At 50.2% G+C, this 60,948-nt stretch overlaps 1 protein-coding gene across 1 annotated transcript; it reads right to left on the bottom strand.

Moving 5' to 3' along the window:
• Positions 1-335: 335 nt before the first annotated feature.
• Positions 336-53,373, bottom strand: APCDD1L (APC down-regulated 1 like; the record flags this gene model as incomplete). The annotated part of the gene is made up of 4 exons (XM_081096643.1): positions 336-2,348; positions 6,169-6,721; positions 9,699-9,837; positions 53,325-53,373. 4 exons carry the CDS (start codon positions 53,371-53,373, stop codon positions 1,578-1,580), a joined length of 1,512 nt encoding a protein of 503 aa, XP_080952769.1. The 3' UTR covers positions 336-1,577.
• Positions 53,374-60,948: the final 7,575 nt, after the last annotated feature.

Below are 60,948 nucleotides of genomic sequence, written 5' to 3'. Positions count from 1 at the left end.
CTCTTTCTGGAAGACACTGCATTTCTCTAGGCTCATAGCCCCCTTGGTTGACTTTAATAACTGGTGAGAGCATTTTTCAGACTTTAATTTTATTAAAAGATTCAAATTTGATGATAAATGATGGCATGGCTGCCTCAAGCCTTAGCCACAGACTCACTCAGCTGTGGACACATTATCGCCACCCACCCTCCTCCCACTAGGGACCCCCTCCACCCGATGCAGTCTGAGACCACAATAATTCTTTCTTGTGCTTTAGTAAATATGCCAGGAACACTCGTCACTCTCTGAGACCCACAGACAATATGAACTTGGTGGTGTGTGGGTTTTTTTTTTTTAAAGAAGAATGGGTAGATAAGTTAGAGCAATTTCAGCGGGCTGATTGAACCCCACACAATCTAACGGAAGGACAAGGGCTTCCTTCTGAAAGCATCATTAGCCTCACAGACAATTGTTGTTCGAGATCCGTGACAAGAGCCAGAGATAGGAATCGGGCGGAGGAAGGAGGGGGTGCTTCGTCGGCACCGAGTCCCGGAAACCCTTGCGCCCACCAGGATGCCAGTTAATTTCACAATGTACAGACGTGGCCCTGGGCACACAGGCAGGCCTGGAGAGGCACAGCCTGTCCCCACCGTGGCCACAGCCTCCCGAGCAGGGGAGGACGCGGGCGCAGGAGCATCTGTCTCCTCCGTGTCTCCTCCGTGTCTCCTCGCAGCCGCTTCCTGCCCGCTCCCTGGGGTGGTCCCAGAGACACATTCGGGATTGTTTTCTCCCTCCTTGTCCTCGAGGCACAGGGAATCTTGGAAACAGAGAACACCTGTGCAGGGCTAATTACAGAGCGCGTGGTAATGCCGATATCATTAGTATTAATTACTTTCCCAAGGCTGGGAACACCGCTTTCCTCCCAGGCCCTGTTCCCGGCGCCAGCCCAGCATGGTGGGGGCAAGGGCCGCCGCATTCCGGGGCTCAGCTGGAACATGCGCGTGCGCCGGAGGTGGCATTTACCCCCACGCGTGGACCGCTGGCGGCCTGCCTGGCGGAGCACGGGCAGGTGCACACAGACGCCCCCAGTCGGGATTCGGGGAAGCTGAGTTTCCCCCAAGAGACAAGCCTTCTGCCGGAGAGCTGAGAACCGAGAGCCTGGGCGGCATCTGTAATCATGTCTGAGTGTGTATTGCTTAATTCGAATTAGTGATCTTTAAGGAACCTCCCTCGCATGGGCAGACCCTCACCCCCATTGCACAGAATCCCAAGGGTACAGGAAATAAGGGGGCCTCTGAGGTCCTGTCCCTGGTGCAGGTCCCCGAACTACCCACAGAAGGTGGGAGCCAGTGTTCAAAACTCAAAGCAATGGACATGGCCGCAAGGCCCAGGCTCGTGGTCACAGTTGCTAACCGACCGCAGTATGCACTCCGCAGGGGCTGCCGCATGCAGGGGCTGAGCCACCAAGACACAGGCTGAGCTGACAGTGGCAGGGCACCACCTGTCAGTGACGGAGAACAGGGAAGGAGTGGCCTTCCTCACAGACAGGTGTGGGGTCTGCGCCAGGCTGGAGTCCCCGGGGTCAGCCGGTCCCAATCTCATAGCCGCTGGAGGAAGGCCAGCCCAGGAATTAGGAGCAGAAAGGGGAGAGGGGCCACTGGAGGACAGCGCCTCCCACTGTTGAGGGGCTTCTGCAGCAGAGGCCCGTGCTGGGGGGGCTGGTAGAAGTCCCGGGCCGCCCCGTTACAGAGCACCAGGGGCGCTTGGTAAGACGTGGGGCGCTTCTCGGGGGTGTCCGGACTCGAGCCATCAGTGGGCCTTTGTCCGATGAAGAGCAGGCTTTGCCCGAGGGGGTCTTGCTCCACCTTGAAAAGCTCATATTCCACGTGGGGGAGCCTGATGCCCAGGGGCAGGCACCCATTGGTGGCTGTGACATCCCGTTCCGCTCCCAGGGACCAGGCCCCGGGGCCCCCGCAGCTGCTCGGCTCTGAGACGTTGAGCGCGGCCGTGGTGACCTGGTCCATGGGGGTCACACGAGCCTCTGTGACCTGGAACACCAGCTCGGTGCCACCGAGGACCTTGGCGGATGGCGTGCCCCTGGTGTAGCGGCCGGCTGCGTAGACAGTGAAGGTGGGCTGCTGGCAGGCGGGGTCCGAGAAGTGATGGTAGTACCCTTCCCAGGAGCGGTTGTGCCCATGGAAGGTGAAGAGCCTGGTGAGGAAGAGCACGGCGGGGCGCACCTCGCACCCGAGGCTGACCCACTGGCCGCCCAGGTGCAGGGGCAGGGCCACTGGGGCAGGCAGCACAGGAGGATGGTGCTCGTCGGAGCGGGCGATGAGGCTGCAGGCTGGGCAGGGGTGAGCGTGGTGCTGAAAGAGACACACAAAGGTCAGTGACTGTCTCAGCTGGAGAAGTCGGGGTGCACTCTGGGATGGGGTGCCATGGGGCCTACCCAGTGGTCACCCATCACTCTCCACTCCCAGCCTCCAGCTCAACGGATTCTTAGCTCTTCTTAGACCCTCTGGGCCTTTGCCCCTGCTGTTCCTCTACCTGGGATCCCCCAGAGCATAGTTTGATCGGCTCCTCGTCCTCTAGGACTCAGATCAAAGAGCAGCCTTAGGGAGACCTTTCCTGAACACCGTGCCGGGGCATCCTCGGGGCCTTTCTAGTGCTCAGAGACCTGTCATTCCCCGCCTCCCCTTCTTTCCACCCTCCCCTTCATTAGATCGTAAGCTCTAGAAAGCCGGGACTGTCTCTGTGGCTGCTGTGTCCCCAGGGCCTGGCACAGTGCCTGGTCACAGCAGGAACAAAGTTGCTGAGTGATGAGGGAATGGATGGATGAATGAGTGGATGAGAAATGGAATGGAGGTGCCCTCTGTCCTGGGATTTGACAGAAGTTGTTCTTTCCCACCCCCGGCCTGCTTGGTCCTAAAATTTGGCCGTTAAGGTTTATTGTGGTTTCCTTGCCAAGGAGACTCTCTCTACCCTTTCCTGCTTCTGGGTGCCCCTGAGGGCCAGGAACTGTGCTAAGCATGTCTCATGCAACAGTTACATGTTAGAGTAGCAGAAGCTGAAACCCAGTGGACCAGGCGGCCAGCCAAGGGTGTGGCAGAGATGCGTTGAACCCTGTCTGTCGGACCCCATCCCCTTTCTATGCAGAAAGCCTCATGCCCCTCCCAGGAGCCTGGGTCCCCATTACCGGGTGCAGAAGAGAGACTCTATCTCCAGAAATTTCACCTTGGAAGGTGAGCAGCCTTCCTTCCACATCCCTGGAAAGTGGACATGGCACCAAGGATGGGAATACTCCCCCTGCCGCAGAGCCCATCGCCTGGAGCCCGTGCGGAGGAGATGGCTGGGACATTGCAAAGACGCAGAACACCGAGGGGGCCATCGGGGTGTCATTTACAGTAGGGACAACCGGCCACCCCCGAGGCGTCAGGTTCTCTGTGGCCTGGGCTATGAGTTTCCTCTCTCGGCGGCCTTATTTACAGTTTCCCTGCCTTACGGAGCCTCGGGAGCTGGGTTTACAGGGAACACGCCAACAATAGCCAGATGCTGAACCGAATTGCGAGGGAGTAGTCAGTCGCTGCTGCCCAGAGCCTAGTCCCGAGCAGCGTTCTGAAAGGTGAGCTCCTTGGCACAGCCGCGTGTCGGCAGGGCTGGCGTGGGACGAGCACACCTGCGTTTGCAAAGTGGGCGAGGGAGCAGCGCTTCCTGGGGACCCAGCTGGGAAATCAGCTTCTTTTTTTCTTCTTCTTCTTGGAAAAACAAGAGATTTTCACAGATTGCTCCTGGGTGACTTTCGTGCCAAACAAGTGGTGTCTGGGAGGGCTGGTTTAGAAAGAAAATATTGGATGATGGGAAGTATTTTTCTTCTTTTTGGATGACCACATTGAAAGCTTATTATTTACTTCTACGGTGAATCTAAACTTGCCTTGATTTCCATAATGTAGAGAAGTAATTGGTTTTGATTTGGGGGGTTTTGACCCAGAGTACTTGAAGGTGCTTTGAAATACCAGCAAATGATGGCAAAAATGTCTGTGACGGGCCGTTAGTGGAGGGAGGGCATTGTGTGCGGCGGGTGAGAGCCTGCTCCAGCGTTGGCCTTTCCCCCGCACCCCGGCTGTTGTCATGCTGGTATGTGTCCCCACAGCATAAGGCATCACAGCAACATAATCCCAGGGCCACCCTCTTTCCAGAACGGAGTTGCCTTTTGCAGACAGGACATTGGGGGTGCTGGCTGCTAATTGGGGGCAAGCGTTTTTCTGCGGAGCAGGAACCGGTGGAGAACCTGGTGCACTTCTCAGAGAAGGGGGAGAAAAGGCACGCCCTTCTCTGATGCTCAGGAAGGGGGTGAAGGAAGGGGCCGCCTGTCAGTCTCCCGGGCGTCATTTGGCTGAGGCCTGGTTGCCTGTGTTCACAAACAAGCCTCCAGCCAGCAGAACGCGTGGACACAGGAGCCAGGCTTCTCCTGGTTCAAGCCTGTTACATAAAGTTATTTCTCCAACAGCACATACCGCTTCTAATTAACCCCCAGAGGGGACACCAGGCTTGGATGCTTTTGGTTGAGTGCTGGCTGATTGATTAGGATTCTATATCCAGGCAATGAATTTGGGGATCAAATTGGTTTGAAATTAACTTCTAAAAATGTTCATGCTTACCATCTGGTTGGGTCGTGGGCAAGGCTTGGGCCCCAGAGAGCACAAGGTCACGACTGATTCGTTACTTAGGGATATATATGCAGCATCTCCTTCTTTGAAATTATCTTCCTTTTTTCCGGAGAGGGGCCATTTAATTTAATGTCCGTGCATCTGGCACCACTCATCCCTGCAAACGTCCTGGTGCTCTGCCTCTCAGTCACATTGCAGGTGGCACCGGCCTCACGGACTGGTCAGGCGGCAGAGGGCCAGAGGCTGTCCAGAGCCCGGCCTGGGAAGGCACGGAAGTGTCATTCTTGCACCAGGGGTCCGTCCTCTGCATGCAGGGTTCCCCTAATGAGGTGGTGGGCTCCAGTCATGACCCTGCCAGCACCTTCTCCTAGGTAGGAGTAATGCCAGCCCGTCCTACAGTGGCTCTCAACCTTCCTAATGCCGCGACCCTTTAATACAGTTCCTCATGTTGTGGTGACCCCCAACCATAAAATTATTTTTGTTGCTACTTCATAATTGTAATTTTGCTACTGTTATGAATCGTAATGTAAATATCTGATATGCAGGATGTATTTTCAGGGGTCACGACCCCCAGGTTGAGAACCGCTGGAATATCGGCTGCCAAAAAGGGAATACTTTTGAGGTTATGAAAAAACTGGGGCTGATTGTCTGATTATGAGAATGTCTGGGGCTTTTTTCTCTGCTCCCCCAATCCTGCCTTGGGAGAAGAGGGGTGGGCTCATTCCCAGGCCCTCACCTTGGGGTGCTCCCAGGGGTGAGAAGTTGCCCCACCTGTTTTCAGTGTATAGTACACAGTGGGCACTTAATACTTGCTGAATGATGAATGAATACTTGCTCAAAGAGCACTTGACAGGGACAGCTGACCTCATCCGTCCCTCCCTCCCTCCATCTCCTTTTGAAGGACGTTCCTTGGGTGCCAAGTTCAGACATTCTCAACCTGGAACCCTAACCTTGACTTCCTTTTGACTAACCTCTAACTCAGTGGTTTTCAGCCAGTGTGCCGCGGCACCCTGGTGTGTCGACAGAATTTTTAAAACATGCAATACCTGACTATTTAGTCGGGGGTACTGACCTCTTTTCCCTTAGATTGTCAACAGCCCACACAACAATAGCTGTTAGGTGTGAATAAATAAAAATTATACCTATTTTTTTTCTCAGATCAGTGAAAAATATCTTTTTTGGCGTGCTGCTGAATTTTAGCAATTAGTTTATGTGCTATGAGATGAGAAGATTGAAAATCACTGCTTTAATTGATAAAAGTTAACATTTCTTCTCACTGTGAATGTAGACAACAAACTCCTACAGCTTCCAGAACCCCTGACGCTGTTGCCTGTCTCATTTTAACATTAGGAAGGATCCTGGAAACTACGCTCATCACTACTTTGAAATTAAGGGAGAGTAAAGACTTCATGTGGCCACAGACCAGGGTGGGGAAGCATGAAGGCCCTGGGCAGGGGCCGATGAGGCAGGGCTTGCTCGGCCACGGCTCTGAGCTTGCCCTCCCAGGGCCGACACTCACCAGGGCGCTCTGCAGCGGGCGCTGGTAGCCGGTGGGCCGGTAGTGCCACCTCTCTGCCCAGTTGGTGTGGATGTCCCCCAGGTACAGCTCCTCCACCAGCTGGGGCCCAGCCCGGGGCTGCGGCTGCAGGCGGCGCTGCACTCGGACCAGGCTGAGCTCGTGCATGGTGAAGCCCAGGGCGGCCATGCAGTCCCGCTCAGCCCGGGCACTCAGCAGCTCATACAGCGCCCCGGACACCCAGGCCTGGGCAGGGGGCAGCTGCTGGGCACAGTCACGGCTGGCCTGGGTCCGGTTGAGGCGCCTGGTGATGTCCAGCAGCGCATGGCGGCTGTGGAAGACGATTCCCACCTTGTGCAAGTGGTAGTCGGCCTCAGTGGCACCACGGGTGACCCAGGAGGCCCGGCGTAGGCGGACCTTGCCCTTGATGACCAGGGAGTGGGCAGGCTCCTGGCAGAGGGGGTCCTTGTAGTAGAACTGGTGGGCTCGGAAGAGGCGGCTGGGGAAGAAGGTGTAGGAACGGGTGAGGAACTCGGGCCCAGGTCGCACCTCGCAGCTGTCGGGTGGGAGAGACGGGGTGGGCAGAGCAGTGAGAACCTGCATGTGAGCCCCTTTCTGGGTGGGTCCCACCCCCCACCCCCCACCCCCCACCCTAAAGCCCCATTGCAGACCTCAGCTGAGGGCTGTTGGGCCTCTACAGAAGTGATGGTGAACCTATGACACGCGTGTCAGTGGTGACACGTGAACTCATTTTTTTGGTTGATTTTTCTTTGTTAAATGGCATTTAAATATATAAAATAACTATCAAACATATGTCTTTGTTTTGCAAATATCAAAAAATTTCTATATGTGACACGGCACCAGAGTTAAGTTAGGGATTTTCAAAATGCTGACACACCGAGCTCAAAAGGTTCGCCGTCACTGCTCTACAGCCTGAGTTTCTCTGAGTGATCTTAGTGAGTCCCACTAGGGGAGCTGGGGCCCTCCACTCAATGCCTGTGGCTTTGGCAGAAGCCCGCTCCTCCCCTTCCATTCAATCCTATCACCTTCTTCAGGTGACACCCTCCCTCGGGGCCCCCGTGGGTCCCGGGGCCCCAGGGAAGTGCACAGGCCTTGCCGCTGGGAGACCTGGTTTCACCCACTCTTTGCCTCACCGGGAATGTGAGCCAGGATGACGGCCCAGCTCCTGTGTCTGTGCTGGGGAGGTCTCCATCACAGCCATGGACATGTCCGCACAGCGGTCACACCTGAGAGGTACTCCCCCTCAGGACCTCTGTGCTGGAGCTCTGGAGGCAGTGCCCTGCCTGTTCTCTCTGTGTTGGATTCCTGGCACCTGGCCCAGAGCCCGGGACCCAGGCTCCTCCTTGGGTCCTGGCTGCTGGACCATGATGAGCATGGATGTAGGCGCTCAGATCCTGTCTCCCCTTGGCGAGACTGGCCTCCCCACCAAGTTTTACCCACGCCTGTGCCAGGCTGTGGGCCTAGCCGCGGTCAGCAGACATTCAAGGTTCAGATCATGCATATCATTGCTTTTCTGGGTGGTCTCTGTGGCAACTATTCAAGGTTATGGTTGTAGAGCTAAAGCGGCCAGAAGCCTATGCAAGTGGGGACATGGCTGTGTGCCAATAAAACTTTATTTACAAAAACTTTATTTACAAACACTGGCCCTAGCCCCCAGGCCCTCAGGCCCTATTCTGCGGGTGGTAAGGATGAGCACAGGGTGGGCTTGGGCGCCAAGAAACGCTAAATGGCTCCGGGACTCATGTCACAACTGGGCTGGGACTCTCCCACCGGGGGCTCGGGGGGGTGCGTGGTGGGTGAGTCCAGGAGAAGAGCAGGCAGGTGCCCCCTCCCGGTGTCCTCCGCCCAGGGGCCGCCGCCCAGGGCCTTCTTGCTCAGCCTGCCCGACAGCGCTAAGCAGAGGTGCTGCTGGAGCCAGTGTGTCTTTAACGCGGCCTCCCTTCCTCCCAGAGACAGCAGGCCGGAGGCTCCGTGGGCAGCGGACCTGGTGAGAATTTAATTACGCCGTTTGATTTTCATTGACTTTCTTTTCACAGTTCCCTCCAACTTATGGCAAGTGGCCCTGCTCTCCACGTCCAGGGCAATACTGCGCTTCCTTTAAAAATAATCGAGGACACTGAGTGTGCTGCTCACTGCGTACTGTTGTCCTCAGTGCAGCTGCCAGGGTAAAGGAGTCTGTGCAAGTGACCGAAGGCAAGTTGGTGCCAAGGGAAAGCATAAGGAAAGCGCCGGGATAGCTAAACACGAAGAAGGACGCTCACACGCCGAGGTCGCCTCAGCCCGCTCTTCGCCCGTGCCTCAGACAAGCCCGGGAGGGGACGGTTTGCCTAAGGGGTTGCAGCAGGTCCCACTGGACATCTCGGTCTCTGCACTAAGGCTGTCTGGGAAGTACAGAGGGGAGCTTTCTAGGAAGAAGGTTCTAGAAGTTTCTAGAAGCACTGTTCCAGAATGCAGTTGCCCCCGGGGCAGGAGCAGCCCGCAGGCAGTCCCTACCCTTCCTGAGCCCCAGTTCTGTCTCAGAGTGACCCCGGCCAGTGGTGCCTGGGTCGCCCTGGACTGTGGAGTTGGGTGAGAGCCTGGGAATGCATCCACAGGGGCTTTGCTGAGCTCCAGGCCCTCCCTCCACCCAGAGCGATAGCAGATGTTTGGCATCTCGCTTCTCTCTGACCTCAGAAGGTGCGTGGAGGACACGGAGAGTCCATCCAGTCCCTGATCCTAGAATGGGGCTGGCTGGAGAGAGAGTGATGTGCTAGGTGTGCAGGAGGCCACTGCCTCCCTTCTCTCCATCCCCACATTAAGAGGGAGGACCCCACAAATGAGGGCAGAGCACGAAGCCCATTGCCCCAGAGAGCAACAGTGCCTGAACTGGCAGGCCAGCCTGCAAGGTTAGGGAGAGAATGAGACAGGCAAGCAAGACACCTGAGCCCTCTCTAACCCACCACTTCCTGCCTCAGGACCTTTGCACCAGCTGTTCCCTCTGTCTGCCTCTTCCCCTGGCTCTCTGGGTGGCTGACTCCTCTTCTTTCAGCCTTCAATGGAACGTCACCACCTCCGAGAAGCCTTCCCTGACCACGCTCACAAAAACCCTCCCAGGTCACTCACTATTACATCCTTGTTTTATGTCCTTCGTTGCAGAGCTTAGCACCACCTCGAGATTGTGTTACTTATTTCTGTATTCACATGCTTAGAGTGTGTCCCCCTCTGTACTAGTTCATACTAGGCACTCAATAAGTATTTGTGTAGTTGGTGTTTGATGCGTTGAATAGGTGGATTTTGTCCAGTTGCTGCTTGTGGCTGGGGCATGATGCCCAACATGGTGCTTGCCTTCCAGGCTCACTCTGTGGTGTTGGTGGTGGTGGTGGTGGTGGTGGAGGGTAAAGCTTTATACCACAGGTAGAAGGCCTCTTAGACAATAGGACAGTTGTGCCTATTTTACAGATGTGGACACTGAGGCACGGAGAGGAGAGTCTCCCAGCGCAGGGGCCTGAGGTCAAGGTGACCTTTGGTCTTACCCAGTGGAGATCCAGGGTCCCTCGAGGCGTGGAGGCAGCAGTGCAGTGACGGGCGCTCTGCTGGTCAGGGGCTGCTGGCAGCGAGGTTCCCAGCGCAGGTGGCCACCCCCTGCTTTCCCAGCCGCCTCTGCAATATGGGCTGCAAAGCAGACAGACCCAGGGTTAGGGTTCCAGCTCTTCCCAGGTGCCCCACCTGCCCCAGCTGCCCTCCCACCCCAACCTCCACCTCTGCCCCTCCTGGGGCATCCAGCTCCCCCATAGGCCACCCCAGCCCCTGAGACAATGATGAGGTGCCTAGAATCAGCCTCCGGACTCATCTCCTGGTTGTGACCACCATGGAATCCAAGCCTCCTGCAGGGAGACTGTCCAGATTCCCAAAGTCACTGTGCTGAGCCCGACTTCCGCAGCCCAGACCCTGCTCAGACTCGCCTGCCGTGGCTGGGCACGGCCGGGGACACGAGGGCCCTCACTCCCAGACGATGGCACTGTCCACCGTGGCATGGGACTGCCACCCCTTCACCAAGGAGCCCAGGTTCCGCTTGACCTCTGCCATGTGGAGCAGAACTGTGCTGCCCCTCGAGGCCCCTCACGCATGGACCTGCCTCGACCAGGCCTTTGCTGCCTGTCTCCATCTCTGTGGGCCCCCGGCCAGCATCCAGCACGTGGGGCTGGGGTGGAACCTGAGGCCTCTGGGGGGAGGATGGGTGTGAACAGCGGGGTGGGGGCCCCAGGCCCTCCTGAGTGACCCCCAAATGTGCTCATCCTGTGGAGACCAGCCAGGTCCGGCCGTGGGACTGCTCCTTCTCTTCCAGGAGCTGCTTGGAGGCGAGAGCTCGGGGCCTTCAGCTGCTGAAGAGCAGCGATCCCGCCAGAAACCATCATCTCTCCTCCGAGGCCTGGCCTTGACACAGCCCAGATGGCGGGATGCTGTGGGAAGCCTGGCAGCGAGCAGTGTCCAAATATGACAGCAGCGGCGATGCTCCGGGTGGCTGCCCTTGACCGCTGGCCCTGCTCCTGCAAGGGGCTTTCCAAGGTCCTCTTCCCGCCGAGCCTGTGGCCGAAGTGGGTCAGGGGCTCCGGGGCCTGGCGGAGATGTCGGCCAGCCGGGGAGGCAGGCCCTGGCGGGAGGCTGGGGCCGAGTGAAGCAACAAATGAAGGAGGTATTCTGTCCCCTTCCCCATCTCACGTTCACAGCTTCTCAGTCAGGGTCAGGAAAGGCAGCAGGGCCAGGGGTGGGGGCTGTGGAAACCTGGGGACCACACTACCCCTTCACAGGGCACCTGGTGTCCCCACATGGACTTGGGGGCCCGTGGTTGCCAGTGGCCTCTCAGGAAAATGAGGCAGAGTGGAACCCTCACCTCCCTGGAGGTTGGGAGTCTCATCCAGAGACGCTCAGGGTCCCCAGTGGTCAGCTGAGAAAGCTGGAGCAGCGAGAATGGTGGTGACAATGACAATAACCTGAGTATTAACTGAGTATCGACTCCATCCGATTTCATACGTCATCTGCCCTTTGCAACAACGGAGGACACGGGCGTCAGCCTTAGCTTCCTTCTCAGCAACATGGCTTAGCTTGCATGGGGGGCATGGGCTGCCCAGCTGTGGCAGAGCCAGGGTTCCAGCCAGGTGGTCAGACTCCGGCCTGACATCTTAACTGTTGCTCGTCTTGCATGGCAGGCAAGGGGGAGTGGCTGTTTTCAAGACTTGGTGGGATGCAGGGTGCTCCACAGGCAGTTGCTGAATGAATGAATGAGTGAAGGAAGGAAGGAAGGAAGGAAGGAAGGAAGGAAGGAAGGAGCAAATGACGAGTGGAGGAAGGAATGAGAATGCCGGTGCAGCCCTGGGCCCCTGCTACCTTCCTGGTTTATCCTACAGCTGCTTTGTTGGTTTTAATCGGCCGAGTGGAAGTGAAAGCCAACAGCCAGCTCTCAGGGCCCGTGTGCTGAGCGACTACATACCAAGGGGCGTCTTGCATGAGAGGAGCCTGTGGTGGTTCCGCATTAACTCGGGCAGAGAGATTTGCGGGGATGGAGCCCGGACATTGTGGTGGGTGGGCATCACGGACGGGCCAGACTCCGGCATACCGTGTGGGGAGTCTGAGCCGGACGCACGCGCCTTGGCGCCAGCAGCTCGCACCCTCCACCTGGGGGCCTGGGCCCCGTGTTCAGTCCTGCAGGTGGTGTGCGCACGCCACTGTGCCAGAGGCCTCCCCGGGTTGACCTGGGGATGGATGTGAGCACTGGGCAGCACAGGGCCCGGAGGGTCCCAGCGTTTGCCGCGGGAAACTCGAGCTCGCGTCTCAGCAGAATGGCCAGTGGCTCTGAGGATGGCACTGGCATTGTCCCCACGGCTCCGCTTCTCGAGGAAACGTTTTCTGCTCCGGAGGAAGCGCTGTCCCCCCAGCACCTCTCTGAAGGCACGGCCCTGACTCCTCAGGGAGCCTGCTGCCGAAGTGGTTTACTTCGTCTTGTTTTTCTGTGAGAAATTAGGATTCAATTACGTCGGGAGATGATGTGATACGACGAAATCTCCCTGCATTCAGAACATGCACACACAAAATAGAAAACACAGCCAGCGGGGGAGGGGGCGGGAGGCAGGAGAGGCACGGGGATCCACGCTGATGGAAGGAGACTTGACTTGGGTGGTGAACACACCGTCGTGTGCAGAGGGTTATCCTAGAACTGTACCCCTGAAACCTGTCCAGTTTTATTAACCAGTGTCACCCCGATAAATTCAATCACACACACACACACACGGAGAGCGCTGTGGAAACACCCGAGCGAACATGACATCTTCCCTCAACCGTGAGCTGTCCACGTCAAGGTTGCCAACATTAAATTAGCTGACTCGAAAGGAATACATGAAATTTTCTCAGCTGCAGCTTTTGAGGGAGTCTTTTGATTTCCTTGTCTTCGCTCTCTCTTCTTCTTTCCTCTCCTCTCGGAAAGTCTTAACTAAAGCAGCGACAGCTGCAAGCAGATGGTGCTGGGCGCAGGCTGCACAACTTTTCGCAGGGACCTGATAGACTGAATTAAACGCATGGGCCAAATTGATTTTTATCAACCATGGATTTTTAATTAACAGCGGTGTCCACTTACTGCCATCCATTATTTACTGTTTACCCACTAATTAAAAATTACGCTGCTTTTGCACTCATAGGAGCAGGGACATTGGAAATTAGATAGCATCGTTCAAATCACCTGCAGAATTAAATCCAGAGCGCCCCAGTGCCCAGACCAGGCTGCTGGGGTTTAAATGCCATCCACTCTAGCATGGTGCATTATTATGAGTCAGGAGCCAGGAACAGGCTTCCCCACATGGAACCTGCCTGGGGCTGTGAAGGGGATGGACGTGCTAAACCTCTGCTGAGGCCCTTGGCCTAGATTGTCTCAGATCAGCTGCCATGTCTGCATCATGGTGGGGAGTCTCCCAGCTTCCAGGGCAGGGGGCCTGTCAATGCAGGGATGCCTGTTGCCAGGTGCCTGACGTTGCTAGGGACCAACAGCTGTAATTTGCACAACCACCACTGATGGAGATTCTGTCAGTGCCCCCATTTTGCAGAGGAGGAGGCTGAGGCTCAGTGGGTTGGAGGGCCTTGGCTGGTGTCCCTCTATCCCAATTCAAAACTAGATCTTGGCCTGGCCGGTGTTGCTCAGTGGTTGAGCATCGACTAATGCACCAAAAGGTCCCCAGTTCAATTCCTGGTCAGGGCACATGCCCAGTATGTGGCCCAATCCCCGGTGAGGGCCATGCATGAGGCAGCTGATTGTTTCTATCTCTCTCTCCCTCCCCTTTCCTCTCCTCTAAAATCAATAAAAGATAAAACATATTTAAAAATAACTCTTGGTAAAATATGCCTAACATAAAATTTACCCTTTTAACCATTTTATTTTATTTTATTTTTTTAAAATATATTTTATTGATTTTTTACAGAGAGGAAGGGAGAGAGATAGAGAGCCAGAAACATCGATGGGAGAGAAACATCGATCAGCCGCCTCCTGCACATCTCCCACCGGGGATGTGCCTGCAACCCAGGCACATGCCCTTGACCAGAATCGAACCCGGGACCCTTCAGTCCGCAGGCCAACGCTCTATCCACTGAGCCAAACCGGTTTCGGCCCTTTTAACCATTTTAGCATGTACAAGGAAAACCCAGTGACATTTAGGACGTTCACCATCACCCCTGTCTCATCCCATCTCAGAACCATCTCCCTAGAAAGAAACCCCAAACTCACTAGGAGTCACTCTGTGTCCCTCTCCTCTCAAACCCTGGCAGCCACAGATCTGCTTCTCTGGGGACTCGCCCTTTCTGCACTTCTCTAGAAGTGGGAGAGAAAACGCGCCCTTTTCTTATCTGATGGTCAGTAACACCCCTGCCAGGTGGGTGTGGTCCTTCTCATTTCACAGAGGAAAGTGGAGGCCTGGAGAGGTTTCTCAAGCTCACAATCCGTGTGGTTTTTTTCCCAAAGTAAATGAAAAGTGTAGGTCTGACTTCACCGGAGGAGGGTGGGGCGGTGGCCAGCGGTGTGAAGCCTAGCAGACGGAGAAATAGCAGATCTTCACACACTTTTTTTTTGGGGGGGGGGGCGGGGGGGGGACGGGGCAAAAAGCAAAAGCAGAGCACTCTTTTTCTCCCTTAATTGGCGAGTCTGAGGTTCCGGGAGGTGTGCCAGGTGATTTAGGTGCGGGAGAGCGCCTTTATTCCCGGTGCCGCATTGATTTTAGACGGTGTGAAAAGGCAGCCAGAGCCCGTGGCCAGCTGTGCTCTCACCACGCTCAGAGGACCAGCTGAGCTTTGGAAGGGGGTTGGTCTGAACTTGATTTTGAAATGTTAAGTCACACTTGCAGTGAATATTATTTACTAAGTAAAGGTGAGTGCTGAAGGCCTGAGGGGGCCTAGAATGCAGAGGGGCAGGCGGGAGGTACCGGCACCAAGTCACGGCACCTCGTGGCTGCCCGGCCTGGGCTCGCAGTAACAGAGCCCCCAAACTGGGTGACTGAGCACAAAGGTCCGAGGTGTGGCCGGCCAGGCTCCCTCCCCAGGCTGTCTGGGAGGCTCCTTGCTGCCTCTATGGCTTCTGGTGGCCCCAGGTGTCCCTTGGCTGGTGGCCACTCCAGTCTCTGCCCCCCTGGTCACATGGCTGTCTTTCCTCTCTGTCTCCACATCGCCTTCTCCTTTCCCTTATGAAGACCCCAGTCTCCACGTCGGCATGACTTCATCTGAGTGCGATGACACCGGCAAAACCCCATTTCCCAGCCAGGCCACACTCAGAGGTGCCAGGTGTAGGATTTGAACATGTCTTTTGGGGACACACTTCAGTGCAGGGCCATCCAAAGCCCAGGTCCCCCGGCCACCCCTGTGCATTCGTCCCCTCACCCACACGGTGGTCTGTAAGGCGTCATCTCCGGGGCACGCGGTGGTAGCTTGTCCCGAGGCGGGAGATGTTCATTCTGATCACTTGCTCGAGGAGATGTCTGTTAGTTCTCTCCACTGTTCAATCCCCACTTTCTCTTTATAAGGAAGAACTATCTTATGGGGATATATTTAGAAGTAATGTAGGTATCTTTTTTATTTTTATTTTACTCCCCACCCCTAATTTTATTTATTTATTTTTTAAAAATATATTCTATTGATTTTTTACAGAGAGGAAGGGAGAGAGATAGAGAGTCAGAAACATCAATGAGAGAGAAACATCGATCAGCTGCCTCCTGCACATCTCCCACTGGGGATGTGCCCGCAACCCAGGTACATGCCCTTGACCAGAATCGAACCTGGGACCCTTCAGTCCGCAGGCCGACGCTCTATCCACTGAGCCAAACCGGTTTCGGCCCCACCCCAGATTTTAGTATCTATTGATGTCCATTGGTGATTCCAAAAATTATTGTGATGGTGTTTTCCAAATGTCCATTCTCCAGTCCTGTCATTCTTCCTGAATTTATTAGTTGAAACTATGCCATAAGGAAGCACTGTCCCATGTCCCCATTCATCTCTTTAGTCAATTATTTGTACTAGTCTGAACTCACAGATTATTACTTCACTGTACAGGTTACAATCTGTTGCCATCATTATTATTTTTGTGGCTCAAATTGTCCCCAATGTGGACATTGGGAGTTTCTTCAACTCAGCTCCCGTTCCTTGCACATGCGCTTATCATTTTCGTTAGCACTTCCTCAATTTCTGGTGCCAGAGGGTCTTCCAGGCTCATTCTGTACTTTCATGGCCCCAGCCCTGGAACCAGCCATATCTTCAAGAGTCCTGGTTCCTTTTATTGGAGAATGGTGTTTAGAAACCAAGATCTGGGTGCTAGGTGTGCTCACTGCTATTGAGGCGTCACTCTGGGCTCTTCAGCTTTCTCCTTCCCACCCTCCCTTGCTTCATTCCTCCCTTCCTTCTTCTCTCCTTCCTTTCTCTCACTGGTTTGCTGACTCCATGAGAACAGGTCCCATCTCTCTTGCTCACTGCTTATTCCCAGCACCTGGCACACCCCTGATGATGCTCAGTAAATATTTGTTGTGTTAAAATGTGGATGACACTTAGAACAGTACTTTCACATAGTGCAATATGCTAGCTATAATTCTAGTTATAATTCCTACTTGTAGTTGAATGAGTGAATGGGTGACTTGTGCTTTACCAGGCCAATGCACATGACTCCATGTTGACAGTCCCGCACTCCCTGGGAGTTCCCCTCCTAAGCATCGGCTGGCGATGTCCATTGTGAGTGTGGCTTGAAATGGAAGCGGAGAGAGAAGGCTCGCAGCTGTTGGGGTCACTAAGAATCTGGCTGAGGTGGAAGGTGGTCTGTAAGGCAGCTCCTAGCGGGCTGGGGCTCAGGCGGACCCAAGCAGGTTGAGAGGAAGGAGAAGTTGATGGAGGGAGATGAAGGTGTGAGCCTCAGATCCTGCTGAGAGCTTCGAGTATGAGGTGGATCCAGAACTGGTGCTTTGCTTTAAGGCCTCTGTTGACCCTGGTAACCTGCTCCAGCCAAACCGAGACCCTGGTGTGGTTTTACACCCGCAGGGAAGGCTCCTACGTCCACAGCACACAGCTCAGGAGAAACCAGCTCTGTGAGGCACAAATGTAAGCCTCCTGCGTGACGTTACATTTCCTAGTAGCCACATTTTTTTTTTAAAAAGCTAAAACTTAGTGGGCGAAATTAATTTTAATGATATTGTTTCCAGCCCCAAATATTATAGTTCAACATGTATAAATATGAAAACTATTAATGAAATACTTTATATGTCTTTTTCATACAAGTCTTTGAAATGTATTTCCACGCACAGCCCAACTCAATGCAGACCGGCCGCATCTCAGGGCCTGGGGGGGCCGCGTGTGGCTGGGGGCCGCTGCGGGAGGTGCCTGCGTCGCGGGGTGCTGTCGGGAGGTCTCCACCCCGGCTTCTGAAGGCCACGGGCAGTGCTTTCAGGAGAGAAGGTGGGATGTAGTGAGTGAGGCTCTGGTCTCTCACCCCCAGTGTTAGCCCAAGCAGCCCCTACCCTTTGCCCTGGTTTATATATCAGGATCCTAATTAAGATCTACTTTGAAAAAAAAGGAAGTGTTGTATTGGTTAAAAAACAACAACATCTGAAACCCTCTGGCTTTTATTTCAAAATCCTCAGCTTGAGGTAATTCCCCTAGAATGTCTGGACGTGGGACCTTGTGCACATTTGAAGTAAAAATCCCCCCTGAAAGTGTAGCCCGTGGTGACAGGAAGCGGCTGTGCTCACACAGGCGACGGCACGGTGGCCCGCGGCGGAGGTGGCAGCTGTCACCATGCTGCTCCAGCGGAAGATGAGCTTTCTGGGGAAGTCGCTGCACCAGAGGCACGCAGACTGTCCATTCCAGCTCCCCCGAGAGGGCCACAGATGGGCACGCGTGACAGTGCCAGCAAATCACAGGCCCACCAAGACCAGCTCTGAATTCTAAGGAGCCTGAGCTTCCCCTCCGGTGTGACCGCGGCTCTGCACACGGCCCACGCGGCCCTCCAGCCACACCGGCATCTCCTCGGCCATGTCATCGGAGGGTCTTTGTGTTCAAGGCCAAGGGTGGGGAATGGGCTTTGCATCGTGCGCCCTAGAGAAGCTACATCCACGGCAGCGAGCCGGGACCCTCCAACGTGCTCTCTTTCTCGTGAGCTCGGGAGTCGAAAGTTGCCCCGAGGAATCCGGGGGCCTGGCTGCCTGGAAAAGCAGGGTGCGAGGCAGGGGCGGCAGACAGCGGGTTGGAAGGCTAGCGAGGAGACGTGGTTTCTTTGTCACTGCTGCTCCCTTGCTCCATGACCTGTCCCAGGCCGGGCCGGACCCAGGGGTCACTGGCAAAGGTGGGCCCTGCTTCGTGCCACCTGGAGAAGGCGATCCTTTTATGCTTGCATTTCCCAAATTGAAAACCTTTCTTTTCTCAAGGGGAGCAGCTGGCCACGTAGACATCTCCCCACAGCCCGTGCCGAGCATTTCCTGTCGAGGGAGGAGGAGGCGTTCGGCTCATGGAATGGGGAAGGAATGGGGGCTTGGGGAGCGGGTCTGGCCCACCAGGCCTGGCTCAGCAGCCAAGGTTTTTTTGTTTGTTAGTTTAGGAATGTTCCAGCACAAATCTGTTCACTCAAAACTCTCCCCGGGCCCCACGATAGTGCTAATTACGCCTCATTCTGGCTGGGCCTTCCACCCAGATGAAAACTGGAAAATCCAGCCAAAGACCAGCTGTTTTCGAACAGCCGGGGCACCAGGGTGATTGATGGGAGCTTTTCCCTTTCACCCAGATGTTCTGGTGTCTTGGAGACAAGGCCTTGTTAGCTCCGCTTCAGCGCCTGTGTTCCCACATCTGCACGTTGGCCCTTATATTTTCATATTTTTTACCAAATTTGGTCAATGCTCTCCCTGATACGTTCCGTCCGTGCTCTGAGGAGTGGAGCGAGGGGGAGTCGGGCCTGGACGGATGGAGCGTGAGCTTTCCAGTGATTTTGGACATGCCTGGGTCTCTCTAGAGGAGCAGTTACCAGTCAGTATTTGCTAAACAGAACATGTGTCTAGAATTCTCCCATTGGATTGAATCCTAATCACTCTCTTGGCAGAAGACTGAAGCTTTCATTGTTATATAGAACAGGAATTTGGCAAGATAATCGCAAGTTTTGACACATTCAGTAAGAAAGAAGACGGCGTGTGACTGGTGATGGCTCCTGGAAGAGGGATCTCGGAGGCACATGGAGGAGCTTAACTCTCTGTGGGGCCGTGGGAGCTGGTTCTCCAGATCTTCCTCAGAAGGGCCAAGAACCTTCCTGTCTCAAGGAGCTGTTTAGGTTTCGAGGAGAGAAGGATGGAGACTGGTGGTTGCCCTTGAGTGCCTTTGGGTCTGAGAAGTGCCCAGAGGTGTCGGGGCTCACGCGAACAGCGCTGGGGCAGGACACCACTTATGGGGCTGTTCTTGGGAGGCTCCACAAGGGGGACCTCTTGAGCTTTGGTTGGGGTGGTTGGGCACTGGGGCGAAACCCAGCACCACCTCCTCCTGCCTCAGCCTACATACAGCCCAGGGCCACCAGCTCTCTCCATCCATCCTGACTTTGGCCAATTGGGAACCCATGGAAGGAGGGCCTGGGGCCCATGCTCTCCTCCACGTGGGATGGCTCCGTTTCCACCCCCACAGAGAATGTCTTTGGAGACTCAAGGGCGAGGGTAATGAGGTCGCCCAGCCATGCCTCCTTTCAAGGAAGTTTGCAACACAGAACAAAAACTGCAATTGGAACCACAAGAAAGGGCATCTGGGAGCTTCATAAACAGAAACAAACGCCTTGGCTCCCCAGGCCTTTCCCCAAAGACGCATCGGGGGCCTTGGGGCAGCCTCCACAGGAAACACGGAGATTTTAAATGCAAGGAAATTATTGTAATTTAACAAATCAATTTTTCCTACACTGTGTTGAGATTAAGTTTGTGGTCTCTCTCATACATTCAAAATAAGGAATTTCCCCGGAGTGCAATTTTGTGGGAAAACCGACATCATGTTTCGAAAAAAACCATTTTGTTAGGAGTCACCAGATTTTATTTTAAGAGAAATGGTAATATTTAATTATGGCATTATTTTACAGTCTAGAAAATTAATGTGCTTTCAGAGTTTCCGGAGAAAGGCTGGCCGTGGGTCCGGAACCCTGTTTTTAAATTACCATACAAATAGAATCCCGAAGACGCAAATATTGGCTTAAGTGTTGCAGACAAGGTGCAGGAAAACGCGCCGGCTTCCTAAATGTTAAATAAACAGGCTTGTAATTCTTGCCTCTCCGGCGACCCTGGACCCGCGCTCCGGTCCAGGGAGAGCGCACACAGCGCAGTGCAGGCTGGGTGACCCCTGAGGATTAGCACCGGTCTCCTCTCACCATCCCAATAATAGGCCAGGAGCTCTGTGAGGCTCCGGGGTCTGCCAGCCCATGCTGACTTCCAACAAGCCTCGGGGTAGGTGTTGGGATTGCCCCCATCCCACAGACCAGGAAGCAGGGTCTGAGCATGCCCAGGTCTGTCCCTCGAGTGGGCAGGTGGAGAGGCCCAAACTCCAGGGCAGGTCTGTGACCTGGAGACTCCAGGCTGCTGCACACATAGCCTGGCCTGTGCCGGGACGTGGGCTGAGCACCTACTGTGCCGGCCCATGGGGTGGCAGAGATGCTGCCACGAGGGCTCCTGTCTGAATCTGAGCTGGCACAGCGGAGCCCGGGGTGCACTGCCGCTGCTGGTCCATTTGCTGGAGGGACAGGCAAGGAGGGGCCTCGCTGCCTCTTGAGTCTCACAGGCGATGAGCTGCTTGACAGGTGGAAGAGAGCCGAGATGGGTCCTCGCTGAGGAGGCTGGGAAGCTGGCAGGGAGGTGTGAAGAGCAGCCAGCCGGGAGGCATAATGAGTCCTGTGCTGGGGGCACGGAGGGTTGTCATGGGGAGGGTTGGAGAGGCAGGGAGCCGCAGGAGGCCTGCGAGCCACTTTGGGGTCTGGAGTGTTCTCCAAACAGAGGAAGCCATGTGGGTGGGGTGGGGGTGACAGCCAGTGGCACTCTGAAAGGCAATGCTTTCCAAAGGGCACCGTGCCTACCTGGTGGTGCTGCCATGGCCCCAGGGACACACGCTGGCAGCTCATGGTAGGTTGGGTACACGTCTGTTCTGACTCAGTTCGATAACGGACACAGTAAGCCTGGATCTTGTTAGCACGAGGCTGATGCATACAGGGACAAGTTATTTTTAAAATAAGTGAAAATGAGTTCGTTGGTTTGGAGAGAAACAGCGACCCAAGGACAGTGGCGATCAGATGTGACAGGTGGTTGGGGAGCAGAGCTCTAAGGTCCTGCTGGCTTGTGTTCAGGATGATCCAGTGAAGGGGGGAGCTCAAGGCCACCTATGGGAGATGACCTCCGACCTCCACCCACAGGCGAGGCTGGGGCAGGAGATGTGGAGTGAAGGCAGGGAGGAGAGGGTGAAGGCAGACGGGCGCTGGGGGCATGGCAGTGCCCCTCCAGAGATGGAGAACTGAGAGTTCATTGTTGGGGGCAAGCTATTGGAGGACCTAACAGGAGGAGCCAGTGGGGGGACTGGCCTGGAGCCACACATCTGTCCACAGGCATACCCGAGGCGAGGACAGAGGGTGGAAGTCAGCCAGAGACAGGATCCCAAGGAAAACGCCTCCAGGGAAAGGCAGGCCGAGGCTGGGAGGCCCCTCAGAGGGGAGCCGGGTGCTGGGAGCAGGGCTGCAGATAAGACTCAGGGTGCCATTTACATTTGATTTCCAGATACACAACAATTTTTTAGTGTCAGTGTGTGCAGATATTGTGTGGATAAGTGTAGGTGTTTGGAGAAGGGAGACAAAGCCAGAGGGATAGAGAGATTGTGCTTTATGGCTTAATTATTATTTTTATGTAAGCTCTTTCATGCTATATACAAGGCAGGAAAAAAAAAAGAATCTGAAAATACAGAAAAGGATGAAGGTGACATAAAAGCTCGCCCACGGTTGCCTCCCCCAAGTGAATTGCCATTAACCTGCTGGTACATGTGACCCTTCAGATTCTGGAGTCTGGGATGCCCCAAGGGACTCCGGTCCCCTTTGAACATCCATCGACAACACCACCTGACCCATGGCAGACACAGGTTACATTTTTGTTGAATGAATGAATAAATCATCTGGCCTTTTTTCCTTTTGGCACACACATACATGTATGTATCCAGTTATTTTTTTACACATATGGGATCATCCTCTGCATGCCATTTGAAGCCTGTGTTTTGAACTTAATCATAGGTGTTGGAAATCTTTGAGGAAGGTTGGCTTTTGGGGACCACAGGAACTAACGTGTATTCACAGCCTTTGAGGGAGGGGCCAGAGGACACCAGGCAGTGGCTTGAGCAAGGGATGAAATAGCCAGGGAGGCAGATGCCTCGTCAAGAAAAGTCCAATGAAAACAGGCTGAACCTTTCACACAAAAGCAATCCATGTCTTGCAGTGGAATTCTCCAAATGTATTAAAAAGGTGTAAAATGAAAAGTGCAAGTAGCTTTCTACCCCAGAGCCCTGGTTGCTCCCTCGAAAGTGAATTATTTTAACAGTTTCTTGTGCATCCTCCCAGAAAATAGTTTCATGCCGAACTCTGCATATAAATGTATATGTTTTTTATTTGGCTATTAAAATTTTTTATGAATGCAATCTTTTTATACACATCGTCCTGCATTTTGCTTTTTATGCTTAAATTATCGGAGCGATCTCTGCATCTTAGATTTAGCTCTTCGTAGAAAAGACAAAATAGTATTCCATGATCTAGGTGAATCTTAATTAGTTAGCCACTCCTCTGTAGATGGTCCTTTAGATTGTGATCAACTAAAACCATTTTTTTTTTGTTATTACATGCATCAATATGTTGGGCTTCCTTTAAATGTATCTTGGTGTAAATTTTGTGTGTCCTTTGGAGATATTCCTAAGAAAGAAATTGTGTTTGCATTTAATAGATTGACAAACTGAAGCAAACTGCCTTCCAAAAATGCTGCTTCAGGGGACTGGCCACCGGCAGCATACGGAGCATCAGCGTCCTCCCATCTTTGGCCACACTGGCCTTTATCAAGCTTTTCATCTTTTGCCAATCTGACATGAACAGTGGAAGAGAAATGACAAATTAATGAAAATTTGAAGCTAATCACACATTTTTGTGCCTATAAATAAGTAACTGAATGAGCTGATTCTCTACTAACTTGGATTCGTACTCTCCTGTGTAGTGTCACTGCCACCACTCTGGGTGAAACCGCCATCATTGCTCACTTGCAAGGCTGACAGTGGCCCCTCGCTCTTTCCTCAGCACCCACTCTGCCCCCGTAATCCATTCTCCACAGAGTAGCTACTATGGTCTTTGAAAAATGTAAGTCAGCATCCTGCTTCTGCAAAGTGTCTCCTGAATATTTTGAGGGACACCCTCCCTGCACACCAATAGATTTGATGTAAAATATAATTTTTCAGAAAGTAGAGAAGCCTCTGAGTTCCCTGGCCCCAAAGTGAGCTGAAGTAAGTACCTGCGGAGACCCTCCTGGGGGCAAATGCCAGCGTCAGTATTGCGTGTGATAGGAGGCTGGTGGGGAGCCAGGGGTGAGGGTGGTCCCAGGATGCTGGTGCCCCTTGACTCCTGGGAGAAACAGATATGAATGCTTTCTTGAGAAAAAGCATAATAATTTTAGGCTCCAAGATTTTCCAGGGATTAAGAACAATCTGCATGAGTTCTCAAAGATCACCAAATACACAAGTAACCAACCCACTGTGGAGTGAGAGTTAGTAGAAAAAAAAATTATATCCCAAGAGCATCTGCTATTGGAATTATTTTAAAGAAAAGTGTGTATGAAATGGTTAATGAAATAAAATATGGGATTTAAAAAATATGAACAACAACCATAAGCCTATAAAAATGACCAAAAAGATTTGAAGAAGAAGCAAATAGAACTTTAAGAAATAAAAATATTATATATTTTTATTTGGCCATATATATATATATATGGCCATATATATATGGCTAAATGACCAACCATCCATCCATCTGACCATCTGACCAACCAACCAGCTGGTACATATGTCACGCACTGGCAGTTTAAAAATAGACGTTGACTCGTGCATGCGCAATACATATAAAGCTCTTGTGCCAATTGCACATGTGTTTTGATCTGTCATTGTCTATCGTAAACTTGGTTGTTTTCATTGACATTCTGAAGTTGAAAGCAAGCGGTGGTGACAGAATATGTCTGGAGACCAACTATTGGCACAACATACCATTTGAGTGATGATTCCATCAATTCCATGGCTGATGCTAAAAAGGAAAATTTTCCCATCAAATTTCTTAATAGTATTACTCCTTCGGGAATGCCCTGTCATAAATTAAAATTGAAAGTAGGTGTAATCATCATGCTACTGTGAAATCTTAATAGTAAATGGAGTCTTTGTAACGGTACTAGATTTATTATCAAAAGATTGTGAATTGAAGCTGAAGTATTAACAGGATCTGCAGAAGGAGAGGTTGTTCTGATTCCAAGAATTGATTTGTCCCCATCTGACACTGGCTTCCCATTTAAATTAATTCAAAGACAGTTTCCCGTGATGCCAGCATTTGCGATGAATATTAATAAATCACAAGTACAAACTCTAGACAGAATAGGAATATTCCTACCTGAACCTGTTATCAAACATGGTCAGTTATATGTTGCTTTCTCTCGAGCTCGAAAAGTGTGTGACGTTAAAGTCATAAAAACTTCATCACAAGGGAAATTAGTCAAGCACTCTGAAAGTGTTTTTACTCTTATTGTGGTATACAGGGAGATATTAGAATAAGTTTATCAATTTATCAGTCATTGTTTTTTATCAATGTTGTTCTTATATCATGTTTTTGTTGTTTTTATATCATGTTTTATATCATGATGATATGATCATCATGTTTTTGTTGTTATATCATGTCTTTGTTGTTGTTATATCATGTTGTTATTGTTTATTTATTAATTAATTTATATATTATTTTCATATGCATTTTACTAATTTTCTTTCATCTCTGACACTTCTATTATAGAGAAAGAGCGAATAGTGATATTAAAATATTTCTTCTAATTAATTTGCTTTCATTGTGCACAAACCTGTGCACCAGGCCACTAGTTGTTGATATAAAAACTTAGTGGTTGGATCATAGGACACATTAGATACAGTTGTAAAGGGAATTATTGAACTGGAAAATAAATGTAAAGAAATCACCCAGAATTCAGGAAAGAGAGGAGGTCAGAAACTAAGGAAAAGGGGTTGAAGACACAGGAGCTGTAATGAGAAAGCCTAACTATTGTCTCTCAGAAGGCAAGAAAAGACAAGGTAGAGGATAAGCAATAGGTGAAGGAAAAAGGTCTGATAATTTTCCAGAAGCAGTAAAATACTCCACACAACTGGTAGCGGGAAGGACAGTGAGTACCTAGCAGGGTTAATAAAAATAAATTGACACTGAAACCTGAAGAGCACCAAAGGTAAAAAGAAGAGAAAGCGCCATCAACCTAGATTTGTGTATGCAGCCAAATAACCCTTCAAGCGCAAGGGTGAAGCAAAGACCATTTCAGATGAACCACGCTGAGTGTGCTTGCCATGACCCTGAATGGCCTTTACACGCAGGACTTCATAGAGGAGGGAGTTCTGATTTAAAGAAGCCATAATGAGGGAAGAATTTGAAATATTGTACATCTAAAAAAATAGGATAAATGGATAATCTCTAATTTTGTGGGGGTTCAAAAAAGGACATAACTAAAATCCTGGAAGCATGTAATTTGGGAAAGGAATGATCAATGTGAATTAGTGTGGCTTAGTGTAAATTCCTTCCATTATCAGGAAAAGAGTTATGATATTAAGATGTTATCATTTAAGGGGTAAACACTAAACTAATAGAAGTATTATATAACTTTTAAACTAGAAAAAAAGTAATAAGAATAAACATAACCCAGTTAATCCCATAAATATTTAAAAAATCAAGAAAGGATGAGACAGCATTAACAGCACAATTTGTAGAAAACTAAAAAGATAATTTTAAAAATCTGGTTTACTAGCCATTAATGAACATTATCAAATTGGATTTTTTAAACTTCTGATATATGTTGTTTACATACTTAAAGCATAAGGACACAGAAAGGTTGAAAGTAAAGGGATTGAAAAGCGTGTACTTGCCAAATACTAAATAAAAGGAAGCTGATATTAGATAAAATAGGATCTACTATTGGAACCATTAGTAGGATAGAGATCACTCCATAAAAGGTCCAGGCTGCTGGGATGATATGATCATCAAATAGCATCAAAATATGCAAAGCAAAAATATCTATAGATATAAGGAGGTATTGGCATATTCATCATCATTAAGAGAGATTTTAGCACAACTCTTTCAATTATTTACAGGTCAAGCAGACAAAAGGTCAGTAATATTCAGAAGACTTAAAAACACAAAAAGCAAATAGAATTCACTTTATATCTGGGGTTATATACACAGGTGCATATGTATGTGTGTTGTGTGACTGTATCTACACAGATATATGTAAAATACTGTACCCAACAATTAGAGATGCACATGCAACATTTACAAAAAATGAGTGTACAGTAGGCCATAGAATAAATAAAAAAATTCAGGCCTGGACCAGTGGGTTAGAGCTTCATCCTATACTCCAAGATTGTGGGTTCGAACTCTGGTCAGGGCACATACAAGAATCAAACAATGAATGTGTAAATAAGTGGAAGAACAATCGATGTGTATGTGTGTGTCTCTTTTTCTCTCTCCCTTCCTCTCTCTCTAAAATCAATAAACAAAACATGTTCAAAGAATTGGTATTAAACATTTCTGACCATAATGCAACTAAATTAAAAGTCAGAAATAAAAACATTTTTAAAATTTGATGTGTTTGGGAATTTAAAAATCTTCTAAAAACACTCAGGCATCAATGAAGAAATCAAAATAATAGTTAAAAATACAAAGAGCTTAGAGCTAAGCAAAAAGTGAAGTGATAACAGTATATAACCAAAACCCATGGGGTGTGGAAAAGGCAGGACTTTGACAGAAGTTCATAGGTTTATAAGTTTATATTTAAAAGAAGAAAGTCTGAAAATTAAAGATACTTATTCCAACTTAAAAAGTTAGAACAAGAAAAACAGAGTAAGCTCAAATAAAGCAAATAGGAAGAGATAATAAGTGGGGAAAAGCAGACACTAATAAAATGGAAAACAAAGCTATGAAAGAATCAACCAGGCCCAGGTGGGTCTCTAAAATCCTTAACAAATCACATAAACCCTTGGTACAGTGGTTCTCAACCTTGGCTGCACATTAGAATCACCTGGGAATCTTTTTTTAAAATCCTGATTTCTGGGCCTCATCCTCCGGAAATTCTGTTTCTTTGTTATGGGGTGGGGCCACAACATTAGTAACAAAGAAACAGAATTTCCGGAGGATGAGGCCCAGAAATCAGGATTTTAAAAAGATTCCCAGGTGATTCTAATGTGCAGCCAAGGTTAACACCTTTCGTACCGCATAGAAATCTCTAAGACATATGCCAGGGACCGCACGTTTTTGGGCAAACTGCATGTTATTTAAATCATCATAACTACAGATCATAATGCACTTTAGGTGTTGTTTTTCAATAATTATAACATTTTTATTTACAAAAACAATTAAACAAAGTTCCTAGTACTTTTTTAACGTATGGTACTGCGTAAAACATTTTCTAAAAGCGCCAGGAACTTGAAGACGAAGGCTATTCGAATGACCAAAATACAATGTAACTGCAATGCTTTATGGGTTCGTGCAATTATATAGTTTTTCATAGATTGACCTGCACGGTTTCCACCAATGAGATCACTTCATTTGATGTGGACAAGACAGTGTGTTGACATCTAAGGTCCATAACAGATGGTGCGTGAAACACGAGAAAGCTCGTGAGCGGTAGGAAAGATGTTTAAGAACCACTGCTCTGGTAAAACTGGTCATCGAAAGGAAGGAAGGAAGGGAGGGAGGGAGGGAGGGAGGGAGGGAGGGAGGGAGGGAGGGAGGAAGGGACAGTGTGTAGAAGAAAAGAGAGAAAATAATGTTGGGAATGAAAGGGGACATAACTACAGATTTAAAAAGATTATGGTGCACACACACATACATATATTGAAATATATATATATGATTTTTTAAAAAAATATTTTAAATCTCACCCCCTTAATAAACAAAAAAACAAAACAAATAAAAATCCCAGGCCAGGTGATTATACAGGTGAGTTCTACTAAATTCTAAAGAAACAGGTCATTCCAATTTTATACAAACTTCTAAGCAGCAGAATGGAAAGAACCCCCCCAAATCCTCTGTGAGTCTCTCACCAAGGCCAGACCCAGGTTTTGTGGAGCCTGAAGTTTATTCCATTTGCAAGACCCTCTTAAGAAAAAGAATGAAAATCCATACAAAAGCTCAAAATCAGCATAAAACAAGGATCACAAACATAACCAAACCCAGAAAAGCAGCATATCTTCTCAGGCAACTGCTTGAACCCTTCCGGTTGCACAGTGCCTGCTGCCTTCCTGGGACACAGGCTCTGTGGTTTCATTTTCTTCGGCAAGAGTAGAAAGTCCATGTCTTTCTTTTGCCTTTGTTGACTGAAAATATGTTTGGTTACTGACAATGAGATAAGTTTCTTCAGCTGCCAACTTATTGTTACGTTGTCATACATTTCAGTGATACCTGTCTTTCTCTGACTGACTTATTTCACTTAGCATGGTACTGTCCAGGTCCCTACATGCTGTCTCAAAGGGTAAGAGATCCTTCTTTTTTACTGCTGCATAGTATTCCATGGTGTAAATGTCCCACAGCTTTTTTACCCACTCATCTACTGATGGGCACTTGCACTGTTTCCAGATCTTAGCTGTTGTAAATTGTGCTGCTATGAACATAGGGGTGCATACATCCTTTCTGATAGGTGCTCTGGGTTTCTTAGGATATATTCCTAGAAGTGGGATCACTGGGTCAAATGGCAGATCCGTATTTAATTTTTTGAGAAAACTCCATACTGTTTTCCATAATGGCTGCACCAGTCTGCATTCCCACCAGCAGTGTACTAGGGTTCCCTTTTCACCACATCCTCACTAGCATTTGTTGATTTGTTGATGGTAGCCATTCTGACAGGTGTGAGGTGATGATAACTCATTGTCCTTTTAATTTGCATCTCTGAGATGAATAGTGACTTTGAGCATTTTTCTTATGTCTCTTGGCCATCTGTATGTCCTCTTTGGAGAAATATCTATTTAGATCCTTTGCCCATTTTTTAAAAAATATATACTTTATTGATTTTTTTTTTTTTACAGAGAGGAAGGGAGAGGGATAGAGAGTTAGAAACATCGATGAGAGAGAAACATCGATCAGCTGCCTCCTGCACACTCCTCACTGGGGATGTGCCCGCAACCCAGGTACATGCCCTTGACCAGAATCGAACCTGGGACCCTTGAGTCCGCAGGCCGACGCTCTATCCACTGAGCCAAACAGGTTCGGAGTATTTTAAATATTTTAAAATATATTTTTATTGATTTCAGAGAGGAAGGGAGAGAGGAGGAAAGAGAGATAGAAACACCAATTATGAGAGAGAATCATTGATTGGCTGCCTCCTGCATGCCCCCTACAGGGATCAAGCCCAGAGCCTGAGCATGAACCCTTGACCAGAATTAAACCTGGGACACTTCAGTCTGTACCCTGACTCTCTATCCACTGAGCCAAAACGGCTATGCTGCATTTATTGATTTGTGAATATTGTACCAGCCTTGCATCCCTGGAATAAATCCCACTTGATCATGATGTATGATCTCTTTAAAATATTGCTGGAACTGATTTGCTAATATTTTGTTGAAGATTTTAGCAACTATGTCCATCAGGGATATTGGCCTGTAATTCTCTTTCCTTGTAGTGTCTTTACCTGGTTTTTGGAATTAGGGTAATGCTGGCCTCATAAAAAGAGCTTTGAAGTGTTCCTTCCTCTTGGATATTTTGGAATAGTTTGAGGAGTATAGGTGTTAGTTCTTTGAATGTTTAATAAAACTCCCCTGTGCAGCTGTCCCAACCCAGGCTTTTGTTTGCTGGGAGTGTTTGATTACTGCTTCTATTTCATCAGTTGTTATTGGCCTGCTCAGGTTTTCTGATTCTTCCTGATTCAGTTTTGGAAGATTGTATTTTTGTGTGAATTTGTCCATTTCATCCACATTGTCCAGCTTGTTGGCATGTAGTCATTCATAGTATTTTCTTATAATCCTTTGTATTTCTGTGGTGTCATTGGCTACTTCTCTGCTTTCATTTCTGATTTTATTTATTTGCATCCTCTCTCTTTGTATCTTAATGAGTCTGGATAACAGTTCATCAATTTTATTTATCCTTTCAAAGACCAGCTCTTGGTTTCATTGATTTTTTTGTATTTTGTTTGTCTCTGTATTATTTATTTCTACTCTAAACTATTATTTCCTTCCTTCTGCTTACTTTGGGCTTTTGAAAAATTAAATCTTTATTGTTCAGATTATTACAGTTGTTCCTCTTTTTTCCCCCCATAGCTCCCCTCCACCCGATTTCCACCCCACCCTCTGCCCTTACCCCTCCCCCCCCCCCGCCACTGTCCTCATCCATAGGTGCACGATTTTTGTCCAGTCTCTTCCCGCACCACCCACACTCCTTTCCCCCCGAGAATAGTCAGTCCACTCCCTTTCTATGCCCCTGATTCTATTATATTCACCAGTTTATTCTGTTCATCAGATTATTTATTCACTTGATTTTTAGATTCACTTGTTGATAGATGTGTATTTGTTGTTCATAATTTCTATCTTTACCTTTTTCTTCTTCTTCCTCTTCTTAAAGGATACCTTTCAGCATTTCATATAATCCTGGTTTGGTAGTGATGAACTCCTTTAGCTTTTTCTTATCTGTGAAGCTCTTTATCTGACCTTCAATTCTGAATGATAGCTTTGCTGGGTAAAGTAATCTTGGTTGTAGGTTATTGCTATTCATCACTTTGAATATTTCTTGCCACTCCCTTCTGGCCTGCATAGTTTCTGTTGAGAAATCCGCTGAAAGTCGTATGGGTACTCCCTTGTAGGTAACTGACTTTCTTTCTCCTGCTGCTTTTAAGATTCTCTCTTTGTCTTTTGCTCTTGGCATTTTAATTATGATGTGTCTTGGTGTGGTCCTCTTTGGATTCCTTTTGTTTGGGGTTCGCTGTGCTTCCTGGACTTGTAAATCTATTTCTTTCACCAGGTAGGGGAAGTTTTCTGTCATTATTTCTTCAAATAGGTTTTCAATATCTTGCTCTCTCTCATCTTCTGGCACCCCCATAATTCGGATGTTGGTATGCTTGAAGCTGTCCCAGAGGCTCCTTACACTATCTTCATATTTTTGGATTATTTTTTCTTTTAGTTTTACCGGTTGAGTGTTTTTGCTTCTTCGTATTTCAAATCTTTGACTTGATTCTTGGGATTCTCTAGTTTGCTGTTGGATCTCTGTATATTATTCTTTATTTCAGTCAATGTATGCTTAATTTCTGATTGGTCCTTTTTCATAACCTTGAGGGTCTCACTAGATTTCTTGAGGGTCTCACTAAGTTTATCGGAGGTTTCTAAAAAATTCTCGAAAAACCTCAAAAGTGTGGTTTTGAACTCTATATCCAGTAGTTTGCTTTCCTCCATTTCTGTCATTTGTGACCTGTTTCTTTGTCTCCGCATTTTTTTTGTTTCCCTGTGTTGATAGAGTGGCTTTGTGACCTAGGTGTCTTATAGGGCCCAGTGGCTCAGCCTCCTCAATTACCTGAGGTGGACACTCTTGGTGCATGCCTTTGTGGGCTTTGTGCACAGTCTTGTAGTTAAGCCTTGATTGTTGTAGGTATCACTGGGAAGAATTGACCTCCAGGCCAATTGGCTGTGAGAATCAGCTGTGCCTGCAGTGGGAGAACATCTGTGCTGGAGACACCCTTCTGGGGCAAGACTTGCTTCAGTGGGGCTTTGGTGCTCACTGAGCCTGCCCCCTGAGTGTGTCCCTTATGGATCTGAGGAGTTGTAATCTGGATGGTCCCACTCTGACCACTGGGTACACTGGCTCTTGGTTCTCTAAGGAGGTGCTAATTTTGCCTCTTCCTGAGGCTACCCAGCAGGAGCCCAGATGTGAAGCAATGCAAGCTGCTGTGGGGCCTTGGGCCTTCTTTTGGAAGTTCTGGGTTTCTCTGACCCAGCTGCAGTTTGTTAGGTAATTTTCAGATTGCAAAGGGCCAGGCCTTTCATATGCAAAAGCCTCTGTGCACAGCTTGGGTGGGGCGGGGTCTCTGGGGAGCAACAGGGCGGAGCAAGCAGCTATGGCTGCTCTTCAGTCCTACCCTAAGAGGCCCCACTCCTCAGTGTCCCGGTAATTGCTGCAAGCACCTCTGAGAGAAAGCCGCCCTCGAGTTCCGACCGATGCCAGACAGTCCAGTTTCTCCCCGTATGAGTCTGGGTCCCTAGAGACTCACCCGGAACTGGAGTTCAGAGCAGTCAGGAGCTTGAGACTCCCTCCTGATTGAAAAAGACAGCCATGTCCTCAGCTGCCAGCCCTTTCTGCATGAGCCTCCGTACCTCTGCACTTCCGCACCTCCTCTGAGTCTCAGTGTGCTTTTCTCTTTCCTTCTAGTTGTAGAATTTCCACTCAGCCAGCCTTCCTGTGGTTCTGGATGATGTCCGTTTTGTCTTTTAGCTGTATTTTTGAAGTGGTTGTGTGAGGCAGCAATTTCTGGTGTTTACCTATGCCGCCATCTTGGTTTCTCCTCCCATTGGGTTTTTCTTGTTCTCTTTTTTGTTCTTTAAGTTATAGGGATAATACTGTATAGATGATGTTTCTTGTTTTTTTGAGGTAGGCCTGTTGTGCTATGAACTTCCCTCTCAGGACTGCTCTTGCTGTGTTCCAGAGATTTTGGGTTGTTATGTGTTCATTTTCATTTGTTTTCAGAAAGTTTTTAATTTTTTCTTGATCTCATTGGTAACCCATTCATTGTTTAATAATGTGTTATTTAGTCTTCATGAGTTTGAATGTGTTTGGGTGTTTTTACTGTAGTTGATTTCTAATTTCATTCCACTGTGATCTGAGAAGATGCTTGATGTGATTTCAGTCTTCTTGAACTTGTAGGGACTTATTTTGTGTCCTAACATGTGGTCTATCTTTGTGAATGACCCAGGTGCACTTGAGAAGAATGTATATTCTGCAGCTTTGGGATGAAATGTTCTATAGATGTCAATTTAATCCATCTGATCCAGTATGTACTTTAGAGTCACTATTTCCTTGTTAAGTTTTTGTCTGGAAGATCTATCCAGTGAAGTCAGTGGGCTTTTAATGTCCCTACTATGACTGTATTGTTGCCTATCTCTCCCTTAAAATCCTCTAGAAGTTTTTGTTTTTTAAATATATTTAGGTGCTCCCATATTGGGTGCATATATGTTTACCAGTGCTATAACCTCTTGTTTGATTGATCCCTTTAGTATTATATAGTGATCTTTGTTGTCTCTTGTGATGGCCTTCATTTTGAAGTCTGTTTTGTCGGATATGAGTATTGCTACTCCAGCTTTCTTTTTTCCCCCCATTTGCATAGAAAATTTTTTTTCTATCCCTTCACTCTCATCCTGTGTGTGTCTTTTGTTCTGTGGTGGGTCTCTTGTAGACAGCATATAGTGGGGTCATGTTTTTGTATCCATTCAGCTACCCTATGCCTTTTGATTGGAGCATGTAATCCATTTACATTTAAGGTTGTTATGTTTAGGTACTTACTTATCGCCAATTTAATTCTGTATGCCTAGTTTTCTCTCTCTATTCCTTCTTCTCATTGCAGAAGTCCCTTTAGCATTTCTTGTAATGCTGGCTTGGTGGTAATGTACTCCGTTAGCCTTTTTTTTTCTTTGTCCAGGAAGCTCTGTATTTGACCGTCTATTTTGAATGATAGCCTTGCTGGATATAGTAACCTTGGTTTCAGATCCTTACTCTCCATTACCTTGAGTACTTCGTGCCATTCCCTTCTGGCCTATAGAGTGTCTGATGAGAAATGAGGTGTCAGCCTTATGGGAGCTGTTTTGCAGGTAACAATTTGCTTCTCTTTTGCTGCCTTTAATATTCTTTCTTTGCCTTTAATTTTTGACATTTTAATTATGATGTGTCTGGGCATGGGCCTGTTTGGGTTCTTCTGCTTGGGGTTCTCTGTGCCTCCTGAACTTGGTGACTTTTTCCTTTACCAGGTTAGGGAAGTTTTCTGTCATTATTTCTTCAAAAATGTTCTCTCTCCCTTCCTCCCTTTCTGCCTCTTCTGGAGTACCTGCTATTCGAATACTGTTACATTTCACATGGTCCCACATCTCCTTTAAACTGTCCTTCTGTTTTGTAATTGTTTTTTCTTTTTGGTTCTCTGAGTGAGTGATTTTTTTCAACCCTGTCTTCTAATTCACTGATTTGATCCTCAGCTTCCCCTAATCTGCTGTGTATTCCTTCCACTGTGTTCTTTATTTGTGTGGTGTCGTTCTCTATTTCTGTTTTCATAGTTACTATATCTTTTCTCATGCTGTTGAGCTTCTTTACCATCATTATTCTGAACTCTGTATCAAATAAATTTCTCACCTACATTTCATTTATCTCTTCTTCAGGAGAATTCTCTTGTTCTTTCATTGGGGGTTGTTTCTTTGTCTCCTCATTTTGGCTATCTGTTTTGGTTTGTGACTATGTATTAGGTAGGTCTGCTACACCTCTCAATCTCTAGTGGAGAACAGTGTCAATAGCTGTTTCTGACTAATTTGATCAGGCAAATATTCAGACTCTAGACACCACCTCTGCCTACAGACTGATAGGACTTTGTCTTAAATTGCCCTCAGACAATTGTCCATAGGTGGAGCAAGAGTTTTTTTCAACATGGTGGGACAGTTGCTTCTGCCAAGAGGCTAATTTTTATTCTCATTCTCTTAATGGGCCTGAGCAACTCTGTACCGTGGGGTGGAGCAAGGTGTTTTCCAATAGGGTGGATCAACTGTCTTCCCCCCAGACAAGGTTGCCTTTATAGCAAATGTCTGCGTGAGGAAGATGACCTCCACAGTGTGAGGGAATGACTCATCACAGGAAACCTGGCTGTCTGTCTTCTGAACTCTAACCCCAAAGCCCCTGATCCTGGCTTCTGGTCATATAGCTCCAGTTCACTCTGCCCTCCCTCTGTCGGAGCACAGGTGGGTGGCTTGACAGTCAATTTTGTGTATTATCCCTTTAAGAGAGTGCCTGAATTTGCAGTTGTCTCTCCCAGGCAGACAGTAACTCTGCTGCTTTTCACAGCCAGATGTTATGTGGGTACCCTTCTCAGTTCTGGTGCTCTCTACTGGGGGGCCCAGTGTGGGGATTAGACCCCAGAGTTCTCAGTGGCAACCCCCAAAGCTGAGATATCTCTCTGGAACTTCGGTTGCTGGCTGTGTGAGCCTGGCAGGCCTTTCGCGCCTCCACCCCTCCCACCAGTGTCTATTCAGTCTCAACTTTGGTTCTGGGTCGTCAGGGTTCTCTCCAGCGAGTCTTCTTTTGATTATTCAGAAAGTTTTTCTGTATTTTAGTTGTAATTCCAGTTTGGTCCTGGGAGCATGTCCGTGCAGCATCCTCTTACTCTGCCATCATTTTTAATCCCCTACCTCACGTTTTCAATGTCTAGGAGATCGATGTCCCTGTGAGCCCCCGGCTCTGGGTCCTGCCCCTTCCGGGTTTGACAGGACCATCATGAGCGACAGACCGAAGCCTCTGGGGGACAGTGTGTAGAAGGAAAGTGACAACATAGTCACATTTATGGTCGTGATCGCCAAAGTCCTAAATGAAATGTTAGCAAATGGAACACAGTAGCATTTAACAAGATCATGCAGTGGGTCTATGTTGGGTCTGTCCCAATAAGGCAGGAGGGCTTCATATCAGAAAAATCTATACTAGTAAATGTCGTTGGCCACATTCACAGATTAAGAGAAAAGCCATACCACCTACTCAGAGCTGCAGGAAAAGCATTGGCTAAAATCCCACACCCATTAACCATTTCAAAGAAATCTTATCCAAAGGGAAACCATTTGGAAATATCCTTATCCTGATTTGAAATATGCCTTATTATAGGCATCCCCCAAATTCCTACATTAGATGATCATTCTTCAGGGTGACATACAGAATGTCTTTGGTCAGGAATAAGAATGGTGCCATCATCAGAATGGACGTCAGTTACTTTCAACATTTACTGAAGGTCCTAGCAGTTCATTAAGAAAAAGAAAAGGTATAAGGATTCAAAAGGAAATAATATTACCGCTATTTGTAGATGATATAATTATTTATGTACAAAATTCAAAATCTACAGAAAAATTAGTCGGAACAATAAAAGTGTTTAGTAAGATGTCTGGATAAAAGAAATCTCTGTAAAAAAATCAATTACATTCTGTAACAGCAACAAATGGGGAGGGGAGACACCATTTACAATAGTAGTAAAAAGTATAAGGTGTTCAGGAATAAATATAATAAAAATAAGCAAGACATAGAGCCCTGGCTAATGTAGCTCAGTGGTAGAGTGTTAGCCCATGCACCGAAGGGTCTGGGGTTTGTTTCCCGGGCAAGGACATGTACCTCGGTTGTGGGTTCATTCCTGGCCCCAGTCAGGGTGCATGCAGGAGGCAACCAACTGATGTGTCTCTCTCACATCAATGTTTCTCTCTCTGTCTTACTCTCTCACCCTCCCTCCCCTTCCACTCTTTCTTAAAAAAGAAAAAAATCAATGGAAAAAATATCCTCAGGTGAGGATTAACAAAAAAAAATGTATTCAGCCCTAACCGCTTTGGCTCAGTGGATAGAGCGTCGGCCTGCGGACTCAAGGGTCCCAGGTTCGATTCCAGTCAAGGGCATGTACCTTGGTTGCGGGCACATACCCAGTAGGGAGTGTGCAGGAGGCAGCTGATCGATGTTTCTCTCTCATTGATGTTTCTAACTCTCTACCCCTCTCCCTTCCTCTCTGTAAAAAAATCAATAAAATATATATATTAAAAAAAGTTTTGAAAGATATTAAAGAAGATATAAATTAATGAAATGGAAAGGAAATATCAAGAGGTGTCTGTTCTCTATAGAACTAATCCAGCGGTTCTCAACCTGTGGGTCACGACCCCTTTGGCGGTCGAACGACCCTTTCACAGGGGTCGCCTAAAACCATCCTGCATATCAGATATTTACATGACGAATCGTAACAGTAGAAACATTACAGTTATGAAGTAATAACGAAAATAATTTTATGGTTGGGTCACAACATGAGGAACTGTATTTAAAGGGCTTAGAAGGTTGAGAACCACTGAACTAATCCATGATGGATTCCGGTCAAAATTCCAATAGGTCATTTTGCTTTTTATTTTTTTTAGTATCTTGTTAAGATGGTTATACAATTTATATGAAAGAGCAAAATTGTGAGAAATTGAAGAAAAATAAGACATAGGGGCATGCTGTGTCAGAGATCAAGATTTATTGAGAACAGGAGTAATTGTAGCATCATATATTTCTTGAAGTGATAGATAAATTGACCAACAGAATAGGATAGGAGCTCAGATATTGACTCACAGAATGTATAAGGTTGGTGTATGTCTGGGCTGCTGGTCACTGGGGAAGAGATGGCTGTTCCATCAGCAGGGCCATCCAGTTGGTCATCCACTGAAGAATTAAGAGAAATTGGACCCTTCCTCACACCATACTCCCAAATCAATATCCAGTCAATAAGACTTAAACATAAATGGCAAAAATACTAAAGCTTTTAGAAGAAATGTAAAATAATGTCTTTATGATCTCAAGATAGCAAAAAAAATATATTTTTTTTAAACAAAATGCAAAGAATGTTAACATGACATTAAAATTAGGAAGTTCTGTTATCCAAAAGATGCCGTAATGAGAATGAAAAGGGAAGTGATGAACCAGGGAAAGGTATCTGCAGCCCACATAAGGGTTAATGCACAGAATGTGTGAGGAAGTCCTACAATACGGTAGAAAACCAGGCACAAGACATGAGCCTGTTTCACTGAAGCGTTAACGCTGTGGAGAGCTATTCACATCCATCACTAGGCAGGGCCATGCAAGTTAAGATCCAATGAGGTAACGTTTTGACACTCACCACTTTAGGAAAAATTACGAATTCTAAAAATGCAAGTGCCAGGGAAGATCGGTGGGAACCCTGTTGGTGGGAGTGAATCAGGATAAGTACTTTGTAAAACAATCCTCGTAAAGTAACTTTATAAAAGTTTACAGGACTTGCAGACATTTTCTGGGACTCACAGGTAGAAATACATTTCAACATCAGCACCTGATATGTACGCCTGCATGTGAACGTACACACACACATACATGCACACGCACGCTCACCCATGCCTGCACACCACATGTGTGATGGAGGCTTCAGGAGGTAATACAGGCTCTCCCTAGGAGACCTCCACTCTGCAGCATTTCTTCTTGTTCACGGTCTGAGCTTTGTCAATGTGATTTCCTGACCCATGAATAGATCCTGACTCAGACTTTATAACTCTTGCCCACATGTTCCCAGTGACAATTACTAGAATGTTGGTAACAGCCTTGCTTATAATCTCTCCAAACTGGAAATAAATGAGTGTTCACAGAGCGAAGCATAGAAAAGTAACCTGCAGCGCCTTTACATGGTGGAATATTATACAGCCGTGAAAAATGGATGACTGCAGCCACACCCAACGACATGCACACATCTTGGAAACATGGTATGCAGTGACCAAAGCCAGTGCCGGAGAAGAGAGACAGTGTGCAGTAACTTTTCTATGGCTCAGGAATCAGCGCGGCTGAAAACTGCCTGCAAGGTGCACATATCTGGAACAAAGCGGGAAAGATGCACATCCTTTAGGAAGGGCAGCAGACGTGGCAGGTACAGACGCCGGCAGTGTTTGGGTCTTGCTGTGAGAGACAGGGTCACAGCTGTCCATTCTATGTTCTGTTTCAAAGTATACATATTTTTGTAGTCATCAAATATGATGGAATAAGGATCGACATTTGATCAAGTCATCTGTTCAAAACGCTTCCCATTTCAAAGTCTGACACAATGCAATCTTCACTTGTGATTCCTCTCTCTTATTATTTTTAAAAAAATATTTTTATTGACTTCATAGAGGAAGCGAGAGATAACATCAATGATGAGAGACAATCATTGATGGGCTACCTCCTGCACGCCCCCTACTGGAGAGCCAGGTGGCAAACCAGGGGTGTGCCCTGACAGGGAATCAAACTGTGACCTCCTGGTCGACCCTCAACCATTGACCCACACCAGCCAGGCTCTCATAATTTTCTCCAGCACTCTGCCTACCACTGCCCTGACCTACTGTCAATTTCCTTTGATCACATCCAGTATATGGGCTGATGTGTGTCCCCCCCAGATCCAAATGTTGAAGCCCTACTCCTGTGTGATGCATTGGAGGTGATTAGGGTTAATGAGGTCAGGAGGGTGGAGCCCCAGGATGGGATTAGTGCCTCTGTTATCTCAGTCTGCACAAGGGGGTCAGAGGCTTGCTCTGGGCAAAGAGGAAACAGACAAAAAGCTCAGTCCTGTGTCATTCCTGTCGCAAAAGGGAACACGAGTGGGACCCTGGCCACCAGCTCCAACACGCCAACATACTCAGCCGCTAACAGGGCCATGGGCTGAGCCGGAGTGCCGCCTCCCTGCACTTGTCCGGGACCCCCAGCTGAGGTCACTGCTTCAGGGACCGTGGGCATTTCCGTTCAGTCCCGCTTCCCCCAAGGTTACGGATTCAGGTTGGTTTTCGGAATCCCGACAGGAAATGTGAGTGTGTGAAATTACTGCCTCTATGCAGCAATGACCCGGCCAAGCCCAGGTGGAGCTTGGGAGACACGGGGCGAGGAAAAACGTGCCTGGCTCCGGAGCAGTCCAGCCCTGTGCGGGTGGGTGGGGGCGGCCACGTGGCTGGGGGGCAACCGGCCGGGTGCAGCGAGAATGACCCTCTGCCGGGTTGTCAGCCCTTGGGGGTGGGGGGAGCGCATGGGAGGCCTCCCAGCAGTGCCACGTACTTGGGGCTCCTCGGGGATTGGGCAAGGAACGTGGGGAACGTGCCCATGGCAGTGAGGTGGCAGGACAGCAATCCCTCTGAGGTCCCTTCTGCCCCGCGCGGCCACTAGACTGTTCCAGGCCTGGGCGGGCGGGCGGGGAGCTGGAGGGCCACCTTCGGGAGCAGCCCTGCGGCAACCACTTTGACAGCCCAGGTCACAGAGGAGGAAACCTGGCCGGTGACTCACTCTGCTGATTCCAGAACAAAGCTCCACAGGCGGGGCCTAACCAGCGGGGCTGGATTCTCCCAGTTTGGCGACTGGACATCCCGGATCAAGGTGTCCGCAGGGCTGGCCGCTGGGAGGCCTGAGCCTGGTGTGTTCCTTCTCCCATCTCCACATGTCTCTCTCTGAGAGTGTCCGTGTCCGCGTGTCCCCTTTGGATGGGGACACAGTCCTGGTGGACAAGGCCCCACCTAATGACCTCTGTCTTAAGAAGGACACATTTCAGGGCTCTGGGCGAGAGGACTCCACCCTCGGAATTTGGGGAAACAATTCCACCCCTAACATTTCCTCAAGCTCATGCCACTGGTGGGGAGCAGGGCCCCCTCCAGCCTCGACTAATACATTCTCATTATTATAAAGAATGCGAGGCAGGCGAGCAGATGCCCCTCAGTGCCCTCCCACCTCCTCTCCCCTTCCCAGCAGCAACTCATATTATTAGTGTGTGCATCTTTTCAGATGTTTATTTCCACGAAGGAATATACATAAATATGCGCTGTGGCAGAGGGGAGGCTGTTTTTAAAATAAAATTTAAATCCCTGTTACGGTGAAAAACCTGCCTAATGAAAATTATGTTTCAAAATAGACTGAGGCGTTCTTTGTGCTAAATATGGTGTCCTTTGTCTCATTTGCAATGGAAAAGTCCCTTGTTTTTAAAAAAATACATTATTAAGAGGCCTTATAATACAAACCACATTTTCCAATTCAATAGCATCCAAGGTCAGCCAAGCAAAGACAATGTAAACTCGCTGCGGAAGCGTCTTGCTCAATAATGAAATTTGTTCGGAGGGCAGCATTATAATCAGAGCCTGGTACAAGCTGCTGAAATGGTAGCTCTGAAACGAGCCCCATTCAGTAATTGGGAGCCTATTAAAGCAGCTTACGTGCAATTTCAAGTATTGCATTTCCTGATTAACAAGGATATAATTTCTTGAAGGAAAAAAAAAAAAAAGGATTCTGTTTATGTCCTTGGTTTCCTTGAATTGGCCCTTACGCGAGGAAAGGCCACAGGCCACGGGTCTAGGCAGAAGCTGACGAGACACATTGACCAGGGAGAGGGGCTGAGGGCTGCAGAGCGGAAGGAGGAATTTTAGGAGGATCTGTCTTTACTGGCCACCTGAGTTCTGTTTGGAGCTGGAGCCCAGCTGAATCCACAGCTCCTGTCCTCGATGCCCAGGGCTACCGAGCCAACCTCCCTGGTGGCAGGTCTAAGCCAGTGTGGTTTGTAGAGATGCCTCGTCCTCCTTTGGGCCAACGCCCCTTGTCTGTGGAGGCCGTGCGCGTCCCCTGCAGCCACAGCCACTATTGCCGTGGGCCTGAGACCGCCTTTCTGGGAGTCTCATCTCTGTCATGTGTCCATCTGCTGGCTAGCTCCCCCCACCCCCCGGCGTCAGAGCCCTCTAACCCTTCATTTCTCCCCCTGCTCTACTAATTAGGACAGAGTTTCGGGGTGGCCACCCTCTTGGAGCGTCCACCACCCACACTGGGAATCTGTGGCTACTTGCTGTTGGCACATCTCTGTGCAGCCGCCTCTGAAGGGCCCGGCTCCTTCAGTGGACAGTGCCTTCTGTGAGCAATGGCAGAGCTCAGGACACCTGTGCTCTAGGATTTCTTAACACCAACCCGGCCAAACGGAGTTCTTCATTTCCCCTCCCTCCAACCCAGCTCCTTCTATGGGTCACAGCTAGCCCAGGAGCTAGAGAGTTCAGGAGCGAGTTAGAAGGTGACCCCTGGGTAGGCACCCCCACCCCCAGGTCCCATCTTCCCCCTATTATCAGGCATCTGGGAATGAGTCTGGGAGTCATCTCTTTATCCCTGTTGTGGGCTGAATTATGTCCCCCCAAAAGATATGCTCAAGTCTTAACTCGTGGTACCTGTGAAGCTGTTCTTGGAAACAGGACGAGGTGGCCCACCCGCCTCCCTGACTGTCTCTGTCATCTCTCCTGCGCCAACCACTCTGGTGTCCTTCAGTTTCCTAAACGTGTCTCAGCCTTCACACCTGCCGAACCCTACCAGGCTCCTTTAGCCCCAGGTCCTCACGCGCTGCCTCTGTTCATTCTAGAACCGAGCTCTGTGTCCCTCCCTGGAGAGGCCTTCCAGGGAGACCTCAGCTGGCAGCCCCACCTCTGCGTCGCTCTCAGGACACGGCCCTTCTTTTCTTCACTCATAGTGCTATTGCCGTCAGTCTTTTCTCATTTATTTATTTGTTCTCTTATTTATTGTTTATGCTCTCCCTGCCCCCCCTTCACCCAACTAGAGCACAAGCCCCGTGAGTCCCACCAGGCCCAGGCCCAGGCCCAGGCCCAGACCCAGACCCCTTTTGTTCACTGTTCTGTCCCCAGCGGGTAGAACAGTGCCTGGCATAGTAGGCGCCAGCTGAATGTCCGTTTAAGAACCAACTACTGGCATGAAGAGATATTTCTGCCATTGAGTTGAAGTTGTACAAAGTTATCTAAAAACGTAAATGCATGCTCGTTCACTGAAGCTCTCCTAAATGAGAAGCTGGAGGAGGGAGAGAGAGAAGTCTGTCTTTGTGCTTAAGCAGGATAAAAAAAAGAAAAGAACTTTCTGAGCAAAGTATCTACATAAACAGGGACTGTGCTTCACCCTCTGATAATGAACTCCAGCCCTGAGTGTGGCTCAGTTGGTTGGGTGCCATCCCGTGCACCAAAAGGTTGCTGGTTCAATTCCTGGTCAGGGCACATGCCTTGTTGCGAGCTTAATCCCTGGCATGCAGGGGGCAGCTGCTCTATGTTTCCCTCTCACATCAATGTTTCTCTTTCCATCTCCCTACCTCTCCCTCTAAAAATAAATTTTTAAAAATCTTAAAAAAAAAAAGAACTCCAGTAGTTCTGGCCTCAGATCCTCTGGAAGCTCTCTGGCAATGAATATGCAAATTCCCAGCGATCCTTGAAGCCCTTACAGGATTCTGGAGCCTCAGGGTCCTGACCTCTCCTCCCCTGCCCCTGTCTGCAGCAATAATGAATAGCCTGGATGTGAACGGACTTAAGTGTTCACACGTAACCTGGAACTCTGACTTCTCAGGAAGCCGGGTGGCCCCTAAACACCCTCAGGGTCAGAAATGCAGACACAGGCACCTGTAGACCCTGAGAGCGTGGGGTGGGGCTGACCAGGCAAATGCACCTAGTCACTCAGTCACAAGGTCACTGCCTTCTCTGCGATTTCAATGGGCACTTTAAATTCACCTTCTGCAAAAGGCAGATGAAAATGCAAAGGTATTGTAAGACTGTGGGAAAAAAAGCAAGTCCAACATTGGTCGTTATAAAAGCCCAGGTATTCGCACTCACCAACAAGTTGGCTTTAATTTTAGTAACGGTGGGTTGCTGTTAAAAAAACTGTAGCCCATCAGAGTCTGGTTAAGACTCTTGGGCCAAACAGTAGACTTAAGTTTCAAACTATCTAGAAACCACACCCAACCACCCAAACACATGTTAAAACAACTAATTGTATATTTCAAAGAACAAGTCATTTCGTTTTACTGTGGTCACTGTGATTCCGAGCTAAACACATTCACATCTTGCTCTCTGTTGTTACACATCTTTTGGGGGAAAAGATGGGGTTGGGTGTGAGCTATTGCTTTTCTTCCCATTTTCGCTATAATTTACCACTGAGGTTTGAGGAGGGCAGCTCAAGTTTTTAATGCACTTTGAGCTCTGAGGTGAGCTAACCTCAGTAAAGCATATATGCTGTTTAGCTATCAGCTCAGAGATCATGGTCTCAAAGTGGACACCGGAGGCATACTCATCAGGTGCTTTGGTTGCAAGCAGCCGAAGCCATGTCTGACTCAGATAAGCTAGACTGGGATTCCGTGGAAGGGCATGGGTGCTCACTGATCTAAGAGGTGCTCTGGGGATCCGGCTGGTGGGAAGTACCCTGCAGTTTCTCCGGGACTCCCCTGTGAGCAGGATGCATTTTAACTTCTGGTCATTGACATAAGATTCCAGGTCTTGGGGCAAACATCCCGTTTGCTCAACCTGAGACTCATGCCCTAGGTCAGTGATGGTGAACCTTTTGAGCTCGGCGTGTCAGCATTTTGAAAAACCCTAACTTAACTCTGGTGCCTTGTCACATATAGAAATTTTTTGATATTTGCAACCATAGTAAAACAAAGATTTATATTCTTGATATTTATTTTATATATATATTTTTTTAATATATTTTATTGATTTTTTACAGAGAGGACGGGAGAGGGATAGAGAGTTAGAAACATTGATGAGACAGAAACATCGATCAGCTGCCTCCTGTACACCCCCTACTAGGGACGTGCCCACAACCAAGGTACATGCCCTTGACCGGAATCGAACCTGGGACCCTTCAGTCCGCAGGCTGATGCTCCATCCATTGAGCCAAACTGGTCAGGGCTATTTTATATATTTAAATGCCGTTTAACAAAGAAAAATCAACCAAAACAATGAGTTTGCGTGCCACCTCTGACACGCATGTCATAGGTTCGCCATCACTGCCTAGGTGGAGGGGAGACACCTTGACTGGCCATTCTCCAGGATTTGAGTCAATGCAGAAAATGTTGCTGCTAGTAGAAGGGAGTGTGACATTACTTACTGCTGACATCTATCCACCCATAGCTGTGTTCTGGCCTCAGTCACCCTATCAGGATTCCAGTTCCTGGTTCTGAAGCCCCATCCACTTGGCTGTAGACAAGGCACCTTTGGCATGCTCCCAGGAAGGGTCCTGTCTAGATGTCTGGATGGTCGGGGCCCTGCTCTTCCTTAGATCAACACCAGGAGCAAAGTTTGTCTAAGACCATCTCTCCTGCCCAGGACCCCGGTGCCATGCTGGGTGACCCCACTTCTGACACCAGAATCCTGCAGTCAGATCAGGATTCCCAAGCCCCAGTTTCCACTACTTCTCCAACCAGCCTCTTTCGCTGAGGTTCTAGCAAACCTCGGGGATTGCATGTCTTGGAGATTGTAACCTCGGTGACAGCAGACACCCAGCCCCTTTCCTTGGAACCCGCAACCCCAGATGGAACTGATCCTGTAGGAAATACAGAAAAATCATATAAAGACAAAGAGAGAAATCACCCATAATCCCACTTCCCAGAGATAACCACTAATTTCTTATGTCTTCTTCTAGTTTTTTTAAAAAATAAGGATGCCACCCTTCCAATTAAATCGTATTTGAAATCAAATGTACATACACTGTGTTTCTGTTCTAACATTATGCCAAAATTATCTTCCCATTTCATTCAATATTTTTAAATATATATATTTTTGCGGGTGCATAATTCCCTCAAAATTTGTTGACATCTTTGCCTAACATTGGGTATTTAGGTTTTGGTCTCCTGGTCTCCCTTTCCTCCCTGGGTCCTTGGTCATGGCTTGTCCCTGCCCCATCACCTCTCAACTGTAGGCTGATCAACTAAGTTCTTGAATCTCCACTTCCCAGAAACACCTGATGCCTTCCCACCCATCAGAGGGGGCCCTTCAGATACAACACGAGGAGTTGTGGGCTGAATTGTATCCCCTCAAAAGATACGTTCAAGTCCTACCTCGGAATGCGACCTTGTTTAGAAATACAGTTGTAAATAGTTAAGATGCGGTCCCACTGGAATAGGGTGGGTCCTAATCCAAGAGGACTGGTGTGCTTGTAAGAAGAGGAGGAGACACACACGGGAGGAGAGTGTTGTTGGGGGCAGAGATTGGAGTGACTCATTTAAAGGCAACGTGATACTGAATGTCAACTGTCATTGAAAGAAATAGTAAAGACACAGATTGCCAAGGCCTTTTAGCAGAAGCTACAAGAGGAAAGAAGGCTTCTCCCCTACAGTTTCAGAGGGAGCTGGCTCCGTGACACCCAGATTTAGTTACTTCCGGGATGGTGAGTCAGTTCATTTCTGTTGTTCTAAGACATCCAGTTGGTGGCACTTTGCACAGTAGTCCTAGGACACGAACACAGATGTCCCAAGCACACGGTGCCATCCCAGCCGCTAGCGGGGGCCCTTTGGCTACATCACCAGGCAAAGGCAACCCCGCCCCCACGTGCCTTTTGTAGCAGAAACTTGGGCTTCTGACCTCCTCACTTACTCTGCGCCCATCCTCCTCTGACCTGTCAGCCACCATTTCCGACCCTTCCTCCCGCCACACTTCTGATGCCTCAGATGCTCTGTGGGCATCCCTCAGAAGCCGTATATCTTGGTCCCAAGAGCAGAACCCACAGAGCAGTGTCCTGTCACCTTAGTAATGATGTAGTGACACCTCCCAGGCACCTGCTCTGTGCCTGGCCCTGTGGGCAGCCTCACCTACTCCTCACAGCAACCCATGGGCAGACATGACTTGGCAGAGGAGGAGGCTGAGGCCCAGAGGGATTAAGTGATTCGGAAGCCCGTGGAGCAGCTGGAGTTAGAATGTGGGAGATTGAATTCCGGAGCCCAGCCCACGCAGCTGTCTTTGCAGATGGACAATTAAGGTCCTTCGCTCTTCAGCCCCTCTCAGAATCACATTTAATTGAGGATTTAAGACTGTTCTTGTTAGCATGCCTGTGGTCTCCACACTGTGATCCTCCGCCCTAAGTCACGTTATGTAAGCTGTCAGCCGCATGCCTCAGCGCGTGGGTATCTTCCGCTGCCCGGCTTCGTTCTAAACCCGGCTTCTTTCCAACAGGCAGCGGGGCAGGCGGTCCTGGCCTGAACCTTGAGCTGAGCTGCCCAGGAAAGGGCAGTCGAGGCATGAAGCTCGGTGGCCCACAGACCTCAGTGTCTGGCTGGCCAGCTGGATGCTCCTAAGCGCATCTGTCCTCTGTAACACGGTGCCAGTGGCATAGGGAGGTCACAGGCAGAATCGCTGAGCACACGTGCATGTATGATAAGACCACCTGGCCATCTATTATCCCTCAGGAAAAAACGTACAGGTGGTGGGACAGGTGGTGGACAGGTGGTGGACAGGTGGTGGGACAGGTGGTGGGACAGGTTGTGGACAGGTGGTGGGGCAGGTGGGGGACAGGTGGTGGGACAGGTGGGGGACAGGTGGGGGACAGGTGGGGGACAGGTGGTGGGACAGGTGGGGGACAGGTGGGGGACAGGTGGGGGACAGGTGGTGGACAGGTGGGGGACAGGTGGGGGACAGGTGGGGGACAGGTGGTGGACAGGTTGTGGACAGGTGGGGGACAGGTGGGGGACAGGTGGGGGACAGGTGGTGGACAAGTGGGGGACAGGTGGGGGACAGGTGGTGGGACAGGTGGTGGACAGGTGGTGGACAGGTGGGGGACAGGTGGGGGACAGGTGGTGGACAGGTGGGGGACAGGTGGTGGGACAGGTGGTGGACAGGTGGGGGACAGGTGGTGGACAGGTGGTGGGATAGGTGGTGGGACAGGTGGTGGGACAGGTGGTGGGACAGGTGGTGGACAGGTGAATACTGGCGTTGTTACTAGGCACTACATTCGGGGGAGAGGGGACTCTGGGGACTAAAATGAGAGTTGAAAGCATGTGTCTTGGCAGAAGGAGGTTATGGGCTTCTAAGAATCGGATACTTTCAGGGCTGGAAGCAAATCTAGGTGACTCCCTGTGCCACGCCAGCACAGCCAAGGGTGAACCTGAGAGGGGTGGTGAAGGATTGAGAAAAGACAGACAAGAGAATAAAGCTGGGTCTCGGTGGGACGCTGCTTCTCTGATGGAGAGACAGAGCCACGGACTACAAGCCGTGTCTTTATTTTATAGCAGATTCCACGAGGCAGAGTAAGGGCGTGGTCAAGATGTTTACAACGTTCTCCTGGGTTTCAATCCTACTCAACTACATGCACCTGAACTCTATCAAGCCCACATCACTCAGGCACATGGGGCCTCGTGTTCGGACCATAGGTTCAAGCTCACAACCACAGCTGTTGGCTATAATTGTGCTGAGAGGGCCCTGCCCTCCAAGTGGAGACTTGCACGTGGCCATGAGAGGACTGTGCCCTCTCATTAGTCGGAGGCTTGAACCTGTCCAAACACTATAGCTGCTCTCCACAACTCCCTACCAGTGATGGCGAAACTTTTGAGCTCGGCGTGTCAGCATTTTGAAAAACCCTAACTTAACTCCGGTGCCGTGTCACATATAGAACTTTTTTGATATTTGCAACCATAGTAAAACAAAGACATATTTTTGATATTTATTTTATATATTTAAATGCCATTTAACAAAGAAAAATCAACCAAAAAATGAGTTCGTGTGTCACCTCTGACAAGCGTGTCATAGGTTCGCCATCACTGCCTAGCCCTAGCCAGTGGTCGGCAAACTCATTAGTCAACAGAGCTAATTATCAACAGTACAATGATTGAAATTTCCTTTGAGAGACAATTTTTTTAAACTTAAACTATATAGGTAGGTACATTGTTAATAACTTAATTAGGGTACTCCTAAGGCTTAGGAAGAGCCACACTCAAGGGGCCAAAGAGCCGCATGTGGCTCGCGAGCCGCAGTTTGCCGACCACGGCTAGCCAATGCTACCTCCCACAGCATCCGGCTCATTGTTGGATACCTCTGGTGATGGGGCAGCGGTTCTCAACCTGTGGGTCGCGACCCCTTTGGCCAGCCGTGGGCAAACTACGGCCCGCGGGCCGGATCCGGCCCATTTGAAATGGATAAAACTAAAAAAAGAAAAGACTGTACCCTTTTATGTAATGATGTTTACTTTGAATTTATATTAGTTCACACAAACACTCCATCCATGCTTTTGTTCCGGCCCTGCCGTCCAGTTTAAGAACCCATTGTGGCCCTCGAGTCAAAAAGTTTGCCCACCCCTGCCTTTGGCGGTCGAACGACCCTTTCACAGGGGTTGCCTAAGACCATCCTGCATATCAGATATTTACATGACGATTCATAACAGTAGCAACATTACAGTTATGAAGTAGCAACGAAAATAATGTTATGGTTGGGTCACAACATGAGGAACTGTATTTAAAGGGCCAGAAGGTTGAGCACTACTGCTCTAAGGCATCCCATTCCTTCCCCTGCTGAACCCCCTTCAGTGGACCCTCCATTGCCCTTGACAGGAAGTTCAATGCCCCCCTGTGGCCCGCATGGCCCCCATGACTGAGCCCTGCCAACCTCCTGGCCTCTCCACCCCTCGCCCATCACCCTCTCTTGACAGCCCCACTGGCCTTCTCTGGTCATGAACTCATGCAAGTCCCTCTCCCCGTGTCCTTCCTCCGCCCTCCTCTTTGTTCAAGCTTTAGTCACTTATCACCTTCCACACCACCCCGCCCAGGCCAGATGCCCCAGGACCTACGGGGTGGAGCAGCCACTTGCAATGAGTCGCTCATTTTAGCTTTAATCGTCCAATTTGACTCTGACTTCCCTGCGGCCAGGGGTGGCCTCCCGTGTTCCTGTATCGGCAGGGCCTTACACCAGCGGGGGCACACCCGGCGCGTCACCCAGCACTCACTCTGAGGGTTGAATCTCAGGTGGGCACTGCTCTGCTGGACGTTCTTCCTTGTACCCGCCTCACCCAGCTGAGCCATGCGTCTGTCGTTATATCGTCTCACGGGGAAGGAAGGTGGTGACAACAGGCCCACGGTGGGGCCAGGGAGACAGGGTGCGAGAAGTAGCCTGGCTCACTCCATAGGGACAGTGATGAATTTTGTCACTGTGGTCACTATCCTGACAATAGTCACGGTGCTCTTGGGGACACACAGAACATCGAGAGGGAAGGAGACCCACCCAGTGGCCAGCCTACACTCGCGGAGGCAACTGAGAGCGGCTGTCTCTCCAGGCTCATGCAGGTGGCACATGCAGGTCACAGGTTCTTGGGGTCAAGTCCAACCCCAGGCACCCCTTCACCCCGTCAGTCCCCCTGAGGCCAGTGTTGTCACCATTCCCAGCTCACTGCTGGGGACACGGATAACAGGCGGGGAAGGTGAAAGCTAGGGTGGCCCCCAGTCTGTCCAGCTCCTGGGACGTGCCCTCCAGCTCTGCAGCACACAAGCTGTTGGATTCAGCCCCGTCCCGCCAGCCTGTGGGCACGCAGGTGGCTCCCCCCCCACCCCCCGCTCAGCTGGGAGGCTGACATTCTCGGGGACACACCTGCCTCTCCCTCCCACTGTGTACCTCACTTCCTGGGTCTTAGACAGCTCCCCTGTATCAGTCTTTTGGAAACCGTCGGGTTCAGGGAGCCAGCACACTCACGACCACCCCGCAGGCTGACGCAGCCTCCTGTGCGTCAGGCTGTGCACCGGCTTCGGGGGAGCACCTTCTCTTGGCAGTTCTGTCAGTGGCTCATTCTGGCTCCAAAGCTCTCATTAACATTGGTAACTTCCAGGGCATCGCACGGATAGTTCTTCTTCGGTCGCTTCTAACTGGCCCACCGTCCAGATGGTTTTGAAATCAAGGAAGCTGCTCTGTTTGCCTGGAGCTGGGTATTTTGAATCTGGAGATTACAGCTCCGGTCAGAACGATAAGCGAGACAGCTGGCCGCAGTGACCGCCGGGCAAGGCAGCAGGAGAAAGTTTCAGCTGATAACTTTCTTTATTTTAAATAATTAATCCGATTACTGATCTCCATTCACTGATGATTTTCGGAGGAGTGTACTTAAGTTAATTTTCTTCCCAGTTTTTATTCTCGGATTCAGAGCGGAGCCCCACACTGACAACTAATTTATTATGGGCTAGCCTGTGATTTCGTTCTAGTTAATCTGTCACTAAATGATAACTTGCCATCGCAAAGTACATGGTTGGAGATAAAAGCAGGGCTGAAATTAGACCAAAAGAAATGAGGAATAAAAAGGAGCTGTGGTTTCTCATTTCCCCCCCTCAAGCATAAATTGTCGAGTAAGGAGATTTTTAAAAGCCAGAAATTGCTGTGGAGTGAACTCGAGCTGGGGGCCAGAGCATTGGCATGGGCACAGCTGGCATCGCAGGGTTTTGCTGCCGGGGGTCCCTAACCGCACTTCCCCACTCACGGCCAGACATTCACCAGAGGACATCCTCAGAGACAAGAAGGAGCGAGAACAAGTGGGAAAAATCAACGTCCAAACTGGAAACTAGCTTGGGGTGCTGTTTTTCTTGGGGCCCCACTGTACCTTTGATTTCCTGATTGCTCAGAACAAGAATAACAAAATCCATCCGACCCGGTGATTTTGACAGATTCATCGGAAAAGCTACCAGTTGAGTCTGATGTAGCCATACCTGTGGTTTTCAATCAAGAGTAGCCCGCCCCCGCCCCCCCCCCCCCGGGACATCTGGCTGTGTCTGGAGACCCTTATGGTTGTCATAACTGGGAGGTGTTGACATTGGCAGGTAGTAGGTAGAGGCCACGGATGCTGCTAAGCATCCTACAGTGCATGGGGCAGCCGCGGAGAGAATGGTGAGGACCACAAAAGCCAATAGCATTGAGGCTGAGCAACCTTGGTGTGTGCTCCCATATGTATGTGTGCATGCGTGTGTGTGCACGCGTGCACGTGTGTGTGTGTGTGTGTGCTCATTGTGGATTCACTTGGTGTGTCCTCCACAACGTTTCCAGAACCTGGGGACACGAAGCAGGCGCGCCTCGGCTCAGGTGCCTACATTATGTAAGTATCTGAGGATTAACTGGGTTCTGTTTCCTTTCTCCAAAGCGAAAGGATCTTGTTGCCTGGCGATGCAGCAGTGGGAGAAGTCCTTGTGAAGGAGTGTTCAGTGGGAAACGGTGCCCGGCTTAGGGCAGGGAGCTGCCGAGGCAGCTCCAGTGGGGTCGGCGCCCTCCTTGCGCCTGTGACTGAACGCAGGGCGCCTCCGCCCATCGGGCGCTCCCTCCCGGCTCCTCTCCTGGGGAATCTGTCTGACTCCCATGGCTGGAGGTCGAGGAGCAGCGCAGCAGGACTCTCTGAGAGCGAGCGCCATGCTAAGCGTCCAGGGATTTTATTGGCAGGACGAGAAGCTCCCCGCCTGCCAAGGACAACAGCCCTGTGCTGTGACCAAGCCTGCAGGTTTCTGGGGTCACCTGTCCCGTGGGAGGGAGCAGGTAGGGAGGGGTGGGAGAGAGCGTAAAGATGATGGTTCCTCCCTCGCCTGGTTCATCTCTGCGCCCAGCAGTCCTGCCACCCACCCCTCCCCGCCCTCCCCAACCAGAGAACAGGGCTGCCTGCCCTGTGCTGTGCCCTCTGCTGGGACTCCTCTGCAGTGGAGGGCCCTGCGACCTCTCACCTCCAGCCCGTGGTAACTGCACCCTTTGGATGGACGTGTCTGTGACTCACACACTGCCCCCCCCCCCCCCGCCTCCCTTGACTTCCTTCAGACCCTTTCACCTCCCTCCATCCATCGTGCTTCGAAGCTGGAGGCTGGGAGAAGACCCATCGAGGGGCTCCTGCAGGCAGACCTGGCTTTGCTCCTTGGCTGTAAAGGAGCAGAGTGCCCAGTGGGACCTGACAGCCGGTGGCCTGGCTGCGCTGGCTGAACGCTCCCTCGGTGCCAGGCGGCACGCTGCGTGCCTCCCCGCCCTCCTCCACAGTCCTCACAATGAGCCTAGACAGAGGCTGGGCCTGTGAGCCCATTGGACAGATGCGAACACTGGGCGAGGAGCTGGTGGCCATGCCCAGGCCCCACAGGTGGACGGAAGCTGACCTGGACTTCGGAGCCAGGTGGCTGACTCCAGGGCCAGAATTCTTGACCCTTCACAGTGAGGGTGCTCGGGGCGAGCCGGGGCGGGCGCCCTGCCATGACTATTGTGGTTGTCGTTTTTGCCAGTGGTGCCCACCATGGTCCATTGGCATTTGTAGAGTTTTGCCCACTCCCCACCCGCTAAGAAGCACCAGCAAACAAGCAGCTAGTCCTGTCTCCTCTACCGGGGGGTCCTGGGGTCCCTTGGCCACCCCCTCTCTCCCATCCCCCCACCAGCCTGGGCCCAGGGTCACTGCGCCCTCCCCTAACTTTTCCCCAGCCCTGAGCACCCCCAGGTCCAGGATCCCGTGGGCAAGACCAGCCTGCAGCCCTGCTCTCAACACGGGGGTTTGTACCTTGCCATGGGGGCCTCAGTGGGCCTGGGATCCTCCTGATCTTCTTGGAGGTACCAGTCCCTCTGGACCCCATCCCAGGGGCTCCTCCTAGTGCCTGGAGGTCAAGCCTCAAGGGGCGCGGGGGGGGGGTGGTGGTGGGGGCGGGCAGAAGGGTGAACACTTGGCGCAATGACACCCCTCCCTCCCGCAGGAGCCTGGAGGCTCAGCAGGTGCGGGCAAGGTGAGGCTGGGGAAGGGCTAGCCGGAGGCAGCATCACCATGGTGCACAGACCCAGACGGCAGTCCCCAAGGCCCCTTGGGAGTCAGACGGCAAGCTCCCTCCCTTCCGACCTTAGGCAGTGAGCCAGCCAGCGAGGAGGAAGGTGACACTTACCTCCCAAAAGCATCAGGACCCAAGTGTAGGGGAGCATGGCTGCGGGCATCCCGTCGGGGCTGGCAGGACGGCCTCGGCACCTCCACGGTGTGTGGAGGGAGGCGGGGCGCCGGGCTCTGGGGCCGCAGCTGACGCTGGCGCCCGGCTGGGGTCCCGCGAAGAAGTTGCAAGGGCCCTGCGCCCCCCTTGGCGCTCCCTCTGGGCTGTTGATAGTTGTAAGTCGAGCTGCGCACTCATAGGTCCAACTTGCCAGAAGAGGTGGAGACAGCCTCCGTGGCGCGCTCACCAGCGCGGTGCGCCCAGCCCTCTGGCATGGCTCCTCCTGCCATTCAGACCCCAGCTGACCCCTTTCCGTCCCCTGCCCCTCACCTCCCCAAAGTCTTCGCAGGGAGCAAGACCTCCCTCAGTTCCACGCACTCCTTTTCGCAAAGTGCACCCAGGCAGGCTGGTCCCTGGAGGGACAGGGGGCGGGGAAGCTCTTCTGAGCCCGCTGGTCTCTGACCCTTGAAGTTTCTACTCAGATTCTCTTGGGAAAGTCACTGACTGGCAGCCCAGCTCGGGGCACGGGGAAAGGGGCCAAACTGGCGCCCAGCAGCCAGCACGCTCTGTCATTAGCCTGTGGGTTCCAGAGAGCATCCAGGCCAAAGTGAGGCGCCGGCCAGGGCGGCTCCCCACCCTCCTGCCCCAACTCCTCCTCCTGCCACCACCTCCCAGTTCCCATCTGAGTGAGTCATTTTAGGTGACAGCCCAGAGGCAGCTGGATGGAGGACAGACAGCATGGCCCCCCACCGGCCGCCTCCGCCCCCACCCAGGTCCCGGAGCTCCCAGGCAGTTCCCAAGTGGCAGCGAGGCTTGAAGGAGGGTCTGAAGGAGGACTCTCCATGAGTTATTGGGTTTATGAATGAAGATGAGAGAGAATCACTTGGATTGGAAAACATTTAACCGGATTGTTCCTCTCTACATGGGCCATCTGGATAGCTGAAGGGAAGCTGTGGTGGGCGGGCTGAGGCTGGAGACGTGTAGATCTTGGTGTCTGTTTTCCTTGTGTTGCCATTAAGTGAGAGGGGTGGGGGTGTGGGAGAGAGGGGCGGGGGGGAGAGAGAGAGAGAGAAGGAAAGAGAAAGTGAAAAAAGAGGGGGGGAGAAAGAGAGACAGAAAGTAAGGGAAATGAGAAAGAGGAGAGAGAACAGAAAAGAGAAAGAGAGAGAATAAGAGAGAGCCGGAGACGCCCCTTGCTGAGGGCTGGGAGATGGGGGACCGGCCTGTGCCCAGGATGCCCATGCAAGCTGCCAGCCTGTCCTCAGACGGGTGATAGATCCATCCGCCCGTGCTTGTGGGCTGCTTGCCTCTGGGGGTTGGGAGACAGCACCCAACCTTCTGACTCCTTATGAGAAGCTTGGGTGAGGCTCTCAGGCATCCAAGAGCCCCGAGGCCACCGGGCTGCCCTGGGCACTCCTCTCCAGGGGGCAGAGGAGCACGTGGGAACGGGGCCACAGCGTGATCTGCCGCAAATGGAAATGTGAGAGAAACGATCAGTTTCCTTCCTGAAGAGGACATTTCTTTCCTGGTCTCTATGGGTTGCTGAGAACAGCCTGAGACAGACGGGGCCTTGCACAGGGTGAATATAATTGCATAATCAGGACTATCCGTGGCAATTATGTGTCTTTAAATTTGCAAATAGTACGGTTACGGATAGTTTTAAAGACGTGTCCTTGACTAAGACGCGCTCTCGGGATTCTGAATGAGGGTGTGTTGCTGGGCTGACGGGGGCGGGGGGTGAGTATTCTCGGTGTGGCATGGGGAGTGGGTGCTGCATTTGACAGCCCAGGTGAGGTCACAGTTCGGTACTTTCAGGACTCAGTTACTGCTGTCCACAGCGAGAAGGTCCCTACAAAGTATGATGAATCGCTGTATTGACTTGTAAATAGGAGGAATTGCTGATAATTATGGGGAAGAAGGAAGGATTGTTAGCCCCATTTTACAGAACCGGGAAACTGAGCTCAGAGAGGTTGTGCCACTGGCCCAAGGCCACACAGCTGGAAGGCGGCAGAACTCTCCAGGCCCAGCCTGTGACCAAGATGCTCTGCATCTCCACAGGGTGCCCTGTATCACTGTGCTGTAGTTCCATTCCAAATCTGAAGATTTTATTGAAAAAAATCCCATTCTAGCCCACTGGTGTGGCTCAGTGGATTGAGCATCATCCCATGGACCAAGAGGTCCTGGGTTCAATTCCCAGTCAGGGCACATGCCAGGGTTGTGGGCTCGATCCCCAGTAGAGGGTGTGCAGGAGGCTGCCAATTGATATGACTCTCATCGATTTTCTCTCTCTCTTCAATTAAAGAATATTTTTTAAAAAAGGAAAGTAAGGCCCATTCTATAATAACAGCTTTTCTTCAAAGAGGTTTAGGAAGGACAGGGAAAAGCCCTGCTTGAAAGTGCTTCCTAAGTCTTAGCTAAACCCTGCAGTTGAGACTGAGAGTTTCAGAAGGGGGACCCCACCCCCCCACCCATCATCGCACTCCTGGCGGGTGACCCTGGGAAGAGTGGGCGAAGCGAGGTGGGGGTTGGAGGCCACCTGGTGCAGCTCGTCCTTCTCCAGGAGAGGGGATGGAAGCCCAGGGCAGGTGAGCTACCTGTTCCGAGGCAACACAGGTTTTACTCCAAAGAATTTACAAAGCAAAGGAAATGAACGAATCATGTTTGAACACGACTCTTGTCTGGTCATAGGAGAGCAAACAAGAGAGAGAGAAGGAACCTAAGCTAAAACTTATTTATTGGCTTCAAACTTATGTTTACTTTTAACCAAAAACCCCCGAAACAGCTCTGTGGTCCAGCCCTTGCATTTTGCTGGAGAAATACGCTCATTTCCGGCCCGTCCTGCCTTCAGAGCGGTCATGGAGAACATTTGAAATGGTGGTCATCGCAAGCTCGTTTGGAGGAGAAGCAAATTCGTTCTTGAGCCCTGACCTGCTGGCCACGACTCACGTCCACGGGCACTGTGGCATCTTGGCCTCCAGAGCTGGGCCTTTCTGGGTTGCTAACCACAGGCACCTGCCCCGTGCTCAGAGCTGCAGGGGACGGGGGCACCCAGGGCCGGCTTCGCTGGGGCCAGGCCCAGCCTGTGTGGGGGAGGTGCCGGGAGCTGGATATGGGTGATAGGAGAGGGGTGGCCAGCCTTCCACCCTGTGCGTTTACTCCCCCCCAAAAGTCGGGGGTGGGTCTGTCGGAAATGTTTGCAGAACAGAGCCTCCTCCTCCCTCCCCCCAAACGCCCACCTCATTCCCGCCCCTGCTAAATGCACCTGGGAAGATAGCTTGCCCCAGGAAATGTTGCTATAAAATGGTCGGTTTCCTCTGCTAGTTATCAGGAGTGTCTGATCAGAGAAATTGTGCCCAGGCCTGGTTATCTAATAACCAAGTAAATATCCAGGCTGGTTCCCGGTGGGCAGGGTGGGTAGGGCTGCTGTGGATGAAGTTAGGGCCAGGCCAGAGTGGGCTTGACCTCTCTTGGTGACAACTGCTGCCTGCAGAGCATCATGCTGGCCAGATCCTCTCTACCACCCCCATGTTACAGATGAAGAAGCTGAGGCAGGGAAACCGTGCTCCTGCCTTCCAGAGAGCTGAGGTCATGGGTGACTGACCCTCATTTGTCCCCTGTGATTAGTGCCACAGTGCCAGCCTTGCTCTAAGTCACACTACTGTCCCCTGTGCCTAGCACATGCCTTGTGTGTAATGGGACTCACTACACAGCTGCTGAACGGATGAATAAACAAGCAAACAAACTACACGGAATGAGCATGGGTTTCACGTTGGAAGGCTTGCTCTCGAATCTAAGGCTACCAGTTAGCGACTCACCACCGCCAGGGCTAGGGTGAGGCCCCAGGGCTCAGCTGGAAGGGGCTGCCACTCGCAGGCTCACGCAGGTCCAGCGTGGGTGCCTGAACATGAGTGCCCCCTCGGTTTCTTTCTAGGTAAATTGGGGGTGACGCCTCTGCTTCATCTGCCATGTGGGATTAAGAAGCAGTGTTTGCAGAAGTAGGCACTGGGTGCAGGAATCCATGTTCTTCGGCCCTGAGACACACAGCTGGTGTGAGGTGGAGCCTGGGTGAGAACCTGGTCTGGGCCTTAAAAGTCTGGCTTCTCCGCCTGACCCTAAACTGCCTGGGTCCTGGTGGCTTCTTCTGCACCTTCCTCTGGGGGGGAGGCAGGTTGTGAAAATGCCATGGGCTGCCCAGAAACTGCCCCCAACTAGTCCTCACACCTGTCTCAGTCTTCTTGCTCCATCAGACTGTGTGTGTGTGGTGGGGGGTGGCGCAGGGCATTCAAGGGCTTACCCTGTCACTTGGCATATAGGTGTTCAGTTTTGGGTGGATGAGTGGTTCCATCCCCTCACCTGGGGGATGGATGGTAGGAGGATGGTTAGATGCATGGATGGATGTTGGATAGATGAATGGGTCGGTGGATGGATGGATGGATGGATGGCCGGGTGGATAGGTAGATGGATGGATGGATGGATGGATGGATGGATGGATGATAGAAGAATGTACAGATGGATAGATGGGTGGATGGATGGATGGATGGATGGCCGGGTGGATAGGTAGATGGATGGATGGATGGATGGATGGATGGATGATAGAAGAATGTACAGATGGATAGATGGGTGGATGGATGGATGGATGAGTGGGTAGATGGATATATAGATGTATGTGTGGATAGGTGGATGAGTGGATAGGTAGATGGATAGGTGTAATGATTAACATTTCAGTTGTCACAGTTGTTGTTCTGGGTGGTGCCCAAGCTGAATGGCTTGTTGATTTTATTCTCACATCGATTAGTTTATTAGTAAGATTTCATTAATGTATTAACTCACCCTCGGATTACCAGTCCTCAGCTGTGGAAATGCATCATTGTTCCTGTACTCAAGGGCACCACACAGGTGGGCCAGGCGTTCCCATGTGGATAGCCACAGAGCCAGCATGGCGGCTGGGTGCCCAAGCTCATTGCCGAGTGACAAACCAACACCTGTTACGTCGCCACCAGGCTTGCTTGCCTGGGAGGGTTGGGGTTGGTTTTCTTTTCAAACCTCATGATCCCCTGCCCAGCCTCTCTAACGGATGCCAGGGCTGGCGCTCATGGGGTGTGTGACTCTGGGCCACCTCGCAGCCTTGTTGCTCATCTAAGAAAGTGAGGATTCTCGGATGGTTTGGGGTAGGATCTTGGCAGGTAAAGCTCTTAGTGTGAGGCCTGTGGTGGGATGTCCTTGTAAGACGGTAGCCATTCCCAGTCCTGATGAGTCCCCTGAACACAGACGTGTGCGGCTCTTCTGTGCCCCAGACCCCGAGCACCCAAAGATGTGTGGCATCCAAAGGTGCCTCCCCGCCATCCACTGCCACGCGGGGTTATGTGCTGGTTCATTCTGTCCACAGGTGAGGTTTGGTGCATCGTCCAAGGAGCAGCTGAGCTACATTCAAGGTGAACAGACAGAAATGTGGGCTCAGCCCTCAGGCGTCGGAGCTGGGAGGCCTCAGGATCTTTCACTTTCAAATGCTCCCTTGGGGGCTGGCATTCGAAGACACTATGATTTTCAGTGTGTGTAGCTAAGGCCACACATCAGGCGTATGTGAGTGGATGCCTTTAGGCGGGAAAGAAGGGATGCGGGCCTGGGGGCTCGGGGGGAGGGATAAAAGATAAGATTCAACAAAGGCAGGTCCTATCCAGACGGAGGTTATTACCACGAAAGCCCTAGTAATAGCATTGCAGCTTTCTGCATCTGAGGTCCAAAGAGTAAGATGAGCCAAAGGGGAAAAGCATCGCCAAATCTCCCTCCTGACTATGGGGAAACTGAGGCACAGCAAGAGGAGAGATTGCTAAGGTGGTGGTTGGGTGTCCTGGTGTGGGAATTCCTGACCCCTCCGTGTCCCTCCCGCAGACCTGGGTGCCCGGACCCAAGGCTGTGGCACAGGTCCCACCTTCTCCCCTCTCAGCGGCAGGTCACCTTCGGAAGCCCTCCGCCTCCCTCCCCACCCCCCACCTGGGTGGCAAGAAAAGGGAAACCTAATGTGATGATTCCTCCGTTTTGAGAGGCTTTTGTTGGAGGAGAAAAATGAAATAAGAAAAGTTGGGGGATGTGTGTGGCTTCAGACTGTTGCTTTTTTTTTTTTTTTTTTTAAACAACAAAGGTTATTGTTACTCCCACTCTGAAAATCAGTATATGCTTCTAACATAGCATTTCAGAAGCACAAAGTTTGATTCCTCTCCCATGATGCAGTTCACCATGCTCCTGATACACTGTCTGGGAAGCGCAGAGGAGGAAGAGTGAAAATGAGTCACGCGTGGTCCTCCCTGCGGGACGCGCCCGCTGACGTCGGGGTGGAGGGCCCGTTCTCCGCTGAGATAGAGTGTTTCCAGTCCACGGTCAAATGTAATGATGTCAGTGTCTAAATAAACTACTAATTCCCCAACGTCCTCTTTTGGGTGAATTTCCCAGCCTTTAAGGAGCTGTCAGGTGCAAGGACATGGGGGAAGGAGGCAGGAGGACAGAAAGCGAAGTCATGTTCTGTTTTTGGCCCAAATATCCTGCCATTGAATTTGCCTTCTGTTTCATTTGGTTTGAGCCTTTTGCCAGCTGTTAGGCAGCTGTTTGTAAACTTCCCTCTGCTTCCGATTTCAGTCTGGAAGCAGCAAATCGATTTTAAATGGAAATACCTTAAAGGTATTGTTTGGAGGTTTAAAAATCCATCTGAAGGTGTCCCCCCAGCAACTGCCACGTGGGGTTGTGTGCTGGTGCATTCTGTCCACAGGTGAGGCTGGGAGCATCGTCCAAGGAGCAGGTGAGCTACACTCGAGGGGAGCTGACAGAAAGCTGGGGCGGGAGAGCTCAGGGCGCAACCTGAGCAGCAGGCCTTGCTTATTCTTTCTTTCCTTCTTCTTTTCCCCCCAATTTACAATTAACATTCAGGGTTTAGTCTCCACCCTCCCTCTTGAAATGGAATTTTTATCTCTCGATTCATGCTCCCAGATAAAATCCCTGTTTATCCAGTTGCATGAATAATTGATAAGCTCCTTCAGACTTGCCAGGAGCAACTTAGCAGTCTCGCCTTGCGCCTGGAACCCTGGCAATTTCCGGAGCGCCCACCAGAGACCTTTACACGGTTTCTGCTTGGAGTCCACCAGCTTTCTGTCTCAGGGCCGGGGCGGGGCCGGGGGGGGGGGCCGCGGGGGGAGAGGTGGGGTATCTCTTGATCCAGATTCGGGAGTAACAGGTCAGGGGCCCAGCGTTCCAGTGTTGGGGATGCGGGGAGGAGGGGGGCGTGTCCGCGTCCACTTAGATTTTCTGAAATGGGGTCTGTGACAGGTGTGGGTTCTGTTGGGAGCCTCCCACCTGGGGTTTCAGAGTTCATGGCATTAATTAACTCTAATCTGTTCCCTGATAGTTTAAACCAGACCCAAGATGGGAAGCCTTTTTCTTTCCTACATATTTAATGGACTTAATGAGATCACAATGAGAACCTGTGTTTGGGCTCTTTCATTCATTTGGCTCCCTGGTCGTGTTTATATGATAAAAGCGGTAGGGTGTTATTTATGTGCTTAGCTGGGGTTTATCCTTTTTAAACAGGTCTGGACAG

This window comes from Myotis nattereri (assembly GCF_964212035.1).
Source record: "Myotis nattereri genome assembly, chromosome: 8".
Classification (NCBI taxonomy): Eukaryota; Metazoa; Chordata; class Mammalia; order Chiroptera; family Vespertilionidae; genus Myotis; species Myotis nattereri.
The sequence above is the reverse complement of the archived record's forward strand: the minus strand, read 5'-3'. Positions and strand labels throughout refer to the sequence as shown.